Below are 72,089 nucleotides of genomic sequence, written 5' to 3' on the forward strand. Positions count from 1 at the left end.
TCATTTTGTCCAGAGGAGAATAGATGAATGAGAGAACAAAATGCTAACAGGATAGAAACGTCCCCAGAAAATATACTCTAAACAAATCAGAAAAGACCTGAAACCAGGGGAAAAGAAAGGGAAAGAAAGAAAAAGAAAAAGAAAGGAAAAAGAAAAAGAAAAAGTTAAAAACAAACAAAAACAGAACAAAACAAATAAAAAACAGAATATGATCAAATATTATCAGGTTGGTGCATAGATCATTGCCACACACTAGTTTTTGGGTGTATTTTGGTCTGTTAGAAGAAACTGCCTCCCAAAATTTTAAAGAAAGAAAAATTTATATATGTACAAAAAGAAGGGTTGATATGATGAAGGGATGGAATATGACTGTAAAGATGAAAATCATAAAAGATTTTATAAAGAATTGATAAGATAAGAAGTTGGTTGAAAAAGAAAGAAGAGGATTTAAAAAAAAAAAAAGGGAGAGAATGTGATCAGGCAGGAGACTAGAACAAACCCATACACTAGAGATTTAGGGTATATTTTGATCTGTTAGAAGAAACTCTATCTCATAATTTTAAAGAGAGAACAACTTATATATATATGCCAAAAATAAGGTTAACTACTATGAAGGGATAGAATATGACTCTAAAAATGGAAAATAAAAATGTTTTTTAAAAAAGGGATTGATAAGATGTTGGTTGAAAAAGGGTAAAAGAAAAATTAAAAAAAAAAGTTAAAAAAAATTAACTTTGAAAGACTAAAGAATCATGGTAAAAAAGCCATGGATTCTATGTGCATTATTCCCCTAGCGCTGGAGTTCTGCCATTCTCATTGATCGGTAAACTTGGTCTTGGCTGGCTGTTCTCGCTGATCTTCTGGGGGAGGGGCCTGTGGCCGTGGTTCCCAAAAGTCTTTGCGGGAGGTGGAATTGCCCCGCCCTTGCTGGTCCGGGCTAAGTAATCTGCTCGGGTTTGCTCTTGGGAGCATTTGTTCCCTGCAAGTTTTCAGTATAGCTTTGGAGGCTGAGAGTGAAAATGGAGGCCTCCCAATCTCTGCCCTGGAGGAGCCGAGAACTCAGGGCCCCGCTCCTCAGTGAGCCCCCAGAGAAAAGCCGTCAGTCACTCCCGTCTCCCCAGTCTCCGGCCGCACTCCGTGCTCACCCAGCCTGTGACCAAGCATTTCTGTCTCTAGCACCCGACCCTGTGTGGAGTCTCCAAACCCAGCAGATCCCTGCGGTGCGCTCCTGTGCTGCTCCTCCCAGGGGAGGAAGAGGAGTCTCCCTGGATGTGCCGCTTGTTGGGTCCCTGCTGGAGGAGCAGTGGCCCGACTGTGCCGCTGATCATGGTTTATGGCAACCCTGAGCTGAGAGCCTGTGCTTTGGCTCCGTCTCTGCAGCCAGCTTCCCTACTCCAATACCTGGGAGCTCTGCCGCACTCAGGCACCCCCGGTCTTTCTGTGACCCCGACCACACTGTCCCGTGAGGGTTCCACCCCCCGCTTACTCACTGGAGCGACGTCCCTCAGTGGAGCCGACTTTAAAAGTTCTGATTTTGTGCTCCATGGCTCTATCACTTGCCAGAAGCGGCCAACAGAGGCCCCTCCCCCGCCGTCTATTCTCCTGAATATCGCCTCAGATTCACTTCTCCCCACGTCCTACCTTCCAGAAAGTGGTCGCTTTTCTGTTCAGAGAGTTGTTGCTATTCTTTTCTTTGATCTCCTGATGAGTTCATAGGTGTTCAGAATGGTTTGATCCCTATCCAGCTGAAATCCTGAGACCAGATGAAATCCAGGTCTCCTACTCCTCTGCCATCTTGCTCTGCCCCTATTTACTTTACTATTAATGCACTGCATAAAATGATTGAAATATTTCTTATCACTCAGTAAGTCTTCTGATTATTGCTTATGTATAGCCATAGCATAATGTGAAGAATCATGAAAACATGCATTGGAAAGGGTTATTTTACATCCTCATGTAATCTCTTGCTGATTCAGTGAACCCATCTTAATTATGTTGTTAGAGAACGCTTACTGGACTTCTTTTATCATGTTACCCAAAAATTAAGGAAACAATAAGGGTTTTATGTAGACAAATCCACACACTTGACTTTCATGACTTAAATATCAATTTAATATAAACTAATTAGGAGTTTGGTTCAGAGTCCATCTGGATGGAAGTAAAATAAATAAAAAAATTATAATAATAATAAGTGAAAATTTGATAATGTTAAGACCTTTTACTGTCATATTTTAAAATGAAAGATAGATTTATAAAAATATGAATATTATTGTTTTTATTCAAGTGGCATTTCAAATAATTTAAGAAAGGACAGTTTATTTCATAACAATTGTATAATTTGGGAAATTATAGATTTACATATTCCCTACATACTATATGCCAAAATATACTCAAAAGATGAAAGTAGAATGAGAAATATAAACTGAAAGAAATAGTGAAAGTGTGGTAACTGTATCAGAATGTGATGGATTTTTTTAAAGCAAAAATTACAGAAAACTTTTTAGGAGATTTGTGATGGCCTATAATTAAACTGGCAAAAATTAATTTTTTAAAAAAAGGAAGACAAGAATAAACTGAAAAATATATTTATAAGGTGCATCATAGACATGAGTTAATATTCTTAACATCTAAATATGTCTTGTATATCTGTAAAAAAATAATGAAGATCTCAATCATGTATAGTTCCTTCTTATCCGTGGGGGGATAAGTACCAAATCTTACATATACTATTTTTCTTATATATAATACCTATAATTAAGTTCAAGTTATAAATTAGGCACAGTAAGAGATTAATAACAATAACTAATAATAAAATAGAAAAATCTAAAATAATAAAAGTTATGTGAATGTCTCTCAAAATGTCTTGTACTCATCCTTCTTCTTGTGCTGATTTGAGATGGGAAAATGCCTACATGATGAGATGAAGTGAGGTGATTAATGTAGGCATTGTGACTTAGTGTTAATCTACTATTGACCTTCTGACAATGTCAGAAGGAGGGTCATCTGCTTCTAGACTGCAGCTGACCCTGGGTAACTGAAACCACAGAAAGCAAAACCACAGATTGGGGGGGACAACTGTTATATTTCTGAGGCACTGGGGAAATATTGTGCAGTAACAGACAATGGCATAGGATGATATTCTAACAATGATAAGAATCTTGATAAGAATCTCACAATTGTGTAGTTTTTAATCTTTCTTTAAACATTTAGGGGCGCCTGGTGGCTCAGTCGTTAAACGTCTGCCTTCGGCTCGGGTAGTGATCCCAGGGTCCTGGGTTCAAGCCCTGCATCGGGCTCCCTGCTCAACGGGAAGCCTGCTTCTCCCTCTCCCACTTCCCCTGCTTGTGTTCCCTCTCTCGCTGTGTTTCTCTCTGTCAAATAAATAAATTAAATATTAAAAAAAACATTTAAAGGACTATATAACAGTAGATATAGAGAAATAATGGAGGACTAAATATTGGATAGGATACCTATTGCTAGAATGACACTTTCTGGTCAACGCTGAAGAAATAAAAAAAAAGAGAAGAAGATTAATGTGTAAATTTAACTAAAACTCTCTTCTTGGTAATACTGAAGGTGTTTTTGCTATTCTGTAACTAAAATAAATGCTAGACAGGGACTAAATTTTTAGATTTTTTTCTTTCCACTTGGCAACAGTGGAGGAATAGTATCTGTTTTAATCAGGGTATTTGAATTCAGATGAGATGTGATTCCAGCAAATGTATAAGTAAAAGGGATTCTTTACTATCTCCTAGAATCTATGCCCACTGTAGTGATCTAGAAAATTAACTGAAGTTGTACATAAAAGCACTGAGTTTGCATGTTTGTTTGGGTAAAGAGAGAAATCATCAATGGTTATTGCTAATAAAAATGCATTTTGTAATCCAAGTTAGCTTAGTCAAAAAAGAAGGAGGTATATACACGTCAAGTGGAGAGAGTGTTAAGATATGTTAGACAAAATGACATAAAAAAAAAGCAAAAAACCCAAACACCTTTTCTCTCTCCAAAATCCACTCATTGAAAGTGCTGCATTGCATTCTCTTGACAGAAGAGGCCACTCTTGACCTAGGAATTCAACAAAGCACCCACCCTACCATTCCACTCCATACAAAGTATGTTTCACATATTTTAAGATATTACAGGAAGAAGATAGAAAATGAAAATCAAAACACTTCAGCTGATGAAAATTCTCCCATAAAAACCAAACATGAAACATAAGAGAACTGTAATACAATACTCTAAACTGATTTAAATAAAAAAAAAAAAATTGGACACTTGAACCAAAACCTCACAAGTTAAGGAGCAAACTAAAGTAGAAAAAAGCACAATTCTTCCTTCTTCCCATCTTTACTCACTTATTATTATAGGGAATTTTACCACCTAAAATATTAGGTCTCATATCAGTTAACTAAGCTTCCAATTAAGTAAATAAAGAATAAAAAATTAAACACAAAACAACATAAAATGAAAATAAGATGGGAGCAGAAATAGAAAATAAATCAGAAACATAGTAAACTGGAGGGGGAAGAAAAGATGGCGGAGGAGTAGGGGACCCTATTCCAACTGGTCCCTGGAATTGAGCTGGATATCTACCAGACCACTCTGAGCACCCACAAAACCAGCCTGAGATGTAAGAAAATCTGGATCTCTACAAACAGAATATCACAGGCAGTTGGTTTCAAGGTACGAAGTGGGGAACCGTGATTCTGTGGGCAGATATCAGAGGAGAAACAGCAGTGGGAGAGTGTCTGGCCATGGGGATCTTACACCACCAGTGAGCGACAGCGCGCGCTGGGGACAGACACAGACTCGCAGACCGGTAGCGGCCGGGAAAGGACTTTAGGGCAGCCCCCAGGACGGAAACCCAGGGCAGCGGGGTCATGCTTGTGAACTGGGAGCGGCTGGTGGTTTTAGAAGAACAAAGGGCAGAGACGTGCCCGGACCTGGAGGCAGGATTGGGGGTACGGAGGAGGGCGCACAACCCAGGACGCTGTGGTCTATAGCAGCACGGACAGAAACAGAGACAGTGTGGCCTGAAGAGCTCACTGAAGAACAGACTGCAGTCTCTCTGCTCTGAGGCAGAGGGTTGGAAAAGGTCTTTTCTGCTCTGACTCTTGGAAGAGATGCGGAAAGCCGCCAGGGAAAGACGCCAGAGAACAAAAGCCCCCAAAACTGGTTTCCACTGAGCCCATCCCCCACCACAGGGGGGCAGGGCAACTCTGCCCAAACAGGACTGCCTGAGTAAGAACGGACAGGCCTCTCCCCCAGAAGACAGGCTGGGAAAACAAGAGGCCAGCAACCCTAAGTTCCCTAGAAAACAGGTGCATCTTGCTTGGGTTCTGGTCAATAATTTGGACTCTATACATTCCCTCAAACACCCATCAACAGAATGACTAGGAGGAGAAGGCCCCAAAATAGGAAAGACTCAGAGATTATGACTTATACCACAGATTTACAAATGGATGCAGATATAACCAAGATGTCGGAGATGGAATTCAGGCTAGCAATTGTGAAGACAATGGCTAGAATGGAGAAATCAATTAATGGCAACACAGAGTCTCTAAGGGCAGAAATGAAAGCTGAACTGGCAGAACTTAAAAATGCTATCAATGAGATCCAAACTAATCTAGATAATCTAACAGCTAGGGTAAGTGAGGCAGAAGAATGAATCAGTGACCTGGTAGACAATTTAATAAATAAAAAGGGAAAAGAGGAGGCCAGGGAAAAACAACTCAGAATCCATGAAAATAGAATCAGAGAAATAAGTGACACCATGAAGCAGTACAATGTCAGAATTCTTGGAATCCCAGAGGGAGTGGAGAGAAAGAGAGAACTAGAAGATATATTTGAGTAAATCGTAGCTGAGAACTTCCCTAATCTGGGGAATGAAACAAACATTCGAGTCCTAGAGGCAGAGAGGACCCCTCCCAAGATCAAGGAAAACAGGCCAACACCCCGGCTTGTAATAGTAAAACTCACAAATCTTAGAACCAAGGAAACCATCTTAAGGGAAATTAGGGGGAAGAGATTCCTTATGTACAGAAGGAAGAACATCAGAATAATGTCAGACCTATCCACAGAGACCTGGCAAGCCAGAAAGGCCTGGCAAGACATATTCAGGGTACTAACAAGAAGAATAGGCAGCCAAGAATACTTTATCCAGCAAGGCTGTCATTTAGAATGGATGGAGAGGTGCAGAGCTTCCAAGACTGGCAGAAACTGAAAGAATATGTGACCACTAAGCCGGCCCTGCAAGAAATATTAAGGGGGGGTCTGTAAAAGGGAAAGACCCCAAGAGTGATATACAACAGAAATTTACAGGGACAATTTATAAAAACAATGTCTTCACAGGCAACATGATGACAATTAATTCATATCTTTCAATAATCACTCTCAATGTGAATGGCCTAAATGCTCCCATAAAATGGCACAGGGTTGCAGATTGGATAAAAAGACAGGACCCATCCATATGCTGTCTACAAGAGACTCATTTGAACCTAAAGATACATCCAGACTGAAAGTGAAGGGATGGAGATCCATCTTCCATGCCAGTGGACCTCAAAAGAATGCTGGGGTAGCAATTCTTATATCAGACAAATTAGATTTTAAACTGAAGTCTGTAATAAGAGACACAGAAGGACACTCTATCATTCTTAAAGGGTCTATCCCACACGAAGATCTAACAATTGTAAATATCTATGCCCCCAACATGGGAGCAGCCATGTACATAAGCTGTTAACCAAAATAAAGAGTCATATTGATAACAATACGTTAATTGTAGGGGACCTCAGTACTCCACTCTCAGCAATGGACAGATCATCTAAGCAGAAAATCAACAAGGAAACAAAAGCCTTGAATGATGCACTGGACAGATGGACCTCATAGATGTATACAGAACATTCCATCCTAAAACAACCTAAAACAACAGAATACTCATTCTTCTCGAGCACACACGGAACTTTCTCCAGAATATACCACATACTGGGTTACAAATCAGGTCTCAACCGATACCAAAAGATTGAGATTATTCCCTGCATATTCTCAGACCACAATGCTTTAAAACTGGAACTCAATCACAAGAAAATATTTGGCAGAAATTCAAGCACTTGGAAGCTAAAGACCACTCTGCTCAAGAATGTTTGGGTCAACCAGGAAATCAAAGAACTTAAACAATTCATGGAAATCAATGAGAACGAAAACACATCGGTCCAAAACCTATGGGATACTGCAAAGGCGGTTCTAAGGGGGAAATACATAGCCATCCAAGCCTCACTCAAAAAAAAAAAAAAAAAAAATCCCGAATTCACCAACTAACTCTACACCTTAAAGAACTAGAGAAAAAGCAACAAACGATGCCTAAGCCATGCATTAGAAGATAAATAATTAAGATTAGAGCAGAGATCAATGAATTAGAAACCAGAAACACAGTAGATCAGATCAACGAAACTAGAAGTTGGTTCTTTGAAAGAATTAATAAGATCGATAAACCACTGGCCAGACTTACCCAAAAGAAAAGAGAAAGGACCCAAATTAATAAAATTACGCATGAAAGGGGAGAGATCATGATTAACACCAAGGAAATAGAAACAATTATTAGAAATTATTATCAACAGCTATATGCCAATAAACTGAGCAATCCGGATGAAATGGAGGCCTTCCTGGAAACCTATAAGCTGCCAACTCTGAAACAGGAAGAAAATGACAACCTGAATAGGCCAATAACCAGTAACAAGATTGAAGCAGTGATCAAAAACCTCCCAAAAAACAAGAGTCCAGGGCCTGATGGATTCCCTGGGGAATTCTACCAAACATTCAAAGAAGAAATAATACCTATTCTACTGAAGCTGTTTCAAAAAATAGAAACAGAAGGAAAACTTCCAAACTCATTCTTTGAGGCCAGCATTACCTTAATCCCCAAACCAGGCAAAGACCCCATCAAAAAGAGAATTTCAGACCGATATCCCTGATGAATATGGATTCCAAAATCCTCAACAAAATCCTAGCTAATAAGATCCAACAATACATTAAAAGGATCATCCACCACGACCAAGTGGGATTTATCCCCAGGATGCAAGGGTGGTCCAACATTCGCAAATCAATCAATGTGATAGAACACATTAATAAGAGGAGGGAGAAGAACCCTATGGTCCTCTCAATTGATGCAGAAAAAGCATTTGACAAAATACAGCATCCTTTCCTGATTAAAACTCTTCAGAGTATAGGGATAGAGGGAACATTCCTCAAGTTCATAAAATCCATCTATGAAAAACCCACAACGAATATCATCCTCAATGGGGAAAAGCTGGGGCCTTTCCCTTAAAATCAGGAAGACGACAAGGATGCCCACTCTCGCCACTATTGTTCAACATAGTACTAGAAGTCCTAGCAACAGCAATCAGACAACAAAAAGAAATAAAAGGTATTCAAATTGGCAAAGAAGAAGGCAAACTCTCTCTTTTTGCAGATGACATGATACTTTATGTGGAAAACCCAAAAGACTCCACCCCCAAATTACTAGAACTCATGCAGCAATTCAGTAATGTGGCAGGATACAAAATCAATGCACAGAAATCAGTTGCTTTCTTATACACTAACAATGCAACTGTAGAAAGAGAAATTAGAGAAATGATTCCATTTACAATAGCACCAAAAACCATAAGATACTTTGGAATAAACCTAACCAAAGAGGTAAAGGATCTATACTCTAGCAACTACAGAACACTCATGAAAGAAGTTGAAGAAGACACAAAAAGATGGAAAAATATTCCATGCTCATGGATCGGAAGAATAAACATTGTTAAAATGTCTATGCTACGCAGAGCAATCTATACCTTCAATGCCATCCCGATCAAAATTCCAATGACAGTTTTCAGAGTGGTGGAACAAACAATCCTAAAATTTGTATGGAATCAGAAAAGACCCTGAATCACCAAGAAAATGTTGAAAAAGAAAAACAAAGCTGGGGACATCACGTTGCCCGATTTCAAGCTATATTACAAAGCTGTGATCACCAAGACGCATGGTACTGGCACAAAAACAGACATATAGACCAATGGAACAGAATAGAGAACCCTCAACTCTATGGTCAAATAATCTTTGACAAAGCAGGAAAAAATATGCAATGGAAAAAAGACAGTCTCTTCAATAAATGGTGCTGGGAAAATTGGACAGCCACATGCAGAAGAATGAAACGCGACCATTCTCTAACACCATACACAAAGATAAACTCAAAATGGATGAAAGACCTCAATGTGAGACAGGAATCCATCAAAATCCTAGAGAAGAACATAGGCAGTAACCTCTTCGACATCAGCCACAGCAACTTCTTTCAAGATACATCTCCAAAAGCTAGTGAAACAAAAGCAAAAATGAACTTTTGGGACTTCATCAAGATAAAAAGCTTCTGCACAGCAAAGGAAACAGTCAACAAAACAAAGAGGCAACCCACAGATGGGAGAAGATATTTGCAAATGACACTACAGATAAAGGGCTGGTATCCAAGATCTATAAAGAACTTCTCGGGGCGCCTGGGTGGCTCAGATGGTTGAGCGTCTGCCTTCGGCTTGGGTCATGATCCCGGGATCCCGGGATCGAGCCCCGCATCGGGCTCCCTGCTCGGCGGGGAGCCTGCTTCTCCCTCTGCCTCTGCCTCTCTCTCTTTCTCTCTGACTCTCATGAATAAATAAATAAAACATTTTTAAAAATAAAAAAAATATAAAGAACTTCTCAAACTCAACACCCAAAAAACAAATGATCAAGTCAAAAACTGTGCAGAAGATATGAAAAGACACTTCTCTGAAGAAGACATACAAATGGCTAACAGACACATGAAAAAATGTTCATCATCATCAGCCATCAGGGAAATCCAAATCAAAACCACATTGAGATACCACCTTATACCAGTTAGAATGGCAACGCAGAATGGGAGAAGATATTTGCAAATATCTACAGATAAAGGGCTGGTATCCAAGATCTAAAAAGAACTTCTCAAACTCAACACCCAAAAAACAAATAATCAAGTCTAAACATGGGCAGAAGATATGAACAGACACTTCTCCAAAGAAGACATACAAATGGCTAATAGACACATGAAAAAATGTTCATCATCATCAGCCATCAGGGAAATCCAAATCAAAACCACACTGAGATACCATACACCAGTTAGAATGGCCAAAATGGACAGGGAAAGAAACAACAAATGTTGGAGAGGTTGTGGAGAAAGGGGAACCCTCTTACACTGTTGGGGGGAATGCAAGTTGGTACAACCACTTTGGAAAACAGTGTGGAGGTGCCTCAAAAAATTAAAAATAGAGTTACCCTTTGACCCAGCAATTGCACTCCTGGGTATTTACCCCAAAGACACAGATGTAGTGAAAAGTAGGGCCATATGCACCCCAATGTTCATAGCAGCAATGTCCACAATAGCCAAACTGTGGAAAGCGCCGAGATGCCCTTCAACAGATGAATGGATAAAGAAGATGTGGTCCATATATACAATGGAATATTACTCAGCCATCAGAAAGGATGAATACCCAACTTTTACGTCAACATGGATGGGACTGGAAGAGATTATGCTAAGTGAAATAAGTCAAGCAGAGAAAGTCAATTATCATATGGTTTCACTTATTTGTGGAACATAAGGAATAACATGGAGGACATTAGGAGAAGGAAGGGAAAAATGAAGGGGGGGGGGATCAGAGGGAGAGATGAACCATGAGAGACTATGGACTCTGAGAAACAAACAGGGTTTTAGAGGGGAAGGGGGGAGGGGGGATTGGTTAGCCCGGTGATGGGTATTAAGGAGGGCACGAACTGAATGGAGCACTGGGTGTTATATGAAAACAATGGATCGTGGATCACCACATCAAAAACCAATGATGTATATTGTATGGTGACTAACATAAAATAATAAAATTTAAAAAATTTAAAAAAAAGAAACATAGTAAACCAAAAGCAAGTTTTTTAAAAAGACTAATAACATTGATAAATCTCTAGGTAGTTTGACCAAGGGGGAAGAAAAAGAGAAAATCAGAAATGAAAGAGAAAACATGGCTACAGACACTACAGAGATTAAAAGGAAATAACATGTCAAAAGATAATCAACCATAAATCTGGTGTTTTTTTCCCTGCACTCTATACTGTTTTATTAATCTCTTACAGCTATGCTTTATGCTAGTACCACATTGTTTTAATGCAATCTGTGATGACATCTCTTCTTTCATTTTTGTTGTTAGTAATTTGTGTCTTCTCCTTGTTGTTTGTTTTGGTCAGCCTGACTTATAAAGAATCAGCTGTTGGTTTCATTGATTTTTCCCTTTTGCTTTCTGTTTTCAATTTCATTGATTTCTGCTCTAATTTTTATTACTTTCTTTCTTCTATTTGCTTTAAGCTTAAATTGCTCTTCTTTCTTTAGTTTCACTAGATAGAAGCATGGTTTTGTGATGTTTTCATTTTTCTATTATATTCATGTAATGCTAGAAGTTTTCCCCGAGCTTTTGCTGTATCTCACAAATTTTGATAAATTGTATTTTCATTTAATTGAAAATATATTTTAATTTCTCTTCAGACTTCTTTGATGCATTTGTTTTTATAAGGGTGCTGTTTAAGCTCCAATTGTTTGAACATTTCCCAGCTATCTTTTATTATTAATTTCTATATTAGTGCAATTGTGGTCTATGAAGATACTTTATATAATTTCTATTCTTTTAAACTTGTTAAGGTATGTTTTATATAGTTGATCTTGGGGAATGTTCCATGAAGCTTGAAAAGAATGTATATTCTACTGTTGTTGAATAAATCATTCTATAAATGTCAAGCCACCACGTTGATTGATAGTGCTGTCAGGTCAATTATATTTTTACTGATTTTCTACTTGCTGGATCTGTCAGTTACTGATAGAGATGTGTTGAAGTCTCCACCTGTAATAGTTAAATTTTCTATTTCTCCATAGAGTTCTATCAGTTTTGTCTCATGTATTTTATACTCTATCATTAGGTGCATTTACACTAAGGATTTTTATGTCTTCTTTGAAAGCTAGACACCTTTATCATTTTAGATTGTTCTTCTTTATCTGTGATAATGTTCCTTGTTCTGATAGTATATATAATTGTAGGGCTATGTCTATATAGTGAAAGCAAATTTGGTAATTGTAAATGTATTAATAATATGCCAAAAATTTTATCAAATGTTTGCTAATTAAAAACATAAGCACAAGAACAAAAAATAAAAAAAAAGAAAACAGAAACAAATGGACCATTTTTTCAGACTTTTTACTTTTAAGTCTCACTTGCCATTTTAGTACTTCTTAACTGAATTCACTAATTTGACTGTAATTTAAAATAAGCAGTTTTTAGTTTGAATTGCAGATGGGGTCTGGTGTTGAGGGGAATTGCCTATAAAAACAGAAAAGGTGGAAATTCAACCACCTAATTTTTTCTGATAGGTTTATTTAAAAAATATTGGATTCTAGCTGTTTATATTTTATGTCTTTCACCAACATTTCTCTCTCTTTTTTAAGTTTTTATTTAAATTCCAGTTAGTTAACTTACAGTGTAATATTAGTTTCAGGCGTACAATATAGTGACTCAACACTTCTGTACATGATCTGGTGCTATTTTTCTTTATTCACTTTAAAAATTATGACTGTCAGAAAAGTAAAAAAAGAAAAAAAGAAAAAAAAAGACAGATACTGACTTGGGTTATAGTCGACACATTATTTTGTGCTTTTCTCCCTGTGATACAGAATGAACAGAAGCTCTAGGAAATAGCATAAATTCCAGCCCACTTATTTATTCATTGAACTCACATTTATCTAGTTAACATATGCAACTTGTTACTGTGTTAGTTCTACATTGCAAAGATCGGTGAGCATAGTCCATCGCGACACTTGCGGTCTATGGGAGAATAAGACACAGACATCATGGTGTAGAGCAGTAAGACAGTGGTTAAGGTGAGCCTAGGCTGTGTTAGCAGTTTATAAAATGGGCCTCACACAAAGGAAGGTTGTGGAAAGTATTCTGACACTAATTTTCTGTGATACTTAAGATTTAACCAAATGCAAGGGAGTAAAGAATATTTCAGCATGTTCAAGGGTAACACTGTTTTCTGTCTCCGTGTTTTTCATAGGCACTATCAAGTAATAACAACAAAAGATAAAAGATAAAATATTTGTGGACTCCCAGGGGATGTGAGGCACTGAAAAGAGGTGGTGGAACTCCTCTACTCAGGAAGCACTTAGAAGTGCAGTATAACCAATAAAACTGAATGTGTACAGAAACTGACTGTATGGATAATGGAAGAGTAAGTCGAACAATCACGATGAGCGTGAGTTGGTGAGTGTGTGCCGCGGCATCTCTGGTTACACTGTCGATACAGAGCAAACATTAGCCCTGCCAAAGCTGTGGTGGGACCTCTGTGGCTTTCAGGGGCTGCATAGCTCAGCCTATGAGGTCAACATCGTCGGAGGTGCTGTTTACTGACTGTGTGGCTGAAATAATGACCTGAATTATGTGTGAGTTCCTGAAAGGAAAGGTTTCAAATGAAGCTATTTCTGTAAATATGTTCCTTGACAACAGAAATACTACAAAGAATAAAAGGAGAAAGTGTTCAGGGCAATAAAGTAAATAAGATATAGGCAGAGAAAATGAGATTGATGTAAAGATATTCACAAAGATATTAGAAAGAGGAAGACTAATCTTCCACACTTATGAGCATACAGAATTTGACCATGTATACATATGCAGAGGGGATCTGGAAGTTTAGGATTGTGCGGATATGGCTTGTGTCAAAATTCAATCACCTCTTATTAGAAATAATATTAACATCCATGAATTAATGAATTATCATTGATTGCATTTACAAGGACAACAAAACAATATGAAAATGGGAGTTATAAAATGGATTTGCCAACAAGAAATTTAAATATACTATCTGAGTCAGTGACTAAAGGCGACTTTATAAATCTATTGAAAACACTGTAGGGCGCCTGTGTGGCTCAGTTGGTTAGGCGACTGCCTTCAGCTCAGGTTATGATCTCAGGGTTCTGGGATCGAGCCCCACATCGGGCTCCCGACTCAGCGAGGAGCCTGCTTCTCCCTCTGACCTTCCCCCCTCTCATGCTCTCTCTCTATCTCATTCTCTCTCTCAAATAAATAAATAAAATCTTTAAAAAAAAAAAAAACACCCTCAAACTAAAAGTTCCTAATTTCAAACAATGTCTTACCTGTGTTAACCCATATAGATTCACTGGGTCCTTTGTATCTTTCATGTCTTTTTAAAAAATGCTTTAGTGTTTTGCTTTTGTATTTTTAAAAAGTGCAAATAATAATACAATGTTAGTGTTAAATAGTCACACAACTAGAGTACAACAAAGCCACCCTCAGAGATTGCCTCCATGCCCCCGTCCCTTCTTTCCCCTGGCCAATACAACTGGTCCTCGAAGCAGGCCTCTGGGAACCAAAGGAAGAGCCTAAGAGAGGAGATGATGGAGTGGAAAGACAGTAATTCAGTCAAAATGCTTTCATTTGACAAATTTAACAACCTGGGATGATGGAACCCAAGGCTAGGGTCTGTCCTGGTGCCCTGGAGGGGCCTGAGCAGGGGAAGGGTATTGAGCTCCACTGGCTTCATGCCTAGTCCAACCCCTCCACCAGCCACCCCGGGCCCCCAGCCACTGGCCTTGGTCCCCATGATGAGCTTTCCCTTCCCTGGTAGACAGTGAATGCCTGTTGTGTCCAGCAGTTGGCACTTGGTCCACTCCCCACAGTGGTAAATAAATAGGCACCAGTTTGTGATCCATCTCCACTCAGCCAGTAGCTAAAACACTGGTTGTCTCATGGACATCCCCAAATATTCTAAAGTAATTCTACTCCACCTCAAGGAGATTTTGCTCGGCCCTGCCATTTGGTAAATAGCCCAACAATGTCCTCAGCTACTATAGCTGACACCCTGGAGTGTCCCTTCCTCTCGCCCTGAGAGCCAATCCATCACCACCATCACTCACCTGCGCCTCCAAAATATCCCTGGACATCCTAGGCCAAACCATCATAACTTTCACTTCCAAGGGATCCTCCTGCTCTCAGAGAAAACCCAAGCTGTGTATCAGGGGCTGACAGGTTGTCTGCACAACTTGCAAGTCTGACTGCCTCACTTCTACCCTTGCTGGACCCCAGGGGTTCCCGGGGGACAGGAGATTTTGGGGAGAGCTAAGGGGAAGGCCTCCCAGGGGACAAGCGACTCCTAGGGAATGTGGAGGCTGCTGGGCAATGAGGTGGGGGTCCAGAAAGACAGGGGCCTCCCAGAGTGATGAAGGAGGTTTGGGGGGGTGGCTCCCAGGAAATTGCAGGGTGCTTCTAGAGGGAGGAGTGGCTCTAGGTGTGTAGGATGGCTCCCAGGGGGTGGGGGGGTCAGGGAAAAGGGGGATTTGTAGGGATGTTGGGGGGCTCCAAGAAGATGGGGCTGTGCCTCAGAAAGCTATGAGGGTACCAAGGAGAAGCCTGTGGAGGGTGCCACAGGTTCTAACCCAACCGGGCCCCCAACCAGGGTGCCCTACTTGGCTCTGCCTCCATCCCCTCTTCCTTTCTGTCCTAAGTGCAGAACTGCCACAATCTCCCACATGGCTTCCTGAGGGGCCCTCACTGACCTTCCACCTGCAGTGGAATGATCTACCTGTGCACTGAACACCCAGGCAAGGGGCAGCTGAGAGCAGATTTGAGTTTGGTTGGAACCATAAGTTGGTGTAATGTCATGACTGTCTCTAGTAAATCTCTGTGTCCTGAACAGAACATTTATTGCCCTTTCTGGTCTTCTTCCCAAGAGGGTGGGCTAAGGGTCCACTTCAGCCTGGGTACCTGGTGGCTACTCTGAGTTGCTAACCCTCAATCAATAACTCCCAAAGGCACAGATAATGTGATTTATATCTATTTCTCAGAAATGCCTATCTCTGGGCCTCCCAAGGGGTTAGAGTATAATCCCAAGTACAGGTTGCATTTTGTAATCTTGAAAAGTGGGAGGTGGTCCCATATCCTGAAAAGGTGAACAGAGGCTTTCTCCAGAGTCCCAGGGATGTGGGACAAGAATGGACTTCAGGATCTGTGTTGAGGAAAGTGGGCGCTGGAGGTGTGGGGAAGAGTACCCTGACCATCCACCTCACCCAGAACCACTTCGTGGATGAATATGATCCCACCATCGAGATGAGCTGTGGTGCTCCTATCCCCAGCTCTGGATTCTGATGTGGGCTTGTCTTCTGTGTGCCCCATAGGAGGGTGTCCCCTCCTTGTGGGACCTGGAGGTGGGGCAGGATAGGTGCCTGGGATGGGCTGGTGGTTTGATTGCTTCATCTTAGGAGGGGTGGGTGGGGTGGTCCTTAAGCACTGTCTTCCTGCAGGGCTCCTATCAGAAGCAAGTGGTTATCAATGGTGAGACATGCCTGCTGGACATTTTGGACATGGTGGGCCGGGAGTAGAGTGCCATATGGTACCAGTACATGCACACTGGAGAAGGTTTCCTGTGTTTGTTTACCATCAAAAACAGCGAGGCCTTCAAGGACATCCACCAATACAGGTGAGCTGCTTGCCGGCCGTCAGGGGTCCCCCCTGTCCCTCTGTTTATCCTGTGTCTGTTTGTCAGGGTCCTGGATGCATCCATGCTTATAGCGCACTGACTCACTCCCACCTTCTTCCTTGCAGGGAGCAGATCAAGTGAGTGAGGGATTCTGATGATGTGCACGTGGTGCTGGTAGGGAACAAGTGTGACCTGGCTGCGCACAACTTAGAGTACTGGCAGACACATGACCTTGCCTCATGGCATCCCCTACATTGAGACCTCGACTCAGACACACCAGGTGAACGGGCTCCCCACCCCACAACTAGCCAGGGATCTGCTTGGCCCTTCACTGCCAGGGAAGAGTGCTTATTGCCCCCTCTCCCGTGACACAGGGTAGCCACTCTGGCTCTGGCTCCAGCTCTGGGAAACTAGAGGAGTGCTAGAGGCCCCCACCTTGGAGCCTTCTGCTGACTCCGGGTGGCGGCACATTTCCTGAGTTTGGGGTCCCTGAGAGGCAGTTGCTGAGGACAGCAGAGTGATGGTCCTAGCCTGCCAGGTCCAAACCTGCCAGCATCCTCAGGCCTGACCTGAGGCTGCAGCTTTTGGGTTCCCGAACAGGCCCCTGTATGTCTGCCTGGCCTTGACATCTGCCCCATTGGTGCCAGGTGACTGACGGCCTCTGGGGGAACCTGCTTCCTTGTGTGGGTGAGGGTAGATCTCACCTGCCTGCCCTTGCTACCCCTTTGTTGGGATGGCCTGTTGCTCCCAGCGCTGCCCTAAGTCAAAGAAGTGGGGCATGCCCAGGACCAGGTGGCCACTCTGAGAGTGCACGTCCAGCCTTGGGCCAGAATCCAGTATTGGCCAGGACCACGGGGGGCTCGGTCTCATCAGTCTTCATTCTAGTTATGGAGGGGCTCATGTCATCTCTGCCAGCCCCCCCAGAGCTCGGGGCCAGGTCAGGTCTCTCTGGCTTAGGGATTTGTGCCTTATGTGGGGGGTGCTGCCCGCTAGGAAGGCCAGTATGACAAGGCAGGGCATGCTGCTGGCTGGCCAGAACCTCAGAGCCCCCACACCCACCATGAGCCTCTCCGCCAGAGGCACATGAGCATCTAGCTTCCCTGTGGACACAGAGGCCAGAGGGTCATGGGCATGTGCTGGGTGCTGGGGCAGCTGGCTCAGCACTGCCCTGGCTCTGTCTTGACTGTGCCAGTCACTACCTTCAGAGGGGTATGAGCTGCAGTGGCCACAGGGCAGGAGGGGTGTCATGGGCTCTACAGCTTCATCTTCAGTGGAATGAGTGGAGCCCCTCACGGGCATCCCAGGAGATTCCAGGGCCAGGTCTGTGTGTGGGCCCTGAGGTGGTCCAGGCAGATGATGAAGGGAAAGGGACCAAGTTTTCTGGCTTCAAGCCCACATTCAGGGGTCACCTGCCTGCACCCTCCTAGTTCACTGGCAGGTTGGAGAGGGAATTCCATCACTGTGGGGGCAGCCAGGCCAATGAGGGTTCCTGGGCTGGTGGCAGACAGGTCAGAACCTGAGCTGCTGGGGCTCCTGGACACAGGTGTTCAGCCGTAGGCTCTGTGGAGATTTCCTCCTGCAACTGCTCCTTGGCCTTAAGGATGGCCTGGCCGGGAGGGGGTCCAGGCTGCTCTCGTTGGGTGGCTGGTCCTGGGGAGGCCAGCCTTTCCACTCTGGGGAGTGTCTCAATGCTAGGAGAAGGGAGGAGAGGCCTGGGAGCTCAGGGCACTTGCTGCAGGCCCAGGAGCATCATGGGGAACTCTTCAGGTTCCACTGGAAAGAGGCAGACTGGGTTAGCATCTCCAGCATGCTGTTTGTCCCCAGCTGGCTGGGGTGCCAGGAAGTCTCCTCATCGCTCCCTGTATGGCCACAATGGCCTGACACTGACAACAAGGCTCCCCAGGCTGCTGATCCCCAGCCCCAGCTGCCCAGATGTCCAGCCCTGGCCTGGTTTTCCCAAGGTTGGAACAGAAGAGGAGATGGACAGAGATGAGGAGGAAGGTCCCGGGGGCTCTGTCTACTGTCTGCTGCCCCAGGAGGGTGAATTGGGAGGGGACTGGGCCTTGAGCCCACCTGAGGGGGGCAGATCACACTTCATCTTTCGTAGCTAGGCCATGGAGGCCTGAAGGTGTCTGAGCACCACCTCATCCTCCAGGGCCCAGATCTGGGACAGTGTGGTCCTGCAGAAACTCCTGAAGACTTTCCAGGGGCAGCTTCAGGAGATGTGCCCTGCCCCACCCACCTGCCTGGCTGTCCCTCCCTCCTCTGAGGCTTGTGCCCTGGTCAGAGCAGTGGGCCATGGCCCTGCTCCCCACCCTCGCACACACCTGGGCTCCTATGGGCTCACTTACTGCTGTGCATCTTGAGGATCGTGTATGTCATGGCTGTGAGCACATGCTTGCTGTCCAGGATGTAGGCATCCCAGAGTTTCAGGGTGAGTGAGAAGGGGGTCTGTGTGGACAACAGTTGTGGAACGAGCAGCCTGGGCAGGGCCCATGGGGGTCTCAGCACAGGCTACGGACTCCCATCTGCCCACAGCCCCTGCAGCCCCCCTGGCTGCATCAGACTCTGTCCACAGTTGGTGGTATCATGCCCTGAGAGGACCCCAGGCTGGCTACAGAATGGGCCAAGGGCTTGCCCACACCCCAGTGGAAGCAGATAGTCAGGCTCCCAGAACTTCCTCAAGAGGGCCTCTGGGCTTCTCCAGGATGGGTCTGCACTGCGAATCTCAGCCTTAGTGACCCAGGATTGGGTCTGGCTCCTCTGGAGGATGGGGCTGAGCTTGGCCCTCCCCAGGACCCAGGGGCAGTGAGCGGGTCAGGGAACAGGTCTCCTTGGGTGGCCTTAGCTGGTCAATGACACACTGAAGGAACCACTTGGCAATGTAAATGACTGCACATCTGTTCCTCATCCTGATGGAAGGGCAGAAAGTGTTGAGGACCCACCCAGTGGCTGGAAACCTCCTTGTGCCAGGGGCCCATGGAGCCAAGAGGACAACTTCCCATAGCCCTGCTCCACCCCAAGGGCACCCCTGGCCCCAGCAGGAGAAGGAACAAGACATCAAACCTGCAGAAGGGCTCTGCACGTCCCCCACCCCTGCCATGGGGACAGTGCCTCTGGGGTGCTTTACTTGCCATGTGCTTCTTCAGCTTTGGGAGTACTTTGCTTAGAATGCGCTCATGATGGCCCTGGAATCTCAGCAGTTTGGAGAACCCTGAAATGAAGAATGGAATGAAGAGCCAGGCTGCATGGAAGGTGGCTACCTCTAGGACACCTCTGTACCCTCCCCTGGCATTGGCATCAGGCTCCCAGAGCTTCCTCACAGCCCAGTCTCACAGAGGGCACCCCCAGAAGGTGAGGAGAGCAGGGTGCAGGGCCACCCGGACAGCTCAGGTGCCATCAGGTGCCAGCACCATGCAGTCCCTCTACTGAGCCCTTTGGGTGCCATCCCACGGTCCCCTTTCTCAGACAAGGAAGAAGTGCCTAAGTGAGGTGTGCCAGGGTAAAGGGGACCAGCGAGGTCTGGAGACTCCACCATGAGTGCAGGCAGGGGCCTGACTGTGGCACATGGGAAGGCCCAGGAGGACAACGGGGCCAAGACACCGCCATGGAGCCCGTGGAACGTCTGAGCTGGTGTTTCTCAAGGGAACCTTCTGGAATGTGTGGCAGAGTGGGAGCAGTCTCCGTGGGAATCGTGTCCTGGTCTGCCACATTATTAAACTGTTCAGGGTAATGGCAACCTCCCTCTTCACCCAGTTTCTGATTACTGCTAAGGTATCTTCAGGATCCAAATCCTGGTTTTACAGCAACAGCAATGCGTGCTAGAACACCTGGCAGCCCCAGGACTCAAGGACTCAGCTGCCATCCCTCCCAGAGTGAGGTCTGCACCCAGGCCCCTGCCTTGGTCCTAGATTAGAGAGCCCCTCTCTTGCCTCTCTGCGACAGTGGGAGCTGGAGTCCTAACTAGTAGGTCATGTTTGGTCACTAATACTCAAGACAAAGGACACCCGAGAGGCAGCACGCCTAGCTGCAGGGATACTCACAGTGTTGTACACGGAATAGGCTGAAAGCACGTGGAGCAGGGCTTGCTGCCTAGGAAAGGGGACAGCAGGGTGTGTTGGTTTGCTCTTGCCTGGCCAACCCACACAGCCAGGCTGGCCAGACTAAGAAACCAGCCACGCAGGCCTTGCAGTGTTCAGGGCACCTCAGTGTGTGACATTTCTTTGGGGTCAGGTCTACACACAATGAGATGCAGGTATCTCAGACATACAGTGTGATGGGTGTTTATTTTCATTCTGTTTTTTTCTGCCTGTCTCCGTTAAAGCTACACTGTAGGATGTGAAGTTCCTGAGTTTTCACAGAGCCACCAGATTCTCCCTCCAGCCCTGGAGTCCCTGCCCCACTTTGGATGTCCCCTCTGTAGCCAAGCACTCCCACTGCACCAGCTCTCAGCAGCCCCTGATGCTTCTCCTCCCCATGGTCTGGCTTGTTGCAGATATCCTGTGAATGCAACCATACATGAGTCTGGCTCCCTTCACAGAGCAAAACGCACCCAAGTTGCATCCATGGCACTGAAGCATCGATAGCTCGTTCCTTTGCGTTACTGAATTGTATTCCGTTTTACAGATTACAAGTGTTTGTTCATCCAAGAGCATCTTGGTTGCTTCCAGGTTTGAGCTGTCATGAATAAAGCAGGGAATGTTCATGCAGGGTTTACGAAGATAAATGTTTTCAAATCAGTTGGGTCAATATCTATGAGCACTCTGGGGCGTATGATGATGCTCCGTTCAACCTTGTAAGAAGCCGCCATACTGTCTTCCAGCCTGGCTGCATGACTGTGCACCCCAGTTCCTGATGCCCCAGGTGCGTGCCAGCCCTGGGTGCCGTCAGCTTCTCTTACAGATGTGTGCTGGTGTGTGCTCGTGGTGATGTGCAAGTTCAACGTGTTTTCACCTGCTGCTGTCACACATACACACACTTTATGAATGCACATCTGTGTGTGGGTGCATCTTCTTTGTTCAAGCATCTGTTCGGATCTGTGCCCATTTTGTGCCTCATCCTGTGTTAGATAACCAAGGTGCTTGTCCTCAGTCTGCAGGGGACCCACATTAGATGCGCAATTCAAAATGTCTGTCCTGCTCTGTACATTTCCTTCTTATTTTGTGTCCATGTGTGCTGTGTGGGTAGGGCCTCCCCCTCACATCAGGGCCAGTCTCTGAGAGGTATGTGGCAAGGTGGCCGTAGGGTGATGGATGTTTCGGGTAGTGACTGGGGCTTTAGGGCTGCTGGAGGCTGGCCCCCCTGGACCAGGTGTCACAGGTCAGCAATGACCCAGCTGCACTCTGAGGGCCAAGGCTGTCATAGGGGCCACCCAGGATCAGGGGATACAGGGCACCCCCCTGGGTGAAGGAGCATTGATGTTTCATCCCGAGACAGGTACAGGGCAGCCACATTGGAAGCCCCAATCCAGGAGGCGTCTCAGCGTCAGCCTTGGCAGCCCTCCAGGTCAGCCTCTCTGGGGCCCCAGGCTTTGAGCACACCCCCAGCCTCTACCCTTTCCATGCAGACACAGCTCCATCTCCTGCCACCATCCACTTGCACCCAACCTGTCTGGGTGCACGCTGTATTGCCATCCCTCCAGCTCAGTCCCCCACATCATCAGGTTCTCCACCAGAACCCAGGGACTCAACCAGAAACCTGGGCTTCTGATGAGAACAGATCTTCCAGAGAATCCCAAGGTGGCCAGGGAGGTGCGAATACAGGCTGCACACGAAGGATGTGCACTAAATCTTTGCAGGGTGGTGATGGTGTCGTGGGTATGCATACAAAGGGGATCCCCGTTTTCTACAATGCATATGGAGACATCTCCAGATAAAGTAGATCCCAGGTTTCGGGTTTGCTGCTGGGAAAGTGTATGATGAGCACAGAGCCCTGGGCTGGACCCGGGGACGGCATCTGGGGGCTCATCATACTATTTATCTTCATAAACAATGGAAATTGTCTAAAATAAAATGCAAAAAAATTCAGAAATAACTAAAAACACCAAGGTGTCCGACTGGCATTTGGTCCATGCGTGTCCTTGTCCAGGCTTGTCGGTTCTGCCTGGCCCCCAGCTGCCCTTAGTGCGCCCCGCATCCCTGCTCTTCACATGGCCAGCTCCACATGACACTTTAGGCCTCAGCTCACAGCGCGATGCCAGAAGCCCCTTGCCTTGTCGCCTCCTCATCTCTGCAGACCCTAGCGTGGGGCACATGTGTCGTCCAGAGCACGCTTACCCTGTGGTAGTATTTTATGTGCTGCTGTCAATCCCCCTCTCCTTAGACGCCCTGCATTCCCCACCCAGAGGCCCGCTGTGTCTCTCCTGCCCCCTAGAGACCCCCACCCCAGAACCCTGCTTGCTCAGCAGCTTCACCTGACACCGAAGCGGTCCCAGAACACGATGTGTTTGCAGAAGGTCTGGTTCAGTCCAGGTCGATCTGCATTATGTCCTGGGAGAAGTGCTTGGGCTACTCCTTCATTTCCTGTGGGCAGAACTGGGGAGGATGGGCCAGCACCAGAGACAGAATCCTAACTGCCACCAACTGCCATCCTCAGCAGACAGCTCTGATAACCACCACATGAGTGTGTTCTTCAGAAACCTCCTTCCTTCCTTTGTCTCTGAAGCCAGAGATGGTCAAAAGTGCCCACCATACCCGTGAGGTCTGTGTCAGCAAACCTGGGCAGGAGGGGGACTCCCAAGAGTCAGCCCGAGCACTGTCCAGGACTGAACCCAAGTCTGGACCCTGAGCCTGCCCCCAGGGAGGCTGTTCCCTAGAACCTGCTCCCAGAGCACGGGCCCATCTCAGGGCACTTGGGGAGGCAGGGCGGGTCAGGGGGCCTCTGCTCCTGATGCCCACCTGAGTCCTACAACCAGAGAGGCGGGGTGAGGCACGGGCTAGCTATTCTCCCCTTCCCATCTCCCCCCATGGGCTCATTCTCTTTTGCCAAACAGGAATCTGGCACCAGCCCACCTGGTAGGTCACCACTATGGGCTCTGGGGACAGAAGGGCTGCTGGGGGCTCCAGACCTAACCAGGGTGCTGGCTCCCATCACCCTGATGCTAAGCCTGCCCTGGAGCAGTGCAGAGCCCCACAGGCCAGACACTCCCACTCTCAAACCCCTGTTCCTGAAGGAAAAAGTATCCTGAGGTTTCCAAGTGCAGGATTACAACACCTGAAAGGGAAGTTCATTTTTTGTTTCTTTTTTCCTTTTATTTTCTCATCAGATTTTATTAGCTAATAGTACCAAAACCATTCTGAGTACCAGGGATGATAGCAAACGTCTCTGTTTCTGTCTGCCCTATTTTAAGGGAAATGGCATCAGCATTTCATGGTCCCTCATGGTATTTGCTGCCTTTCTTACAAAGTTTTTTAAACATTTGGCTTCTTTCTACTCTTACATTACTTATGATTTTGTTCACATTTTAGATATAACTGCTAGGTTTTATTCTTTGGCTTTCTGGAATCTGCTGATGTTTTCAAATGGCTCTTCCCTGTGAAAGGGTGATGAGGTATTTTGGACTCACAGGCCGGTTCTGGAGCGTGCATGATCCAGTCACCATGGGTCACCCATTCTAAATGCAGAGCTGTGTGCCCGGGGTTAGTGTGAAGTGGGCAGTGGGCTTTCCTCTCTGGTGCTCTTTGCTGGGTTTTCAGGGGCAAGACCCTTAGGGGGAGACAGAGGACTGAGTGGTGGCAGCATAGCTAGTGCGGGGTCCTCTCTGGGGGTGGGGAAAGACCCCTGTCTTGTCCCAGTGGAGTCTTTTCCTTTTTTTAAAATTTAAATTTAAATTCAATTAGTTAATATATACTGTATTATTAGATTCAGAGGGAGAGTTCAGTGATTCATCAGTTGTATATAACACCCAGTACTCTTTACATCACATGCCCTCCTTAATATCCATCAACCAGTTACTGATCACCCCCACCTCCCCTCCAGCAACCCTCAGTTTGTTTCTTATGATTAAGAGTCTCTTATAATTTATCTCCCTCTCTGATTTTGTCTTGTTTTATTTTTCCCTCCTTTCCCCTATGCTCCTCTATTTTGTTTCTTAAATTCTACCTATGAGTGAAATCATATAATTGTCTTTCTCTGATTGACTTATTTCGCTTAGCATTAATACCCCCTAGTTCCATCCACGTTGTTGCAAATGGTACAATTTCTTTTTTGATGGCAGAGTAATAGTCCATTGTGTTTGACACACACACACACACACACATACACCCCTTTATCCATTCATCTTTCGATGGACATCTGGGTTCTTTCCATAGTTTGGCTATTGCGGATATTGCTGCTATAAATATTGGGGTGCAAGTGCCACTTTGGATCACATTTGTATCTTTGGAATACATACCCAGTAGTGCAATTTCTGTGTCATTGGGTAGCTCTTTTTTTAACTTTTTTGAGGAACCCCCATACTGTTTTCCATAGTGGCTATACCAACTTGCATTCCCACCAGCTGTGTAAGAAGGTTCCCCACTCTCTACATCCTCGCCAACATTGGTTCTTTCATGACTTGTTAATTTTAGCCATTCTCACTGGTGTGAGGTGGTAACTCACTGTGGTTTTGATTTGTATGTCCCTGATATACAAATGTTGAGCATTTTAGCATGTGTCTGTTGGCCATTTGGATATCTTCTTTGGAGAAATGTCTGTTCATGTCTTCTGCCCATTTCTTGTTTGATTTGTTCTTTGGGGGTTGAGTCTGATAAGTTCTTTATAGATTTCAGGTACGAGTCATTTATCTGATAAGACATTTACAAATATCTTCTCCCATTCTGTCGGTTGTCTTTTGGTTTTGTTGACTGTTTCCTTTGTTGTGCAAAAGCTTTTTCTCTTGATGAAGTCCCAATAGTTCATTTTTGCATTTGTTTCCCTTACCTCTGGAGACGTGTCTAGCAAGAAATTGTTGCTGCTGAGAACAAGGTGGTTGTGGCCTGTGTTCTCCTCTAGGATTTTGATGGATTCCTATCTCACATTTAGATCTTTAATCCACTTTGAGTCTACTTTTGTGTATGGTGTAAGAAAATGATCCTTGGTGGCTCATTTTTGTGTATGGTGTAAGAAAATGATCCTTGGTGACAGTATGGTGGCTGTCCAATTTTCCCAACACCATTTGTTGAAGAGACTATTTTTTCCCCCCATTGGATATTCTTTCCTGCTTTGTCAAATATTAGTTGACCATAGTGCTAAGGGTCCATTTCTGGGTTCTCTATTCTGTTGCATTGATCTATGTGTCTGTTTTTGTGCCAGTACCATAGTGTCTTGATGATTACAGCTTTGTAATATAGCTTGAAGTCTGGAATTGTGATGCCACCAGCTTGGTTTTCTTTTACAGCATTCTTTTGGCTATTTAGATTCTTTTCTGGTTCTATACAAAGTTTAGGATCATTTGTTCAAGCTCTGTGAAAAATGTCAATGGTATTTTGATAGAGATTGCATTGAAAATATAGATTGCTCTAGGTAGCATAAACATTTAAACAATATTCGTTCTTCCAATGCATGAGCATGGAACATTTTCCCATTTCTTTGTGTCTTCCTCAATTTCTTTCATAAGTGTTCTACAGTCTTCAGAGTACAGAATGTTTACCTCTTCAGTTAGGCTTATTCCTAGGTCTCTTATGGCTTTTGGTGCAATTGTAAATGGGGATAGATTCCTTAATTTCTCTTTCTTCAGTTTCATTCTTGGTGTATAGAAATGCAATTGATTTCTGTGCATTGATTTTATATCCTGCCACTTTGCTGAATTCCTGTATGAGTTCTAACAATTTTGGGGTGGAGTCTTTTGGGTTTTCCATATAGAGTACCATTTCATCTGTGAAGAGTGAGTTTGACTTTTTCTTTGCCAGTTTGAATGCTTTTTATTTATTTATTTATTTTTGTTGGCTGATTGGTGAGGCAAGGACTGCTAGTACTGTGTTGAACAACAGTGGTAAGAGTAGACATTCCTGTCATGTTCCTGACCTTAGGGGCAAAGCTCTCAATTTTTCCCCATTGAGAATGATAGTCACTGTGGGCTTTTCATATATGGCTTTTATGATGTTAAGGTATGTTCCCTCTATCCCTACATTGCGGAGAGTTTTTTTTTTTTTTTTTTAAGATTTTATTTATTTATTTGACAGAGAGAGAGATAGCGAGAGCAGTAACACAAGCAGGGGGAATGGGAGAGGGAGAAGCAGGCTTCTTGCTGAGCAGGGAGCCCGATGTGGGACTCGATCCCAGGACCCTGGGATCATGACCTGAGCCGAAGGCAGACGCTTAACGACTGAGCCACCCAGGCGCCCCACTGTGGAGAGTTTTAATCAAGATAAGATACTGTACTTTGTCAAATGCTTTTTCTTGGGGCGCCTGGGTGGCTCAGTCATTAAGCGTCTGCCTTCGGCTCAGGTCATGATTCCAGGGTCCTGGGATCGAGCCCCGCATCGGGCTCCCTGCTCCGTGGGAGGCCTGCTTCTCCCTCTCCCACTCCCCCTGCTTGTGTTCCCTCTCTCGCTGTGTCTCTCTCTGTGTCAAATAAATAAATAAAATCTTAAAAAAAAATGCTTTTTCTTCATCTATTGGGAGGATCATATGATTCTTGTCCTTTCTTTCATAAATGTGTTGTATCACAATGATTGATTTGTGGATGTTGAACCACCCTTGCAGCCCAGGACTAAATCCCACTTGGTCATGATGAATGATCCTTTTAATGTGCTGTTGGATCCTATTGGTTAGCATCTTGGTGAGAATTTTTGCATCCATATTCATCAGGGATATTGTTCTGTAACTCTCCCTTTTGGTGTGGTCTTTGTCTGGTTTTGGGATCGAGGTAATGCTGGCCTTATAGAATAAGTTTGGAAATTTTCCTTCTGTTTCTAATTTTTGGAACAACTTCAGAAGAATAGGTATGAATTCTTCTTTAAATGTTTGGTAGAGTTCCCCTGGGAAGCCATCTGGCCCTGGACTCTCTTTTGGGAGGTTTTTAATTACTGCTTCAATTTCCTTGCTGGTTATGGGACTGTTCAGGTTTTCTATTTCTTGCTGTTTCAGTTTTGGTAGTTTATATGTTTCTAGGAATGCATCCATTTCTTCCAGATTGCCTAATTTCCTGGCATATAGTTGATCCTAGTATGTTCTTATAATTGTTTGTATTTCTTCAGTGTTGGTTGTGATCTCTCCTCTTTAATTCATGAGTTTATTTATTTGGGTCCTTTCTCTTTTCTTTTTGATGTTCTGGCTAGAGGTTTATTGATCTTATTAATTCTTCCAGTGAGACAGCTCCTCGTTTCATTGATCTGTTCTACTGTTCTTTTGGTTTTTATTTCATTGATTTCTGCTCTTATTTTTATTAATTCTCTTCTCTTGCTGGATTTAGGATTTATTTGCTTCTCTTTCTCTAGCTCCTTTAGGTGTAAGGTTAGGTTGTGTATTTGAGACTTTTCTTGTTTTTGAGAAAACCTGTTATTGCTATATTCTTCTTTCTTTTTTAAGATTTTATTTATTTGACAGAGAGAGAGAGACAGAGAGGGAACACAAGCAAGGGGAGTGGGAGAAGGAGAAGCAGGCAATCTGCCGAGCAGGGAGCCCGATGCAGGGCTTGATCCCAGGATCCTGGGATCATGACATGAGCCATAAGCAGACGCTTAATGACTAAGCCACCCAGGTGCCCCATATTGCTGTATTCTTCTGTCTTAGGACCAGACAGGACTTGCTGCATCCCAAAGGTTTTGAACAATTGTCTTTTCATTTTCATTTGTTTCCATGAATTGTTTAAATTCTTCTTTAATTTCCTGGTTGACCCATTAACTCTTTAATAGGATGCTCTTTAACCTCTATGCATTTGTGTTCCTTCCAAATTTTCTCTAGTGATTGTGTTCAAGTTTCAAAGCATTGTCATTTGAAAATATGCAGGGAATAATCCCAATATTTTGGTACTGTTTGAGACCTGATTTGTGATCCTGTATGTGATCTATTTCTGGAGACTGTTCCATGTGCACTTGAGAAGAATGCATGTTCTGTTGCTTTAGGATGGAATGCCCTGGATATATCTGTGAAGTTCTTCTGGTCCAGTATGTCATCCAAAGTCCTTGTTTCCTTGTTGATCTTCTGCTTAGATGATCTGTCCAGTGCTGTGAATGGGATGTTAAAATTCCCTACTATTATTGTATTATTATCAATGTGTTTCCTTAATTTTGTTATTAATTGCTTTATATAATTGGCTGCTCCTATGTTAGGGGCATAAATATTTATAATTGTTAGAACTTCTTGTTGGATAGACCCTTTAATTATTATATAGTGTCCCTCTTCATCTCTTATTATAGTTTTGGTTTAAAATCCAATTTGTCTGATATAAAGATTGCTAGCCCAGCTTTCTTTTGATGTCTATTAGCATGATAAAGATTTCTCCTTTGTGTGTAAAATGTCTTTGTGTGTCTTTGTGTGTAAAATGAGTGTTGTAGACAACATATCAATGGGTCTTGCTTTTTTTATTTAATCTGATAACCAGTATCTTTTAATTAGAGCATTTAGCCCATTTATATCAGAGTAACTATTGAAAGATATTAATTCAATGACATTGTATTCCCTGTAATATCACTATTTCTGTATATTGTCTCTGTTCCTTTCTGATCTATGCTACTTTTGGGCTTTTTCTTCACTTAAAGGACCCCCTTCAATATTTCTTGCAGGGTTGGTTTAGTGATCACAAATCTTTTAGTTTCTGTTTGTCCTGGAAGCTCTTTATCTCTCCTTCTATTCTGAATGAAAGCCTTGCTGGATAAATTATTCTTGGCTGCATATGTTTCTCTTTTAGCATCCCAAATATATCCTGCCAGTCCTTTCTGACCTGCCAGATCTCTTGGATAAGTCTACTACCAGCCTTATGTCCCTACCTTGTATGTTAAGGATCTCTTGTTCCAATTTGTTTTCGGGATTTTCTCTTTGTCTCTGAAGTTTACAAACTTCATCTTATATGTTGAGGCATTGACCTATTTTTATTAATTTTGAGGCAGGTTCTCTGTGCCTCCTGAATCTGTATGCCTATTTCCCTCCCCAGATTAGGGACGTTCTCAGCCATATTTTTTTCAAGCATACTTTCTGTCTTTCTCTCTCTTTCTTCTTCCTCTGGGATCCCAATTATTCTAATATTGTTTCACTTTATGGTATCACCGATCTCTTGAACCCTCCCTTCATGATTCAATAGTTATTTATCTCTCTTTTTCTTAGTTTCTTTATTATCCATCATTTTGTCTTCTATCTCACTGATTCTCTCTTCTGCCTCATTTATCCTAGCAGTTAGAGCCTCCATTTTTTTTTTTTAAAGATTTTTTATTTATTTATCTGAGAGAGAGAATGGGAGACAGCATGAGAGGGGGAGGATCAGAGGGAGAAGCAGACTCCCTGCTGAGCAGGGAGTCTGATGCAGGACTCGATCCCAGGACTCCAGGGTCATGATCTGAGCCGAAGGCAGTTGCTTAACCAACTGAGCCACCCAGGCGCCCGAGCTTCCATTTTTTTATTGCATCTCATTAATAGCCTTTTTGATTTTGACCTGATTAGATTTTAGTTCTTTTATTTCTCCAGAAGGGGATTCTCTGGTGTCTTCCATGCTTTTTTCAAGTGCAGCTACTATCTTTGTAATCATTATTCTAATCTTTAGTTCTGACATCTACTTATATCCATACCAATTAGGTCCCTGGCAGTCAGTACTGCCTCTTGGCTTTCTTTCTGGGATGAGTTCTTCTATCTTGTCATTTTATCCAGGGAAGAATAGATGAACAAGAGAACAAAATACTAAAATAGCAACAGTGACACCAGAAAAATATACTCTAAACAAATCAGAAGAGACCAGAATCTGAAGAAATTAAAAAAAAAAAAAAGAGAGAGAGAGAGAATATATAGTCAAACAAATGAACAGGACACAGTAATACACTACATCCTGGGAATGTTTTGGTCTGTTTGTTAGAAGAAATTCTATCCCAAAATTGTAAAGAAAGACAAACTTTTATGTATATACACAAAAAAAATAAAAATTAATAAAATGAATGGAAGCCAAAAATGAAAAATATTTATATAAAATGTAAATGTAAAAATGAAAATTTAAAAAGACTTACAAAAAGAGTTGATAAAATAAGAAATTAATTGGGGCACCTGGGTGGCTCAGTTGTTGGGTGTCTGCCTTCGGCTCAGGTCATGATCCCTGGGGTCCTGGGATCGAGCCCCGCATTGGGCTCCCTGCTCTGCGGGAAGCCTGCTTCTCCTTCTCCCACTCCCCCTGCTTGTGTTCCCTCTCTCGCTCTGTCAAATAAATAAATAAAATCTTAAAAAAAAAAAGAAATTAGTTGAAAAGGAAAGAAAAAAATTAAATTGAAAGACTAAAGAATCATGAGGAAAAAAACACGAATTCTATATACTATTTTCCCCTAAAGGTGGAGTTTTGCAGTTCTGTGTGATTGGTAAACTTCATATTAGCCAGATTTTCCTGCTGGTCTTCCAAGGCGGTGGGGGGAGGCCTTGTTGCACTGATTCTTAGATGTCTTTCCCTGGGTAGAATTGCTACCCCACCATTGCCTTCAAGGTCCATCCCATTGTCACAAATGGCAAGATTTCCTTTTTTCTCATGGCTGAATAACATTCATATATATGTGATATATATATATATATATCTCATATATATAAAATACCTTCTTAACCCTTTATCTGTTGACAGACCTTAGGTTGCTTTCATTTCTTGGCTATTATAAGTAATGTAATGAGCATGGCTGTGCAGATATTTATTTCAGATACTGATTTCAGTTCCTTTTAATATATACCCAAGAGTGAGATTACTGGATTATATGATAGTTCTATTTTTAATATTCTTTGAAAAGTATATGATTTTCCATTGTGGCTACACCAATGTACATTCCCACCAAAAGTCTTCCTTTTCTTCACATTCTACCAATATTAGTTATCTTTTCTCTTTTCGATAAAAGCCATTCTAACAGATGTGAGGTGATTATCTCATTGCTTTATACTCATTGATTTGCATTTCCCTGATGAATCGTGTGGTTGAGCACCTTTTCATATACCTATTAGCCATTTATATGTCTTCAGAAAAATGTCTACTCAGGTTCTTTACCCATGTTTAAAATTGGATTATTTTCTTTTTTGTTATAGTGTTGTATGAGTTTTTTATATATTTTGGAAATTAGTCCCTTATCAGATAAATGGTTTGTAATTATATTCTCCCATTCTATATGTTGTCTTTTTTTTTTTTTTTACTGTGCAGAAGCTCTTTATTTAATGTAGTCTCACATTTTTTTTTTCTTTTTGATGCCTGTGCTTTAGGTGACTTATCCTAGACACCATTGTCTAAACCATTGTCAATGATCTTTCTCCTTTTGCCTATACCATTGATTTTACACTTTCATTTTTTTTTATTTTTATTTTTTTTAGGGGAAGAGGAGAAGGAGGACTTCTTTTTAAAAAATTTTTATTATGTTATGTTAATCACATACCTTACATCATTAGTTTTTGATGTAGTGTTCCATGATTCATTGTTTGCATATAACACCCAGTGCTCTATGCAGTAAGTGTCCTCTTTAATACCCATCACCAGGCTAACCCATCCCCCCACCCCCCTCCTCTCTAGAACCCTCATTTATTTTTATGTTATTAATTTGTGTGTGTGTGTATGTTTGTTGTTGTTGTTTTTGCTTGAAGTAGTCCCTTTAGCTTTTCTGTAGATTAGATCTAGTGCTTATAAATTCCTTGTGATGCATGGTTTTAACAGACACCAGTGGAGTCATGCTGCTGCAATCCTGTGATTGCCACCCAAGGTCAGAGTTGAAACTTTGATCTACCATCCCCTGAGATGGTGGGAAAGGCTTTATCTCTCCCTTATTTCTGAATGATAGGTTTGCTGAATAAGGCATTCTTGGTTGACAGTTTTGTGGGTTTTTTTTTCCCTTTGATCACTTTGAAAATATCATCCCAACTTCTGGGGAAGTGGAAGAGTTAGAGGATCCTAAGCTCAACTCATCTCATGGATACAACTAGGTAACACCCACATCAGTGTAAATAACCTAGACAATGACCCAAAGACTTGCAGAACAGACTCTTCACAGCTGAATCTAGAGAAGAGGCTACATCCAATAAGGTATGAAGTCAAGAGATGCAGTCAGGAGCTAAGCAGACCTGCAGGACTGTTAATGGGAAGACGGGCTGCCATAGGTGTGAAGAGAGGAGAAACAAACACTCACACAGAGCACCCCAAGTATGGGGAACCTACTCAGGGAAAAAGAATCGCATAATATTGGCTTCAAAAACCAGTGGGATCTTATTTTGTGAGTTCTTATAATCAATGGGGATTAAGACCTGAAACTTTAAAAATGAATAGTCTTATCTCTAGGAGAACTTGGGGGGCTATAGAAAACTCAGTCTCCACCCTTAGAGACAGCACAACAAACAACGTGACTGAGATACACCACAGAAGCATCAGCTTAAAAAACACCTGGGATACACAAGAAGATTTATTTACTAATTTCAGAGCATGTGGGGGAGGGCAGGGATCTTCAAAGGAACAAAGGAGATGGCCAGCAGCATTTCCCTCCCCTGCTCCCTGGCATAGAGACAAGGACAGGTGAAGGAACCAGTGCTGCACCAATGCTCTCCACCTAACTTGTTAACACCATGCATCACCCCTGTGTTCCCTGCAGTCATGGCTCCTCCAGACAGGCCCCTGTTCCAGGTCTCTTCCCACCTGAGCAAAACTTGCTAACACTGTGTGCCCTGCTCTGTGTTCTCCTGGGAACCTACTACCTCCAACATACCCTTGTCTAGAGCCATGCAAAACTGTGTCTCAAGCCTGGCAGTATGCAAGAAGCCCCAACAGGGCCCAATACCAGTCTAAAGGATTTTTGCTACGGGGGAGAGGAGAAGATAACCACACACAGCTGTCCAACTGTGGCCCCAGCAGAGGGTTGGGGGTAGATATGTGGTCTGACTGCAGGCCCTAACCACCAATGAAAACTTCTATGGGAGAATACAAGGAGAATGCCCTGTTATTTTATGATACTGCAACTCTCGAAATGCCTGGTCTGACTCAACTCAAGCCCAAGGAGACCCCAAATGGAACCAAACCCAGTCCCCAACAGGCAATGACCATTGCAGATGACTGGACTCAAGGTGAAAGTAGATCAGCCACAACAGCAGGGCTCATACAGCACAATCAGGAGACACCCTTGAAATGCCTGGATCCACTGAACAAAGGACATTGTGTAGCAGGGCACTACAGGAACTCTTCTTCATAAAGCTGCTATTTTCAAGAGCAGGAGATGTAGCTGACTTTCCTAACACATAGAAACAGACACAGAGTTAGACAGAATATCAACAAGGAAACAGGGGCTTTGAATGACGCACTGGAATAGATGGATTTAATAGATATATTCAAAACATTCCACCCTATTAGAACAGAATACACATTCTTTTCAAGTGCACATGGAACATTATCCAGAATAGGCCACAAAACCCCTCGGGGTCACAGGAAGACTGGGGATGCCTGAGTGCGGCAGAGCTCCCAGGTATTGGAGCGGGGAAGCTGGCTGCAGAGACAAAGCTGAGGAGTGGGCTCTCAGCTCAGGGTTGCCATAAACCATGATCTGTGGCACAGTTGGGCCACTGCTCCTCCAGCTGGGACCCAACAAGTGGCAGATCCGGGGAGACTCCCCTTCCCACCCCAGGAGGAGTGGCGTGGGAGTGCACCGCAGGGATCTGCGGGGTTTGGAGACTCCACACCCGGTCGGGTGCCAGAGATAGAAATGCTCGGTTACAGGCCAGGTGAGCATGGAGTGTGGCTGGAGACCAGGGAGACAGGAGTGACTGACTGCTTTTCTCCAGGGGCTCACTGAGGAGTGGGGCCCCGAGTTCTTGGCTCCTCCGGAGTGGAGATTGGGAGGCTGCCATTTTCACTCTCATCCTCCAAAGCTGTGTGGAAAGCTTGCAGGGAACAAAAGCTCCTGAGAGCAAACCCGAGCAGATTACTTAGTCTGACCGGGCAAGGATACGGCATTTCATGGGAAAATGGCAACAGGCTCCTCTCCCAGAAGATCAGCAAGAACAGCCAGCCAAGACCAAGTTTACAGATCAATGAGAATGGCAGAACTCCAGTGCTAGGGGAATAATGCACATAGAATCCATGGCTTTTTTCCCATGATTCTTTAGTCTTTCAAAATTAATATTTTTTAACTTTCTTTTTCTTTTTTAAAAAATTTTTCTTTTTCCCTTTTTCAACCAACAACTTATCAATCCCTTTTTTTAAAAAAAAACATTTTTATTTTTCATTTTTAGAGTCATATTCTATCCCTTCATAGTAGTTAACCTTATTTTTGGCATATATATATAAGTTGTTCTCTCTTTAAAATTTTGAGATACAGTTTCTTCTAACAGAACAAAATATATCCTAAATCTCTAGTGTATGGCTTTTTTCTAGTCTCCTGCCTGATTTCATTATCTCCTTTTTTTTCCTTTTATTTTTTTTTAATCCTCTTCTTTCTTTTTTCAACCAACTTCTTATCAATTCCTTTTATAAAATCTTATATAATTTTCATCTTTACAGTCATATTCCATCCCTTCATCATAGTAACCCTTATTTTTGTACATATATAAGTTCTGCTTTCTTTAAGATATTGGGAGGCACTTTTTTCTAACAGACCAAAATACACCCAAAATCTAGTGTGTGGCACTGATCTATGCACCAGTCTGATCATATTTGATCATATTCTGTTTTTTTGTTTTCTTCTGTTTCTGTTTGTTTTTATCTTTATCTTTTTCTTTTTTCTTTCTTTCCCTTTCTTTTCCCCCAGTTTCAGGTCTTTTCTGATTTGTTTAGAATATATTTTCTGGGGACGTTGTTACCCTGTTAGCATTTTGTTCTCTCATTCATCTGTTCTCCTCTGGACAAAATGACGACAGAAAAAAATCACCTCATCAAAAAGAAAAAGAGGCAATACTGACTGCCAGAGACCTACTCAATATGGACATTAGTATGATGTCAGAACTAGAGTTCAGAATGATGATTTTAAAGATACTAGCTGGGCTTGAAAAAAACATGGAAGTTATTAGAGAAACCCTTTCTGGAGAAATAAAAGATCTAAAATCTAACCAAGTCGAAATCAAAAAGGCTATTAATGAGGTGCAATAAAAAATGGGGGCTCTAACTGCTAGGATAAATGAGGCAGAAGAGAGAATCAGTGATATAGAAGTCCAAATGATGGAAAATAAAGAAGCTGAGAAAAAGAGAGATAACAACTACTGGATCATGAGGGCAGAACTTGAGAGATAAGCGATACCATAAGACAAAACAATATTAGAATAATTGGGATCCCAGAAGAAGATGAAAGAGAGAGAGGGGCAGAAGGTATATCTGAGAAATTATAGCAGAGAACCTCCCTAATCTGGGGAAGGAAACAGGCATCAAAATCCAGGAGGCACAGAAAACCCCCCTCAAAATCAATAAAAATACGTCAACACCCCGATATCTAATAGTAAAACTTACAAGTCTCAAAGACAAAGAGAAAATCCTGAAAGCAGCTCGGGAGAAGAGATCTGTAACCTACAATGGTAGAAACATTAGATTGGCAACAGACCTATCCACAGAGGCCTGGCAGGCCAGAAAGGACTGGCATGATATATTCAGAGCACTAAATGAGAAAAATATGCAGCCAAGATTACTATATCCAACTAAGCTGTCATTGAAAATATAAGGAGAGATCAAAAGCTTCCAGGACAAAAAGAATTTAAAGGAATTTGCAAACACAAAACCAGTCCTACAAGAAACATTGAAAGGGGTCCTCTAAACAAAGAGAGACCCTAAAAGCAACATAGACCAGAAAGGCACACAGACAATATACAGAAACAGTTACCTTACAGGCAATACAATGGCACTAAATTCATATCTTTCAATAGTTACCCTGAATGTAAATGGGCTAAATGCCCCAATCAAAAGATACAGGCTATCAGATTGGATAAAAAGACAAGACCCATTGATATGTTGTCTGCAAGAGACTCATTTTAGACACAAAGACACACCCAGATTGAAAGTGAGGGGGTGGAAAACCATTTACCATGCTAATGGACACCAAAAGAAAGCTGGGGTGGCAATCCTTCTATCAGACAAATTAGATTTTAAGCAAAAACTGTAATAAGAGATGAGGAAGGACACTATATCCTACTTAAAGGGTCTATCCAACAAGAAGATCTAACAATTGTAAATATCTATGCCCCTAACATGGGAGCAGCCGATTATACAAGCCAATTAATAACAAAATCAAAGAAACACATCAAAAACAATACAATAATAGTTGGGGACTTTAACACCTCCCTCAATGAAAAGCACGATCATCTAAGCAAAATATCAACAAGGAAATAAAGACTTTAAATGACACACTGGACCAAATGGACTTCACAGATATATTCAGAACAATCCATCCCAAAGCAACAGAATACACAGTCTTCTCTAGTGCCCATGGAACATTCTCCAGTATAGATCACATCCTAGGTCACAAATCAGGTCTCAACCAGTACCAAAAGATTGGGATCATACCCTGCATATTTTCAGACCACAATGCTTTGAAACTAGAACTCAATCACAAGAGGATAGTCGGAAAGAACTCAAATACATGGAGGCTAAAGAGCATCCTACTGAAGAATGAATGGGTCAACCAGGAAATTAAAGAAGAATTAAAAAAATTCATGGAAACCAATGAAAATGAAAACACAACTGTTCAAAATCTTTGGGATGCAGCAAAGGCAGTCCTAAAAGGAAAGTATACAGCAATACAAGCCTTTCTCAAGAAACAAGAAAGGTCTCAAATACACAACCGAACCTTACACCTAAAGGAGCTGGAGAAAGAACAGCAAATAAAGCCTAAACCCAGCAGGAGAAGAGAAATAATAAAGAATAGAGCAGAAATCAATGAAATAGAAACCAAAAGAACAGTAGAACAGATCAATGAAACTAGGAGCTGGTGCTTTGAAAGAATTAACGGGATTGATAAACCCCTGGCCAGACTTATCAAAAAGAAAAGAGAAATGACCCAAATCAACAAAATCATGAATGAAAGAGGAGAGATCACAACCAACACCAAAGAAATACAAACAATTATAAGAACATATTATGAGCAACTCTATGCCAGCAAAATAGATAATCTTGAAGAAATGGGTGCATTCCTAGAGATGTATCAACTACCAAAACTGAACCGGGAAGAAATAGAAAACCTGAACAGACCTATAACCACTAAGGAAATTGAAGCAGTCATCAAAAATCTCCCAACAACAAAAGCCCAGGGACAGTTGGCTTCCCAGGGGAATTCTACCAAATATTTAAAGAAGAATTAATACCTATTTTTCTGAAACTGTTCCAAAAAATAGAAATGGAAGGACAACTTCCAAACTCGTGTTATGAGGCCACCATTACCTTGATCCCAAAACAGACAAAGACCCCATCAAAAAGGAGAATTACAGACAAATATCCTCGATGAACATGGATGCAAAAATCTCACCAAAAAACTAGCCAATAGGATCCAGCAGTACATTAAAAGGATTATTCACCATGACCAAGTGGGATTTACCCTGGGCTGCAAGGTTGGTTCAACATCTGCAAATCAATGTGATACAATACATTAATGAAAAAAGAACAGGAACTATATGTCCTCTCAATAGATGCAGAAAAAGCATTTGACAAAATACAGCATCCTTTCTTGATCAAAACTCTTCAGAGTATAGGAATAGAAGTACATTCCTCAATATCATAAAAGCCATCTATGAAAAACCCACAGTGAATATCATTCTCAATGGGGAAAAACTAAGAGCTTTCCCCCTAAGGTCAGGAATGCAGCAGAGATGTCCACTATCACCACTGCTACTCAACATAGTATTAGAAGTCCTAGCCAAAACAGTCAGACCTCAAAAAGAAATAAAAAGCATCCAAATTGGCAAAGAATAAGTCAAACTCTCACTCTTTGCAGAGGATATGATACTTTATGTGGAAAACCCAAAAGACTCCACCAAAACTGCTAGAACTCATACAGGAAGTCAGTAAAGTGGCAGGATATAAAATCAATGCACAGAAATCAGTGGCATTCTTATACACCAACAACGAGACAGAAGAAAGAGAAATTAAGGAGTCGATCCCATTTACAATTTCACCCAAAACCTTAAGATACCCGTAATAAATCTAACCAAAAAGGCAAAGAATCTGTACTCAGAAAACTATAAAATACTCATGAAAGAAATTAAGGAAGACACAAAGAAGTGGAAAAATGTTCCATGCTCATGGATTGGAAGAAGAAATATTGTGGAGATGTCAATGTTATCTAGAGCAATCTACACATTTAATGCAATCCCCATCAAAATACCATCCACTTTTTTCAATGAAATGAAAAAAATAATCCTAAAATTTGTATGGAACCAGAAAAGACCCTGAATAGCCAGAGGAATGTTGAAAAAGAAAAGCAAAGCTGTTGGCATCACAATTCTGGACTTCAAGCTCTATTACAAAGCTGTCATCATCAAGACAGTATGGTACTGGCACAAAAACAGACACACAGATCAGTGGAACAGAATAGAGAGCCCAGAAATGGACCCTGAACTCTATGGTCAACTAATCTTCAACAAAGCAGGGAAGAATGTCCAATGGAAAAAAGACAGTCTCTTAAACAAATGGTGTTGAGAAAATTGGACAGCCACATGCAGAAGAGTGAAACTGGACGATTTCCTTATGCTGCACACAAAAAAAAGACTCCAAATGGTTGAAAGACGTAAATGTGAGACAGGAGTCCATCAAAATCCTAAAGGAGAACACAGGCAGCAACCTCTTGGACCTCAGCCACAGCAAATTCTTCCTAGAAACATCGCCAAAGGCAAGGGAAGAAAGGGCAAAAATGAACTATTGGGACTTCATCTAGATAAAAAGTTTTTGTGCAGCAAAAGAAATAGTCAACAAAACCAAAAGACAACCGACAGAATGGGAGAAGATATTTGCAAATGACATATCAGATAAAGGGCTAGTATCCAAAATCTATGAAGAACTTATCAAACTCAACACCCAAAGAACAAATAATCCAATCAAGAAATGGGCAGAAGACATGAGCAGACATTTCTGCAAAGAAGACATCCAAATGGCCAACAGACACATGAAAAAGTGCTCAACATCGCTCGGCATCAGGGAAATCCAAATCAAAACCTCAATGAGATACCACCTCGCACCAGTCAGAATGGCTAAAATTAACAAGGCAGGAAAGGACAGATGTTGCCAGGGATGCAGGGATAGGGGAACCCTCCTACACTGTTGGTGGGAATGCAAGCTGGTGGAGCCATTCTGGAAAACAGTATGGAGGTTCCTCAAAAAGTTGAAAATAGGGGCGCCTGTGTGGCTCAGTCGTTAAGGGTCTGCCTTCGGCTCAGGTCATGATTCCAGGGTCCTGGGATTGAGCCCCGCATTGGGCTCCCTGCTCCGCGGGGAGCCTGCTTCTCCCTCTCCCACTCCCCCTCTTGTGTTCCCTCTCTCGCTGTGTCTCTCTCTGTCAAATAAATAAATAAAATCTCAAAAAAAAAAAAGTTGAAAATAGAGCTACCATACCATCCAGCAATGGCACTATTGGGTATTTACCTCAAAGATACAAATGTAGTGATCTGAAGGCATACGTGCACCCCAATGTTTATAGCAGCAATGTCTGCAATAGCCAAACTATGGAAAGAGCCAAGATGTTCATCGACAGATGAATGGATAAAGAGGATGTGGTATATATATACACACACAATGGAATATTATGCAGCCTTCAAAAGGACTGAAATCTTGCCATTTGCAATGACGTGTATGGAACTGGAGGGTATTATGCTGAGCGAAAAGCATGAATCATATGACCTCCCTTATATGAGGAATTCTTAATCTCAGGAAGCAAACTGAGAGTTGCTGGAGTGGTGGGGGGTGGGAGGGATAGGTGGCTGGGTGATAGACATTGGGGAGGGTATGTGCTATGGTGAGCACTGCGAATTGTGTAAGACTGTTGAATTGCAGACCTGTACCTCTGAAACAAATAATACATTATATGTTAAAAAAAAAAGAAGAAGGAGAAGATAGCAGGAAGGGAAAAATGAAGAGGGGGAAATCAGAGGGGGAGACTAACCATGAGAGACTATGGACTCTGAGAATCAAACTGAGGGTTCTAGAGGGGAGGGTGGTGGGAGGATGGGTTAGCCTGATGATGGGTATTAAAGAGGGCACGTACTGAATGGAGCACTGGGTGTTATATGCAAACAATGAATCATGGAACACTACATCAAAAACTAATGATGTAATGTATGGTGATTAACCAAACATAATAACAAAATTAAAAAAAAAAAGAAGACACACAGATGGCCAACCAACACATGAAAAGATCCCCAACATCACTAATCATCAGGAAAATGCAAATCAAAACCATGATGAAAGATCTCACCTCACACCTATCAGAACTGAAAAGACAAGTATTACAAATACTGGTGTGGATGTGGAGAAAAGGGAAACTTGTGCACTGTTGGTGGGAATTTAAATTGGTGTAGTCACAATTCAAAACAGTATGGAGATTCTTCAAAAATTTAAAAGCGGGAGTACCATAATATCCAGAAAATCCACTTCAGGGTATCTAGCTGAAGAAAATGAAAACATTAACTTGAGGAGGTGTATGCACCCTTTGTTTATTGCAGTATTACTTACAATAGCCAAGATATAGAAGCAACCCATGTGTCCATATATAGATGAATGAATAAATAGAAGCATCATATATATGCAAAGGGATATTCCTAACAGATAAAAAATAATGAAATTCTTTTTGATGGACCTACAAGGTTTTATGCAAATAAAATTAGTCAGACAAAGGCAAACACTGTATGATTTAACTGGTAATGTAGAACTTAAAAACAAACACAGAAAACAGAAACAGACTCATATGTAGAGAGACTATAGCTGCAATTGCCATAGGGGAGAGGGCAGGAGGGTTGGCTGAAAGAGGTGAAAGTAAGTCAGTGGTGTAATTTCTCAGTATAAAATAAATAAGTCACAGGGATGTAAATTACAGCACAGGGAATATAGCCAATAACACTGTATTAATTTTTCATGGTGATAGATGGTAATGAGCTTTATCACGATGATCATAGCATACTGTGTATAAATTTTAAATCCCTATCTCTGCACCTGAAACTACTATAATATTGAATGTCAACTATACATCATTAAAAATAAATACATAAAAATAGGGGCGCCTGGGTGGCTCAGTTGGTTAAGTGACTGCCTTCGGCTCAGGTCATGATCCTGGAGTCCCTGGATCGAGTCCCGCATCGGGCTCCCTGCTCAGCGAGGAGCCTGCTTCTCCCTCTAATCCTCCCCCCTCTCATGTACTCTCTCTCTCTCTCATTCTCACTCTCTCAAATAATCTTTAAAAATAAATAAATAAATAAATAAAACATAAAAATAAAAATAAAATTATCACCTAATTTTGCAAAAAAACCAAAAAACAAAAACCCAGAACTATAGACTGATAGAAATATACATACAAATATCCTCAAAAATTATTCACAAATTAAATCCAAGAATTCCATTGATGCAAACTAGGTAATTTAGATTTAATGTTTTATTTCTTTGGATGTTCATGTATCCTCTAATTGTGTTTTAAAAGTACTTTGTCCTCTCTCAATTTTTTCAGTTAGGTGAAATTTTCAAAAATTACATTCATTCCCCCCTCCCCATATAGCTAACCTTAGGCTTTTCTCATTCATAACAAGTATTCCTATTAAAATAGAATCAACTTGTTATCATTGGAGGATGACTCAATGAGTAATATGAGCAATTATTTAATATTCAAATCTTTGGCATGGTGCTATTTTTCAGTATTGTTCAATATTGTGTCCTTCCCACAGGCATTTAGTTTTTTTCAGCAGGAACCTAGATAACTTACTTACAAATAATAAGATGGATTGCAGGTATATTAAAACTAAGGCAAAACATTGAGAAGATAAGTTTGGAAATTGATGTTTTTGTGACAGTTACAATAAAGTTGAAAATGTAGTGAGTCTTCAAAATTAGTGTCAAATATTATTAAGTACCTGTTAAGGGGATGATGATTAGAATATTTTCAGTACAACAGAAATGACATAGCAAAGGCATAAGAAAAAGAAATATGTAACGGAAGATTTAGCAAACTTGTCTAAAAGCAAAACTTAAACATCTAAGATATTTTCACAAGGCCTAAGTTCCCAGTGTTTGTGAATCAGAGGGAAGCAAGTTAACAGCTGGGTGGTCAAGTCTCTGACTCCAGTATCTTCTGGAACATAAAAATTTCTCAGAGGTACTTGTCAATGGACAAAAGAAATGACACACTACAAACTGAAACTGTGTATATTCTAGAGGTGTGTGATGAGATAACGGTCTTCAAAATAGGCCAAGTGTAAGAATTTCCTGTTCAAATTTTAAGTGACACATTGATGAGAAATCTACTTTTTCCACTATTGCCTCACTCTGAGCTCTCACAGGGTCAGCAGTCTGTGAAGACCACAGATATTGTTTGTTTACAAGAGTAACCTGGTCTCCCACTGAAAGATGCCCGACTCTCTGGCCAACAGAAGGTATGTGTCACTACTCTGCTCTCTCTCTACTAGTCACCTCATTTAGTGGGAGATATAAATGCTGGATGGGATGCCCCTGAAGCACAACAAATATACAATCAAATCACAGAGAACATTGGTATCTTTATTCCAACAGTCCAGGGTAACAGACAAGAGTAAATATGAAATACACTGGAGAATTTCTTAAAATATTCAAATTCTTGCCTGTGGAGAAGTAATTAAGTGCATATATACGCACATAATTGTGTTTTCAAATCAATATTCAAGTGAAATCCCATAAGCATCATGATAAGGAACAGCTAATTTGGGGGTTGTCATCAATATAGATATAATTACATATATTATTTGATATTTAGCCCAGTCTTTAAAAATAAATTCTTAAAACAGATGAACATAGGTGAAGGGAAGAAAAGAGAGAGGAAGGATATTCCCATAAGATATTCTTAACTATAGAGAAGAAACTGAAGGTTGCTGGAGGGGAGAGGGACTGGGGATGAACTAAATGCATGATGGGTATTAAGTAGGGCACTTGTAGTGATGAGCATTGGGGGTTATATGTAAATGATGAATCACTAAATTCTACTCCTGTAACCAATATCATACTATATGTCAACTAACTAGAATTATATAAATATTTGAAAAATATAATTTCTTAAGATGAATCCATCAAATCATAAAAGCCAAATGTAATTCCTCATATAGTTGCTTTGATAAATGAAAGTTTGATTTTTCATGAAAAGCAAAATGAGGTACCTCTGGAAAATGCTAATTTAAACTTAAGTATGAAACAATTTAAAAACTTTTTAAAAAATTGAACAAAACTTGGCAAAAAAAGATATTTAATACTGAAAGACATTCCTATCTAATGGATTAGGTTACATGCTCTAAAGGATATGAATCAGTAATGATACTGTGACTATTGTGTTAAAAATACTTAAAATAACTAATATACTATTGAGATCTTAGAAAAGCTGGATGGGATATTAAGTGCTTTATGTGCCTTATATTTTATGTATATTTAATTGCCATTTTAGGTTAGTATAAACTAGGTGGCTAGACAGGAAGTAACTTCTTAAAGGTCATACTTTGTAAGTTTGAGAGCCAGGAGTAATTCCAGATTTCACTGACTGAATATTTATTTCATTTATTAGAATTCCTCAAACAACTAAAGCTTCCTTACTGCCTATGACATTCACAGGTCTTTCTGGAAGTTCGTACCAACAGTGTTCTTTCATAAATGATCTACACTTTTATCTATCATTTTATGGTTTCATATCTTTACCATTAAATCAGTTGTCAATTTCTGTTGTTAAATAAGTACTTTTAAAAAATAATTTTTGTGTTTTTGTTTTCATTACTGCTCAGGTTTTGGATAAGTTTACTGTGTCATGTAACATTTTTCAACATATAAAATATTTTTTTTTAAATTTAATGATTTCTCAGAGCTCCACAATTATTCAAAATAAAGACCACTTGATTGCACTACATGACCTTTTAGTAAAAAAATCTAAATCCCCCAAAAAAGTCACTTACTACAGGAATTTCCTAGGTGTTCAAAAACTAGTATTCCCTAATCTAGGGGACTCAATTTTTTAAACCAATAATGCATTTAAAACTTGTCAAAAAAATTGGTGCAGCATTTTCTAACACAGCATTTTAATAACCCAGTTATTCTAATAATGTTGACATGTTTCTGTGGAATCTGACCTTACATTAATAAGGACAATATTATTCATGAATTCTTTTCTTCTTCACTAATTTATTGCTTTACATTTTTCCAATCAATACTATTGTGTCAAACATAATCATTGTAAAAACCACTTATTCTATTATGAAACCCTTCTTTAAAGCTCTAAGGTAACTAGTACCAGATTTTACATTGTCCAACTGCAAATGAGTACTATCACTTACCACACACTCCACCCAGTGTGACTGTCCTAGCAATCTTGTCATTACGTACACTATTCATCAAGTCCTTCAGTGCGATCCCATTCAGCACTGTGCCTGACACTACTCAACTGCAGAGATGAATAACCAAGAAGTTACCTATGCAGAACTCAATCAGGTTAAGGGCTCAAAAAGACATCAAATGAAAGCTAAGGGCACTAAAAGTTCCATTTCAGTAACTGAGCAAGAAATAACCTACGCAGAATTAAATCTTCAAAATGCTTCTCAGGATCTTCAAGGCAATGGCAAAAATTACCCGTGGAAAGGTAAAACAATACACACATAGTCTAACTGTTCTAGGATGTGCAGTTGGGGTGCAGGGGTGTAGGGAATGAGTAGGGAATGATCTCCCATATTTTTCATTTGTGAGGATCAGAGCTTGGAGCTGGAACATGGTATTGTAATTGAAATCTGAGGACAAACCTTATTTAAGTCTTATAATCCATGGTCTTTACCTAATCTCATGGGGGTAATATATTTACTGCAAATGTAATGGTATATTCTGAGAGAAGATTACAATGGTAGTTACAGGTTTGGGGTCCAAATTTTTGTATGTGATTCCTTGTGCGTTGTTGGGTCTTTTGTATGTAAATTTCCTAAATGATTATTTCCATCCATCCTTTCTCAGAATTTTCATTTCTCTTCCTACTATGTACCTTCATGTCCAGGGAAGCTCATTGCTGGGATCCTGGGAATCATCTGCCTTGTCTTGATGTCCACTGTGGTCACAATAGCTGTTATTCTCTGTAAGTAAGTGTTTGAATGACTACAAGGGAATGTTTCACTTTAATGATCATCAGTGCCTCGAAATGTTGCACAGTATTATGGAGTTGTATTATCTCATTTTAATGCATGTTGCTCTAAGTGTGGAATGGTTATTCTGAATTTGTCAAAAGTAGACATAACAGAATAATTATAGAGAGTATTACACATATATTCGGATTTCATAACTCAAATGCAAGCTATAGGAGAGATGTAATTGAGATATGCAAATTAATTCTTGAGATGGGTTAAACCAAATATTGTAAAAGACTGTGAGATCGGTTCTTTAAACTTTTGAATTATCTTTGCCCACATGTTCATTATTTATTCAATTTTTATGGGTAAAATCTATTTTATTACAGAGTTTTCTCATTCTTAACCATACACCAAACTTCAAACTAAGAAACTCAAATCATAGTGATTTATTTAGTGTAATATTAACTTTATTAAGTTTTATGAGGATTCTCTTAATTTTTTTAGTTCCTGAAGGACCAGTGCAGAACAAAGCGTCCTTGGAAACAAAGACCCATAAAGGTAGAACATCATTTTCAAAATGATATTAGGATAATTTATATTTTATCTCTATCTTAAGCTAGACAAGGATGATAATAGATGCTTTTGGGGAAAATGAATTAGAAAATTGCATAATAAATTTTCAGAAATAATGAATATAGGAGAGTATTACTTTTTATGCAACAGTATGAGGAAATATTCATTTAAAATCACCATACGCGGGGTGCCTATATGGCTCAGTCAGTTAAGTGTCTAACTCTTGGTTTTGGCTCAGGTTGTGATCTCTGGGTCCTGGGATTGAGCCCCATGTCAACGCCATGCTCAGCATGGAGTATGCTTGAGATTCTCTCTCCCTTTCTCTCTGCCCCTCCTGTTCATGCTATCTCTCATATAAATAAATAAATCTTAAAATAAAATAAAATAAAGTCACCTAGTCATTGTTACCAATGGCCTCAAATTTCCTCATGCTATAACACAATAAGAGATAAATCCTTATGCAATTCCAAAAAAGTGGTCTTGTTCCATGACTCAGAGCACATGTAGAGATGGACATTTTTGTATGTTTGCTTCATATGGGCACATAAATTAGGGGGGGAAAGGCTGACTCTTCTAGGAGTGTGCGTGTGTTTTGTTTTATTTTTGCCAGCTTGTGAGGGTAAATTGATGTGTTGTATACACATTTGTGTATACATATGCAAGTTGTAAATTTGCAAGTTTTAATATTCAAAGCCTTTTGGATAATATCTCATAATCTTTCTCCAGCATGTCATTGTCCAAAAGAGTGGATTACATATTCCAACAATTGCTATTACATTAGTACTGAAAGAAAATCATGGAATGAGAGCTGGTCGTCCTGTGCTTCTCACAGCTCTAAACTGTTCTACTCGGATGATAAAGAGGAAATGGTGAGATTTCAAATGTTTCCAGATTTTATTAAAAGCTTATCATTTAATATTATACTTGTAGAGTTCATCCATATATTTGTACATATTTCTTGTTTATTTTAAAGTCTGTTACTATTCCATTGTTTGACTCTATGATATTTATATTTTTATATATTTTTTTAAAGATTTTATTTATTTATTTGAGACAGAGAGAATGAGAGAGATAGAGCACATGAGAGGGGGGAGGGTCAGAGGGAGAAGCAGGCTCCCTGCCGATCAGGGAGCCCGATGCGGGACTCGATCCAGGGACTCCAGGATCATGACCTGAGCCGAAAGCAGTCGCTTAACCAACTGAGCCACGCAGGCGCCCTATATTTTTATACTTTTAATGTATATTTTATAATTTCCAGTTCTTGCTTTTCAAAGAAAACCATACTTCAATAAATGCTCTTTTACCTGAAATAACCTTACTTTTTTTTTAACACATCAAGAAAACTAAATATATGAATGTGCACAATCATCACAAAATAGAAGCACACAATTACAAATCAGATCATGAACGATAAGTTTAGAGTCTCTTCTAGCCCTGCCAATTTTAATAATGTGAAATATCTTCGATTATTTTTGGGCTTTATATTGATGGAATCGTGCAGTATGCATTTTTATGTGTGTCTCCTTTGGCTCTCATATTTGTAATCCAACTGTATTATCACATTTGTCTATATTTTGTGAATTTTCACTGCTGCTGTCTTATATAAATATGACATTTAAAATCTGTTCTCAGAAATTTAGTTCCATTTTGGTGTGTGGATATTATGAATAATTATGTAATGAAAGGCCTTTTCTATGTCTTTTTCCACATATTGTATTTATAATAATTTATTATACATAACTACATTGTAAATGGTATATTTCTAGAATGTAAATATTGCATTTTTCATAATAAAATAATGTATAAATATAACATTATAATTGTATTTACATATAATTATAATACATTTTCTTCTAAGCATTAGTATGAAACTGCATGGTCATAGATATGTGTCTTTCAATATATTAAATTATCCCTACATTTATCTAGTGTATTGTGTAAATACACATTGTACAAATAGTCCCTTGATCCAAAACTCTGTAGTCTCATAAAATTGAATACAATTAAGTTCTGGTGATTATATAACAGTATCATTTTTCTGGACTGTGAGTCATTAGGATATTCTCTTTGGCGAGAATAAAAAGAGTTCAAGTGTGTCTTTTGCTCATTTCTCCTAATGGTGTTTTCTTTTGTCTTCTTAAAAGTCCTTGTCATGTTTTAAATACAAGCACTTTTTTGGGTTTATGAGATGGAAATAGCTGTATCTTGCATTTTTACTCCCCTATTGGAGTCTTTTAATGATCCAAATTTTAATATTATCATGGTCCAATTTATCATTTTGGGTGTTAGTGATTATTTTGGACCTATTTCAGAAGTTACTCAAAATTCATGAATATAATTTCCTATATTACTTTCCTGGATTTATCTTTTTTTTTTTGTTTATTTATTTTTTAACCTTTAGTTAGGGTTTATGATCCACTTGGAATTTATTTTTTGTGACGCTGTGTTTTTAAGCCTGGGAGATAAAAATGAAGGTTACACTTTTCTACATCATGACCTAATTGATGGAGCATAATTTACAACAAAGTAGATCTTTTCTTCATACATAACTTTATACATTTAAAGTTAGATATATGGCCATTTGTGTTCTAATCTGCTTTATGTAAATAATATAGATATGAGATATCTCTGTATAAATAATTATATACACATATATCAGTCTACACAGTCTGTCACAACCCACAGCACTTTGACTAAAATGTAGAGCCTTACCTTCCTTGATGTCCCTTTACTGTGTCTCATTTCTACTAGAATTGTCTTAAATGTTTTCTACTTATATTGAGAATCACATGGATGTTATAATTTTGTTTCAACTGATGATTTTGCTTCAAATATCAAACAATTTAGACAATACAAGAGGTGAAGCAAATTCATTAGACCTAATGATAGTTTTATCCTTTCTTTGGTTGTCTCCTTCCTCCTGATGATCCAAGATTCCTTCTGTTATCATTTAATTTCTGTTTAGATATTTCCCTTTAGCAGTTTTTTCAGAGTGCATCTGGTGGTGACACATTTTCTTAGTTTTCCTTTATCACAGACTGTCTTGATTTCCCCTGCTTTCCTGAGTGATATTTTTGCTAGGTAGTCAATGATTTTTGAAATAATACACTTAGCTTCTACATTTTTTTGGTCTTTCTAGCATGCATTTTTTCCATTATTTTGACTGGAGAGAAAAAAAATTGGGGGGACTTTTGTCTGTACCCATTGGAGTCTGTGTTTGCTCACCAGTCTGAGCTATGTGATAAAAAATAAATTCCAGGGCATTCACCGCCATGTCATTCCTTGGAGCTGGGGTGCCCAGTTCTGTCAGTTTTCTCATCACCTGTTTGAATCTTATGTTGTTTTGTATATAATGTCCAGGTATTTTAGCTGTATTTGGTGGAAGGAATAGGGAACAGTATATCCTCTCTATCTTGCTGGAACAGGAATTCTGATATGTAGTGGTTTTAATATGAATGTTCCTAAGACTAATAGTGTTAAGCATCTTTCCCTGTACTTGTATTTGCCATCAATATATGCTTTTTGGTGAAATTATCTTGAAATATTTTGGTAATATTTTTACTTTTTGCTATTGTATTTTGAGAATTCTTTATGTATCCTGGCAACAACTATTTTATTAGATGTATGATTTGTAAATATTTCCTCTCAAGTCTATGACTTGTCTTTTTCTTCTCTTCAAAGAGCAGACATTATCTTAATGAACTACACTTCATCAATTTGTTCTTTTATGGGTCATGTTTTGTTGTTCTTTCTAAGAAATCACTGCACGACTTTAGGTCAGGTGTTTTTTCTAATACATCTTCTCGAAAGTTTATTATTTATACTTATGGTTGGTCAATGTTTAGCATTTTTGTACATAGTATAAGGTATATATTATTAATTTCATTTGATACTGAATTGTTTCCACAACATTTGTTGTAAGACTATACTTTCTCCACAGAATGACTTTGCATCTTTGTTGAAATCTACATTCCATATATGTGTAGGTATTAACTTTGCTCTTTCTCCTCAGTTTCTTTAATCTTGTATGTATTTTTATGTCAATCTATACTTTAAAAATCCTTTTGTAAACAGTGCATTTGTATTAGTTCTTTTTCAGAGTTATTATATCTATTCTAGATCTTTGCATGGATGTTTACTTTTTATTTCTATCAGTTTAGTTTTTTTAAAATTAAGAATGAAAATTAGTTTTATCAGTTGCCTTCTGCATCAGAGAAATCACATCATTTGACCTTCTTTACTCTGCTAATGTGACAGATTAAGTTTATGTAATTTCATATGTAAATCCAACGTGGTATTGCTTCAGTAAATCCACTTATGTCATAGTCCATTATTTTTATATATTGTGAGAATCAGTTTATGATTGCCACTGACATGTAATTTCCTTTTTTTATTATTCCAAGAAAATGTACACAAAACATATTTTGTTAGACGCTTTTTTCTACCGTATAAGGTAGAAAGGGTTTGTTTCTTTTTGGTTTTTACCTGGTATTTCATTTTTCTTTACTCATAAGGATCTAAATATTCTGTAACTGAGTATGAAAAGCTATCTGAATTACAGATTAAGTTATAGTAGAAGTTAAGACACTTCTGATATTTTTATTTCTTTTTGCTTTGGTTTTCACAAGTTGTATTTGGTAGGGTTTTTTTCAATTTTATGTCTAGTTTTAAAGATATTTGCATATTTTCATAATATTCTATTATAGTAATTTTATTGGGGTATAATGTCCATACAGATGGTTGCACATGCAATACATGCCAACAGCTGGCTGAATTTTCAAGTGTCACCATCATATGAATGAGAAAATGAATATTACCAGCTCTGCAAAATGCCCCTTTCATGTTCTCACCTCCATTTATAAACAATTACATAAATAGAATCATACAGTATGCATATTTTATTTTTGGCATTTTCAGGGGAAACTGAACGTGTGTTTCATCCATATAGTTGAATTTGTAAATTGTCCCTACTCCTTGCTGTTCTGTTGTCTGATTCTACTGCAGTGTATTCATCCATGTTATTGCTAATGCTCTTGGATATTGGGTATTGATCCATTTGGAGCTACCATGAGTTATTCTACTGTACATACTTCACAATCAACTTTCAGCTAAGTATATGTTTATCATTTCTTTCTTCTCTAACTTTAATTGGCTCTTCTCTACAGCTTCTTGAGAGGGAAGATACTCAGATCATGCATTTTATAACATTCTTCCTTTTGAGTGTAAGTGACAAAACTATGAACTGTCTCTAAACACTACTTTATTTTTATTTATTTATTTATTTTTATTTTATTATGTTATGTTCATCACCATACATTACATCATTAGTTTTTGATGTAGAGTTCCATGACTCATTGTTTGCGTATAACACCCATTTAGTTCCACCCTAAAAGTCTGATATATTCTCAGTTTAGTATCATCCAGTACAAGGTATTTTCACAGATTTCATTTTTGAACTGTAAATTTTTCAGAAGTTTATCACTTTTCCACATGTTTGGAAATTTCCCACATTTCTTTCTATTGTTGCTTCTAATTTATTCCTTTGTCTTTGGAGTATATACTTTGAAAATTCCCATCCTTTAAATGTTTGATCCCTATTTATGACCTAGAAGAATAATTTCTATGTATGTCAGGTATGTCAGGCTGGTTCCTAGTGCTTTTACAGTCTTCCATAAGCCTCTGGATTTTGTGACCTGCTGTTCTCTCACTGCTTAAGGAAGAGCTTTTAAATCTCCAATACATGCATTGAATTGTTTATTTATCCTTCCAAGTCTGTCAGTTTCTATTTCATGTGTTTGAGGGTTCTGTTGTTAGGTGAATACTGTATGTTTATAATTATTTTATCTTCATCTCATATTGACAGCCTTAACGTGTTGCAATGTTTCTTTTAATTTCTAATAATATTTCTTGCTTTAACAGCTACTTTGTCTCATATTAGAATAGCCATTTGTGCTTACTTATGGGGTTGCTGTTTGTAGGGTAGATCTTTTGTTATCCTTTTACTTTCACCTCTTTGTGCCTTTGAATCTAAAATGTGTGTATTATGGAAAGCATAATGATGGATCTTATTTTTTTTTAATTCAGTATGACAATTTCTATCTTTTGATTGGGATATTTACTTAATTAACATGAATGTCATTATTGGGATAGTTGGATTTAGGTCTCCCATTTTGCTATTCATTCTATGTTTATGTCTTGTTTTCTTCTTCTACCTTACCTGACATCTTTTGTATTAAACATATTATTTTAGTATTCCATTTTAATTCCTCTTTGGTGTCTTAGCTGTATTCTTAAGCTATTTCCTTGTAGTAAGTGGGTATAACAAAAATCTTTTGTTTGTTTTTACTGAGATGTAATTGACATAACAGTGTGTAAATTTAAGGCATGCCATGTGTTCATTTGATACATTTATGTATTACTGATTGATTACTATGATAATCTTAGATAATATCTTTCTCATGTTACTTATTTATCACTTTTGTGCGTATTGAGAACAGCTAAGATTTAGTCTTAGCAACTTTGAAGTTTATAATACAGTAATGCTGATTATAATCCTATATTGTACATTAAACTCCCAGAACTTATTATGTACTAGTTGTAACTTTGTATTCTTAAACATCTCCCCAATTCCCATTCCTCACAGAACTTGGTAAATAGCCTTATACTTTTTGTTTTTACAAGTTCAGTGTTTCAGATTCTACATGTAAGTGAGACCATACAGTATTGGTCTATACCTGTCTAATTTTTGTCACTTACATAATGCCTTCAAGGTCCATCCATTTGTCACAAATGACAAGATCTCCTTTTTCATGACTGAATAATATTTCATTGTGCATGTGTGTGTGTGTGTGTCTGTGTGTGTGTGTGTGTATAAAACACCTTCTTATCTGTTGGCAGATACTTAGGTTCCTTCAATAATTAGGCCATTGTGAATAATGTTGCAATGAGCATGGGTGTGCAGTATACCTTTGAGATAATGATTTCAGTATTTAAATATATATGTAGGAGTGACATTACTGAATATAATGGTATTTTTATTTGTAATTGCTTGAAAAAGAGCTGTACTATTTTCCATTGTGGCAGCACCAATTTACATTTCCTCCAAAGGATTTCCTTTCCTTCAGATCCTCACCAATATTCGCTTATGTTTTTGGAAAAAACAATTCTAACAGGTGTGAGGTGACATTTTATTGTGGCTTTGATTTGCATTTCCCAGATGATTAGTGATTTTGAATACCTTTCTTATACTTATTGGATTGGCCATTTTTATGTCTTCAGAAAAATGTTACTCAGCCCTGTGCCCATTTTTGAAATTGGATTATTTTCTTTGTTTTTATTGCATTGGTTGAGCTATTTATATATTTTAGATATTGGTCCCCTATCAGATATATAGTTTACAATATTTCTTCTGTTCTGTACATTATCCTTCAAAACGTTTTGTTCTTTCCTTTGCTGCGCACAAGCTCTTTAGTTTAATGTGGTCCCACTTTTCTCCTTTTTAAAAAGATTTTATTTATTTATTAGAGAGAGAGAGCATGAGCGGGGGAGTGGGGACAGAGGGACAAGCAGGCTCCCCTCTGAGAAGAGAGCCCGATGCAGGGCTCGATCCCAGAACCTTGGGATCACGACCTGAGCCAAAGGCAGACGCTTAACCAACTGAGCCACACAGGCATCCCAGGACATATTTTTAAGTTATTGTTTCCATGGGGGACACTGGTTCCAGCTGGAGGGGGATAACATTGATAAGACAAAGGAATAAGAAGCTCTGGGCTCTCTCTCTCTGTAGAGAGAGAGAACATGAGCAGGGGGAGTGGGGGCAGAGGGACAAGCAACTCCCCACTGAGCAGAGAGCCCTATGTGGGGCTCAATGCCAGGTGGAAGCTATATCACCCATTCCATAATTTTCACACTGACTTGAGTCTCACATGATCCACCTTGTTCCCTCAGGAGTATTTCTTTGTCTGTGTTTGCATGTGTTCTTCAGTCATTTCATTATGTATTGAGTTGTGGATTTCTATGTGTTAATTCTATTATTAGTTTGCTGAGTCTCTGTGGTCCATAAATATTTTTAAATGATATTTAAGAAGTTGTTCATTCATTGTGACTTATGATTGTTTTTTTGCTTTCCTCCCCCCTGCTTATCTTCTCCTTCTCAAATTGTATTTAGAACTATGATGTTTTGGGTTTTTTTAAAAGATTTTATTTATTTATTTGACAGAGAGAGACACAGCGAGAGAGGGAACACAAGCAGGGGGAGTGGGAGAGAGAGAAGCAGGCTTCCCGCCGAGCAGGGAGCCCAATGTGGGGCTCGATCCCAGCACCCTGGGATCATGACTTGAGCCAAAGGCAGACGCTTAACGACTGAGCCACCCAGGCGCCCCAGAACTATGCTGGTTTTCCTGATACTGTTTTGAAGGTTTCTGAACTCTGTTAATTTTTCTTTTTTTTTTCTTTCTCATTTTATGAGATGAATAAATTCTGTTATTCTTTCCTCAATTTCATCAATTTTTTCTACTGTATCTCAAATTCTCTGGAGAGCCCATTTAGTGAATTTCATTTAGGTATACAATGATAAACTAAGAATTTCTCTGTGGTTTATTCATATAGTTTTATTTCTCTATTGATATTTCCTATTTGCTATATTGCTGCCATCATATGTTAATTTAATTATCTGAACTGTTTTCTTTCTAATTTCCATATATTTATAAACAGTACTTAAAATACTTTTTTTCTAGTAAATATAATATCTTATCCCAGTAGAAGTTTATATTGACCCATACATTCCCTTAGTGTAGAAGATATTTGCCATTTCTTTTCATGTTTTTTTTTTTAATCTTTTAGGTAGATACTTTTGATAATGTAATTTAGTAAACATGCATTCTATTTCATATTCTTAGATTTATATTTTGTATAAGTTGCATACACTTTACTGCTGGATCTTCTCCCCTATAATCTGCCTGCTAATATTTTTGTTCAGTATTTCCAAATTCTTATTCTTTTAGCCTACTTTCTTAGGGATTGCCCTTGTGATTTTGTAGCTTAGATGTTACTTGCAAGTTTTTTTTAAAAGGCTGTGTTCCAGAACTGCAAGTCAGTAGGGCTTCCAAACTCTGCCATGTGATGTGTGTGTGTGTGTGTGTGTGTGTGTGTGTGAGAGAGAGAGAGAGAGAGAGAGAGAGAGAGAGAGAGAGAGAGAGAGGAGTGCTCACAACTTGAATATCAGTTCTCAAGTCTCCTTCTGCTTTTACTTTCTACTGGGTTCATCTTGGTCTCTTCTCCATGTGTATATATTTTTTTCCATCAGCCAAGAGTGTATAGGGAGTTCATGTCAACTCTTCTGTTGTACTTTCACTAACAGTATTTTTCCTATTATATTTAAGAGGGTCACAGTGCTTGACAGGAAAATTTCTACCTCCAACTTTTTTTTTTCTGGAATGAAAACAATTTTATTGATACCTGAGAAAAAGTGCAGGAGAAATATTCCTAATGACCATGTAGCCTATCCCCTTGGGCCAGACCAGGCCAGGAGACTTCCCTTACCTGCGTTTGAGCCCTGGGTCATTTGGGGCCTCACTGACTAGCTCCCAAAGGCTGGAGAAGTCCGCAACAAGAGTCTGGAGAGGCAGCATCTGCAGTCATGGCTCCAGAGGCTAGAGCAGGGTCCGTGGGAAGTCACACCATTCAAGATCTAGGGTCTCTTGGGTCACAGCCCCGAGTCTGATGGAAAACAACTCCACCCAGGCTCCAAGATCCAGGCAAGCAGAGCTGTCAACTGTTTTCCTCATTGTCAATGGGTTGAAAACCCATTGTCAATGGGTTTTCCTCATTCATTACCATGCAAAATCATCATGCTGCACTGAAAAGTCAATAAGCTATTTCACCCCCTTCCCCGATGCTAATCAAGTCTCCCCGTGACACCAGCACCATTGCTTTTGCAGCTTCTCCAAATTATAGAACCACAAGTCTCTGGATCCTTGAGCTCCGAGGGGCAGATAGAGAGGCATGGGAGCAGTGCTGGGCAAGAAGACTACAGATATGTTTTCTTCTTACTTGAATCTCCAGGGGGCGCCTGGGTGGCTCAGTTGGTTAAGCCACTGCCTTCGGCTCAGGCCATGATCCTGGAGTCCCGGGATCGAGTCCCACATCGGGCTCCCTGCTCAGCGGGGAGTCTGCTCCTCCCTCTGACCCTCCTCCCTCTCATGCTCTGTCTCTCATTCTCTCTCTCTCAAATAAATAAATTAAAAAAAAAAGAATCTCTAGGAATTTTTTCAAAAAATAGATATTTCACAAAATATTATTAACCTTTGAATATTTTTATAACATGTCCAGTGTGTAATATTATATTAAAATTTGAAAGATTCTATAAAGTAAGAAAGAATTAACTGTGTTTGTTACTACAAATTCAAATAAGAGCTCTTATTTGACTTCTAAAAAGAATTTGTTTTCTCATAGTGTTTGTTCAGCCACCTCATTCGTTCTTCATGGATTAGTAAAGTTTCCCAGAACACCAATATTAATTCATCTGGGGGGCCAAAAGCCTCGACCTTCTCTCCTAAAAGGTAAGTTTCTTGACAATTTTTGTATTTTATGCCTTAAGAGGACTAATCTTAACAAAGAATAAGTGCAGTATGTGAACAATTCTATAACACATGTGTTAAAGTGTTTCTATAGAAAAATGATACGGGAAATATTCAGATTTAGATGTACAGCTATTAGTCTAAATAAATTGTTCTTCAAAATGTTGTGATTTATATTTTTAAGAGTAATGAGATATAATTCTCTGTATTTCAGGCTGTCAGTTTCTTCAGAGAGTGACAAGGATTGTCCATTTTTCAACTTTGACTCAAACAAAACTTCTTCTGAACCCTGCTTAGATCTAAAAAAATATGTTTGTAAGCATTAGGCATTTTAGTTACCTAAGCTATCTCACCATCTATAAAGAACATATATCTCATTTCTTCAAAAGCCATAGAATTATTTTCTCAGAATATTTTCAAATACAATTTTTAGAGCAATTTTAGGTTTACAACTAAATTAAGAGGAAGGTACAGAGCTGTCCTATATTATCCCTGTATGCACACGTGCATGGCCTCTCCCGTTATCAGCATCATTCACTAGAATGCTTCATTTGTTACCAAGGATGAATCCACAGTGATGCATCAGAATCATGCCAAGTCCAAATTGTACCTGAGGTTTCACCTTTGGTGTTGTAGAACTTTTTTTTCAATCTTTATTTATATGTAAAATATATATGCCCAGGTACATATTATGCATTTCTTTAGCATTTGCTATTTAAATTATCGATAAATTGCACATCATAATATCAAGCACTGTCATTGTAAAGTCTTCAATAAGGTAATCAATCCACTCATCTTTCCAAATGAATTGATTTGTCCTAGCCCTTAAAGGGCTGCAAATAAGAGTTGAACAACCCAGGGTGGTGTGGTTATCAATCAGAATGAAAACCGGTCTGAAGACAGAAACTAGGGGAAGATTCATGTAAACAATTATTATCTATTTGTAAGGGAAAGCCTACTAAGAGGAAATGCTACTAAAATTAAAAATCATAAAGAGTTTCTTAGGGTTGAAGGAGAGTACACAAAGGAGGGATCACTGGGCAGCCACGTCTACTCTCTGAAGATGGGATTTAGATGTCATTGAAGACAATGTGGCTACATACAGTTTCATGGTAGACATGCTTATGGGATTGGCCTGAGACAGAGCAATTCCATCATCTACACATGAACTTGGTGAGGTTGGATCTCAGGCTGTGACTGGCAAGCAGGAGGAAACTGCCAGACTGTTGGGAGGCATAGAGCAAGGGCAGGAAACTTTGACTGCTACTGGCAACAAAAACTTGCTAGAGGCTGAATACATAGGACTTCCTGGATGCCTGCAGGTGGCTACCAAGCCAGAGCTGCCAAACAGCCTGAAAACACCATGAAACCAGGAAAAAGAGCTTTTTTTTTTGTTGCAGTGTTTCTCCGTTGCCTTTTACCAACAAAACTCAACCTCATGTGAGCTGACAAGGAAGAGAAGTTTATAGGATCTAGCTCCATTATCTGAGAACAGGGCACAGAGGGATGAGTAGATTTAGAGCTGAGAGTACTCATTTGTTAACAAGCACTTAGGGTTATCATGCAACAACCACAGAGTTGCTGTATAAGAGTTATTCACATCTGTCCCACATCCTCAGAGAATGGAATAAACAGCTATCTCCTGAATCACTTTTCTTATAGTACTATCAAAATTAGGTTCATTTTATGGTAGAGATTGTTTTTCTCAATCATTAATAACCAGTGTCCTTCACTACTTTTTCTTGTGTGTTGTTTTCCTTACCTGGATTTCAGATATTTTAGAAGACATCTTGTTTTATTAAATTCCCCAAGTCCCCACTTCTGTCACCCTTACTCAGTCTAGAAAATACTTTGATGCAAAAAATAAAATGTTAAATAATGAAAAAAACAAGAATAAAAGTATAAAGATATTGTGTGAGTCAAACAGCTAGTTATTGCCAGAACTCATGACAAATTTAGTAATTTGATATTGATTCAGATATTTCTACCCTAGTTCAATTACAAGAGGGAGAGAAATTGAACTTAATTATTACTTGCAAAATAAATTCATATTTCATATACATTTATCTCTTTGATATAGACATATTCTTTTTTACACATATCCTTTTTTTCTTAAGATTTTTAATTTATTTTTATTGCAGAGAGAGAGAGAGCACAAGCAGAGGGAGCAGCAGGCGGAGGGAAAGGGAGAAGAAAGCTCTCAGCTGAGCAGAGAGCTGGATGCAGGGCTGGATCCCAGGACTCTGGGATCATGCCCTGAGCTGAAGCAGAAGCTTAACCAATTGAGCCACCCAGGCACCCCTACACGTATTCTTTATATTCTCTGTACTGATTCCTTACACTCTAGTAGAGAAATTATATGAATATTCAAAATCAAACTCATATAATATGTAAATGGTAGCTGTAACTAATTGCTAAAGTTGTGCTACAAATAACCCAAGATTGTATTCACATTGAAAAATAAGCTTTTATTTCTCATTAACCAGTTTGTGCTTTGGCTGGATTTTAGTTGATCGAGGCTTGGCATGCATCATATAGATGCTTGCACCAGGATCCTTGATCAATTTACAAATGGGAATAAGTAGTACAGGGTAAAGTTTAAGGACATCAGCAGTGAAATCAGGCCTCTTCAATGTAATTTCTAAATGCAGACTCTAGGCTTGTGAGTCAGTTACATGACTGCTCTGGGTCAGTTTCCTGCCCTGGAAAATATGATAGATATATTATCTTACTCACATAGTTACTTGAAGATTATTTGAACAGTACCTCTTGGCAGACAAGTATTCACTAGATTAGACATTTTGACTTAAGAACTTGATGCTTCGTTTTCATCACCTGTGACGTGATGACCATAACTATAACCACCTCATAGGGCTGATGTAAGGAATCAAAAATATAATGCCTGAAGATCCTTAAAATACAGCCTAATCACATGATGTTCTTGCTATATGTGATATCTTCATATTTTTTTTCAAATTTATTCAATAAAGACTGATTTCCAAGAAAACTGAAGCTCTAAAACTGTCTTCTTCCTTTCACCCAACCAATCTCTATTGTTACAATATATTAGTTTTACTGGGCATCAGAAATATCATCTGACTTAACCACTTATCATATACATCAAAGATATTAGCATTTCATTTTTTAAATTTTTTTCAATATTTAGCTGCTTTTATTAATTTCTTTTGGGTTCCTCTGTCATTCTTTTTTTATGTCATTAGTTTTCTTTTTTCTTTTTTTTTTAATTATTTAAATTCAATTAACATATTGTGTATTATTAGTTTCAGAGGCAGAGGTCAGTGATTCATCAGTCTTATGTAATACCCAGTGCCCTTATATCACATGCCCTCCTTAATGTACATCACCCAGTTGCCCCATCTCCCCACCCTCACTCAGTTTGTTTCCTATGCTTAAGAGTATCCTAATTTGTCTCCCTCTCTGATTTTATCTTGTTTTATTCCCCCCCTTCCCCTATGATCTTCTGTTTTGTTTCTTAAATTCCACATATGAGTGAGATCATATAATTGTCTTTCTCTGATTGACTTATTTTGCTTAGCATAACGCCCTCTAGTTCCATCCATGTTGTTGCAAATGGCAAGATTTCATTTTTTTGATGGCTGAGTACTATTCCATTGTATATAAATACCATATTTTCTTTATCCATTCATCTACGAATCTGGGCTCTTTCCATACTTTAACTATTGTGGAAATTGCTGATCTAAACATTGGGGTACAGGTGCCCCTTTGGATCACTGCATTTGTATCTTTGGGGTAAATACCCAGTAGTGCAATTGATGGGTCATAGGGTAGCTCTATTTTCAACTTCTTGAGGAACCTCCATACTGTTTTTCAGAGTGGCTGCACCAGCTTGCATTTCCACCAACAGTGTAAGAGTGTTCGTCTTACTTCACATCCTCACCAACATCTATCTTTCACTGACTTGTTAATTTTAGCTATTCTGACTGGGGTGAGGTGGTATCTCATTGAGTTTTTGATTTGGATTTCCCTGATGCCAAGTGATGTTGAGTATTTTTTCATGTGTCTGTTGGCCATTTGCATATCCATTTTGGTGAAATGTCTGTTCATGTCCTCTGCCCATTTATTGACTAGATTATTTGTTCTTAGGGTTTTGAGTTTGATAAGTTCTTTACAGATTTTGGAAACTAGTCCTTTATCTGATAAGACATTTACAAATATCTTCTCCCATTCTATCAGTCATCTTTTGTTTTTGTGGACTGTTTCCTTTGTTGTGCAAAAAGATATTTACATTTTAAAACAGGGTTTTAAAAATTCAATACATGTCATGTATGGGCACTAAACAAGAGTAAGTCTTTCTGGACATGCATTTACATTTTTGAAATCAAGTTGCAATTACTGTTCTTTCTCTTATTGGTCAAGAATCCCAGTCTCCTCATCCAATGTGTTACTTTTGACATATAAATGGTTGTCTCTTTTGGAATTGAAGACATTTTTAAAGGGGTTGTCAAGGTTTGACAAGATAGTCTGTTTGATTCCTAGATTTGGGGAACCTACTGGGGCCTAGAGGAAGAAGACACTGGAATGTCCTTTTCCTTCCAGTGTTGAGTATCCCATCCACACATATGTATTTCTTACCATGGAGAATGGAGAAAAGTAAGAAAGAAATTTTTTAATATTAACATTCTGATGTGGCACACCTCCCAATTTCCTCCCAAAGTATTTTTTACATATCTACATGCTTCTTAAAAAGGTGCCTAATGTTTTATGTGTACTCATAAAAAGCCATGGGAAATCTTTGGTAGAGTGAGCATAAGTGGAGGATCCACCAAAAGCACTTCTTGCACTGCAGGCTTGCTGGTGATGGATGTTCTGAGTAGTTGTTTGAAAATGTCTTAATTTACTTTTGTTGTGGAAGACTATTAATGATATTGAATTCTGGGTTGGCAGGGTTTTTTACTTGAGATGAATATTGTATTATCTCCTACACTTTATTGTTTCTAATGAACTTCTAGGCATATATTGTTATTCTCTCATTGCTTTCAATATTTTCTATCTGTTTCAGAAGTATGACTACAATGTGCCCACATGTGATTTAGTCTTATTTTTTTATTTGGGTTTTGCTGGGCTTCCTGAATTTAACTTGGTGTTTTTCAACAAATTTGAAATAGCTTCAGCCATTATTTCTTCAAATAACCTTCTGCTAATTGTTTCCCTCTCCTTGTAAGTTCTTAATTATACATGTCATAACTTTTGATATCACATTGCTCTCTCTTGTAAAAATTATTTTTGATCCCCTCTCAGATTCCATTATTATTCTTATCCAGTCCAGAACATTTGAGGGGACAAAAGCTAGATATTTACATATTGCCTTAGGAGGAACCACAAAGAACCAATGGTTGTAATTAAGGGCAGAGCAACACATTTTAAATTCTAAACTCTTATTTTATCTCTAACTTTACACTCATTAATTATCAGAAAATAAAATTTTCAGATTAATTTGGTACATGAGACTGGACTGACACAACATTGTCCTTTTTGCATTTTCTTTGGAACTGAGTCCCTGCAAAGAATACACTTTCTGCTCTGCTACAACAACAGTAAATTATAAAAGGGCACCATCTTCCTCTGGATTTAGTACTGAAATAAGTAATGTTTAAGACTGGGATCTAGAATAACAAGGCTGTTATGTTCAACACCTAATGGGTATTCTCAGAAAGTTATATATGGAGAAAACTACCATATTGATCCCTATATCCCTGACTTCTCTGAAACTATTTCTTTCTTTCCTTTTATTTATTATTATTATTTTTTTAATATTCAGGGGTAAAACTTAGTGATTCATCAGTTGCATATAATACCCAGTGCTCATTACATCAAGTTCCCTTCTTAATACTCATCAACCAATTATCCCTTCCTCCCACCCACCTCCCCTCCAGCAACCCTCAGTTTGTTTCCTAGAGCTAAGAGTCTCATGGTTTGCCTCCATCTCAATTTTCATCTTATTTTTTCTTCCTTCTCCTATGTTCATCTCTTTTGTTTCTTAAATTCCATATATGAGTGAAATCATATGGTATCTGTCTTTCTCTGAATGACTTATTTTGCTTAGCATAACACCCTCTAGTTCCATCCATGTTGTTGCAAATGGCAAGATTTCATTTTTTGATGGCTGAGTAGTATTCCATTGTATATAAATACCATGTCTTCTTTATCCATTCATCTGTCGATGGACATCTGGGCTCTTTCCATAGTTTGGCTAGTGTGGACATTGCTGCTATAAACAATGGGGTATTAGTATTAGTATTCCTTTGGCAGATTCAATTTAGACTGCCTCCCCTTAAAATGGATATAGTATTTTCCAGACTAAAAAAATGGGTTAAAAAATCTTATGTTTCTTATTTATAAATCTCCAAATATAATTAGCACATAAAAATAAAGCTCTAGACTTTCATGCCATAGTCATTGCCATTACCTTCCTCATAGTAAAAAAAAAAAAATCCTAATGTACAGTTTATCATATGCAAAATTATTTCCCAGATTTCAGCAATCATTATTGCAGAAGAAAAACTTCTGCGGTTATTCTCCACCCAGGCCATATAGGATTTTGAAGCTATGATCAAAATTGAAAATCATGGGGTTCCTGTGTGGCTCCATCATTAAGCATCTGCCTTCGGCTCAGGTCATGATCCCAGGGTCCTGGGATCGAGCCCCGCATTGGGCTCCCTGCTCTGTGGGAAGCCTGCTTCTCCCTCTCTCACTCCCTTTACTTGTGTTCCCTCTCTCGCTTGTCTCTCTCTGTCAAATACTAAATAAAATATTTAAAAAAATTGAAAATCATGCAAAAAATAAGAAGAAGAAAAAGAGAAAAAAAACAAAGGACAGAATTCTTCAGTATTGATTATAAAGTACAAACAGAGTGAATTAAAGTATAAGGGATACAGAGTGACCACCAAATAAGAAGTTAATGTCTGGGGGTTGGGTGATGGGAAAAACCCAGAGAAATTTGAAAAAGTCAAAAAGAGGAACTCTAGAAATGAAAACAAAAACATTTAAATAAATAAAGGAATGATTAAAGAACAGATTAGAAAGGATAAGGGAGAAAGTAAGTGAATTGAAAGAACACTTGAAAAGAAGAGAAAAGGAGGGAGAAACTATAAAAGCTACTTAGGCATGAAGGATAACATTTGCAGAGTGGATCAGAATGATAGGGAAAATGCAGATAAGCCATATGGGAAGAGAGCATATGTGATTGTAGTCAGGATTGGTAGTGTACTTGATCCTCCCATTCTAGAAACACAGTTCATCGCTATTGGGGGAAAAAAAAAACTTTAATGAACACCTGGCTGCATCATGGTAAAACTATTTCTAATTCCTATCTTTCCACTTTCTTTTAAAGCTACGACAAATAGGATTGTTGCCCCAACAGCTCACTGGAACCATTCCCTATTTTGTACACCCAATAATGAACTCTCATCTAACTGGATTAGCAGCAGCATTCAACAGAGTGGATCATTTATTCCTCCTGGAAACACTTTTTTCACTTGGTACCCACGGCAATACATTTTCTAGGGTTTGATTCCTATCTCATCATTATGCTTTCTTTCTTGTTTGCTGATTTCACCTCGTCTCCTCTACTTCTTTACATCCTAGAACTTCCTTTTATTTATATCCACTTGAGGTTCCTGGGTGATATTCTCAGTTACTTAGTTTTAAGCACCACATGTAAGCTGAAAAGCCCAGTTTTATACTTTCTGGCCCAAATCTCACCATTCACCTCAGGACATTGATATCTGAGTCCTTACTCAACTGCTCCACCGGTGTGGTTAATGGATAATACACTTCACATGTCCAATCCAAATACAGACTTCTGATCACACCTACTTCATGTATAATCTTTTCCAGCTCATTGAATGGAAACAGATTCAATTTGTTTTCAGATACTCAGGGTAAAGTACATGCTTCATTCAAGACTCCTCTTCTTTCTCAGTCCACATTCTCACATTAGAGCCTGTTAACACTGACTACAAAGTATTCCAGAGTCCAATCTCTTATGACCATTGCCACTCTTAACCTTAGTCCAAGCTGTCACATCTCTTGCCTGAATTATTTTGTGTATTTCTGTTTTTGTTCTTAATTTTTGTATTTCATTTTAGCTGCTAAATTGAGACTGATAAAATATAGTCAGAGCATGCTACTCATCTGTTGTTGATAAAGAAGGGACAGCCTTACTTAACAAAAACTTGAGTGATCTGAGTCCTTCAATTCATGCATATTACCTTGTAATATAGCACTGGTCAATCTTTTCTTCATTATCTCCCCCAAATAACCCACCAAGTAGTCTTTACAAACACACTATCACCATGAAAATTCAAAACCAAAAATATCTTATATCTCTCTTTTTGTACTATAGATGTATCTGTGCTTTTTCCATAAAATCAGCAAGATTTTTTTTCTACAAACACAATAGAAATACAATTATAAGAGAATGTTTTTTAAAAACAGTAGACCAACAAATGGAATAACCTGAAAGAAATGGATAAATTCTAGAAACATGAACTCCCAAAACTGAAACAAGAAGAAATGGAAAACTTGAGCACATGGATAACCAGCAAAGAAATTGAATTAGGTCATCAAAAATCTAACAAAACTCCAGTGCCAGGTGGCTTCCAAGGGGAGTTCTGCCAAACATTTCAAGAAGAGTTAATACCCATTCTTCTCAAAAAATTAAAAAAAAATAGAAATGTGAGAAAAACTTCCAAGTTCAATTTATTAGGCCAGCATTATCCTACTAACAGAACCAGCCAGAGACTCTACTATAAAAGAGGACTATAGGCCAATATTCAGGATGAACATGGATGCAGATATTCTCAACAAAATACTAGCAAGTCAATTCCAACAATAATTGAAAGAATCAAGTGGTATTTAGTTTTTGGTTACAAGGGTGGTTCAATATTCACAAAGCAAACAATGTCATACACCACATTTATTTTAAAAAAAAGGTTAAGAACCATTTGACCATTTCAATAGATGCAGAAAAAGCATTTGACAATGCACAACATCCATTCATGAGTAAAAACCCTCAATAATGCAGAGATAAAGGGAACATACTTCAAAGTAATAAAGACCACACACGTACCATGCACAGCTAATATTATCCTCAATGGGGAAAACCTGAGAACTTTTCCTCTGTAGTCAGTAACAGATAGAGATGTCCACTATACCATTGCTATTTGACATAGTACTGGTGGTCCTAGCCTCATCAGTCAGACAACATAAAGACATAAAAGGCATCCAAATCATTAGGGAAGAAGTCAAACTTTGACTATTTGCAGATGACATGATACTCTATAGAGAAAACCCAAAGACGGCACCAAAAGAATTGCTAGAACAGGGGCGCCTGGGTGACTCAGTTGTTAAGCGTCTGCCTTCAGTTCAGGTCATGATCCCAGGGTCCTGGAATCGAGCCCCGCATCAGGCTTCCTGCTTAGCAGGAAGCCTGTTTCTCCCTCTCCCTCTCCCTCTGCTTGTGTTCCCTCTCTCGTTGTCTCTCTCTGTCAAATAAATAAATAAAATCTTAAAAAAAAAAAAAAAGAATTGCTAGAACAGGTACAGGAATTCAATGAAGTCACAGAGTATAAAATCAATATGCAGTAATCTGTTGCACTTCTATACTCTAGTAATGAAGCAGCAGAAAGAGAAATCAAGGAATCAATCCCATTTTAACTGCACCAAAATCATGAGTTACCAAGGAATGAAACTAACCAAAGAGGTGAAAGATCTGTACTCAGAAAACTATAAAACACTAATGAAAGAAATTGAGGAAGACACAAAGAAATGGAAAAATATTCCATGCTTACGGATTGGAAGAACAAACTTCATTAAAATGTCTATAGTACCCAAAGAAATCTACATACTTAATGCAATCCCTATCAAAATACCAACAGCATTTTTCACAGTTAGAACAAACAATCCTAAAATTTGTTTGGATCCCAAAAGACATCCAATAGCCAAACAATCTTTAAAAGGAAAAGCAAAGGGCGCCTGGGTAGCTCAGTTGGTTAAGCGACTGCCTTCGGCTCAGGTCATGATCCTGGAGTCCTGGGATCGAGTCCCACATCGGGCTCCCTGCTCAGCAGGGAGTCTGCTTCTCCCTCTGACCTTCCCCCCTCTCATGCTCTCTCTCTATCTCATTCTCTCTCTCAAATAAATAAATAAAATCTTTAAAAAAAATAAAAAAAAAATAAAAGGAAAAGCAAAGCTGGAGAGATCCCAATTCCTTACTTCAAGTTGTATAAAAAGCTGTAGTCAAAAGACAGTATGGTACTGGCACAAAAACAGACACATAAATCAATAAAACAGAACAGAAAACACAGACATAGACCCACAACTATATGTTCCACTAATCTTCAACAAGGCAGGAAAGAATATCCAATGGAAAAAAAGAGTCTTTTCAACAAATGGTGTTGGGAAAACTGGGAAGCCAAATGCAAAGAATGAAACTGGATCACTTTCTTATACCATACACAGAAATAAATTCAAAATGAATGAAAGATCTAAATGTGAGACTTGAAACCATCAAAATTCTAGAGGAGTATACAGACAAGATACAGAGAGTAACTTCTTTGACATCGGACGGAGCAACTTCTTACTAGATATGACTACTGAGGCAAAGGAGATAGAAGCAAAACTAAACTATTGGGACTTTATCAAGATAAAAAGCTTTTGCACAGCTAAGGAAGCAATCAATAAAACTAAAACACAACCTATTAAATGGGAGAAGATATTTGCAAATGACATCTCTGTTAAAGCAATAGCATCCAAAATATATAAAGAAGTTGTAAAACTCAACACTCAGAAAACAAATAATCCATTTAAAAAATGGGTAGAAGACATGAAGAGATGTTTTTCCAAAGATGATTTCCGGATGGCTAACAGACACAGGAAAACATGCTCAACATCACTCATCATCAGGGAAATACAAATCAAAAGTATACTGAGACATCACCTCACACCTGTCAGAACAGTAAAATCAACAACACAGGAAACAACAGGTGCTGGTGAGGAAGCAGAGAAGGGGAACCCTCCCACACTGTTGGTGGGAATGCAAACTGGTGCCACTCTGAAATACAGTATGGAGGTTCCTCAAAATGTTAAAAATAGAACCACACTATAATCCAGCAATTGCACTAATAAGTATGTGGCCAAAGGATACAAAAATATAGATTTGAAGGGATACATGCACTCAATGTTTACAGCAGCATTATCCACAATAAGAAAATTATGGAAAGAGCCCAAATGTCCATCGACTGAAGAATGCATAAAGAAGAGGGGTTACATATCTACCATGGAATATTACTCAGCCATCAAAAGAGTGAAATGTTGATTTTGCAAGGACTTGGAGGGAGCTAGAGAGTATTATGCTAAGCGAAATAGGTCAGTAAGAGAAAGACAAATACCATATGATTTCACTTATATGTGGGATTTAAGAAAGAAATCAATTGCACACGGAGAGGGGAAACAGAGGCAAACCATCTGAGGGTTATTGGAGGGGAGAGGGACTGGGGAAGGGTTTAATAGGTGATGGGTATTAAGGAGGCCACTTGTTGTGATGACCACTAGGTGTTTTATGTAAGTGATTATTCCTTAAATTCTACACCTGAAATGGAAAAAAATAAATAAAAATTAAAAAGCCCAAACAAATGACAAGATTTCTTTTTTTTTTTCATGTCTGAATAGTATCTATTGTATGTATGCCACATTGTCTATATCTATCCTTCTGTGTAGACACTTAGGGTGATTCTCTACCGTACCTATTATGAATAATGCTTCAATCAAAGGGATAGAGATATTTATTTCAGATAATGGTGTCTTTTCCTTTGGATATATACTGCATACCTTGGAGATATTGTGGGTTTTGTTCCAGTCCAGTGCAATAAAGTGAATATCAAATAACCCAGTCATATCAATTTTTGGTTTCCCAGTGCATATGAAAGTTATGTTTACACTATAATGTAGCCTATTACTGTGCAGGAGCATTATGTCTAAGAAAATAAAGTACATGCTTTATCTAAAAAATATTGTATTGCTGAAAAATACTAACCATCACCTGAGTTTTGAACAAGTTGTAATCATGGGGTCACAGATCACAATAACAAATGCAGTAATAATGGGAAAGTTACAAATATGTGAGAATTACCAAAATGTGACACAGACACATGAAGTGAGTAAATGCTGTTGGAAAAATGGTGGTGATACACTTGCTCCACACAGCATTGCCACAAACCTTCAATGTGTAAAATATATAATATCTACTAAGTGCAATAAGCAAAGGCAATAAAAGGGGATATGCCATCCCCAGAAGTGGGATTGCTGGATATTATACTTCTGTTTTTAAGTTCTTTAGGAATGATAAGTACACATTAACCCAATTCTTGATACAAGAGGAGGAATGATGAAAAGAATTGCATTTGATGCAAACTAGATAATATGAAGTTTTATTTCTTTTTTTTTTAAAGATTTTATTTATTTTAGAAAGAGGGAGCAAGAGAGAAAGCACAAGTAGGGGACAGGGCAGAGGGAGAAGCAGGCTCCTCGCTGAGCAGGAAGCTCAACATGGGGCTCAATCCCAGGACCCTGAGATCATGACCTGACCCAAAGGCAGACACTTAACCAACTGAGCCATCCAGGTGCCCCTTATTTCCTTTGGTATTCATAGGTCATTAACTTAACTTTAAAAAAAAAGTCCACATTTTCTGCTGTCCTATTTTTTAGTTAAGAACAATGCTTAAAAATCACCTTTGTTTTCCCACTACATACTTATTATTGGGTTTTTGTCATTTATGACAAATATCCTTTTTAAATAAGAGACAACTGGCTATGATTGGAGGATGAATCAATGGATAATGTCATGAGTAGTTACTAATATTGTAACCTCTGCCATGGTGATATAGTTCAATATTGTCTAATGTTTTAACCTTCCCAGAGACATTTATTTTTATCATGTGAAATTTAAATAACTTATTTACAAATAATAAATTTGAATGTAGGAATCTTAAGAACTAGGGCAGAGAAATTGAGAACAGTTTAATAATTGATGATAGTAACAACAGTTACCATAAAGTTGAAAATTTAGTAATTCTTCAAAATAGTTGGAGATAAATATCATTAAATGCCTATTGTTAATGGGATGATGGTTTCAGATTTTCCCCATTATAACAGAAATGACATAAGGAGAGTATAAGAGAAAGAAGTATGTAATGCCAAAATTTAGCAACCTGTGTAAAAATAGATTGGCCCATCTAAGATACTCTTAAAAGTCCTGAATTTTCAGTTCTCAGCATTTGTGACTGAAATAAAAGCAAGTTAACAACATGGGTGGTCAAGTCTCTGACCCCAATATCTTTTAGACATAAAAATTTCTCAGAGGCACATGTCAATTAAATGACACACTACAAGATGAAAGTCTCGGACATTCTGGAGGTATGTGATGAGATAAAGTGTCTTCAAAATAGCCCAACTGTAAGGATTTCCTGTTCAAATTTTAAGTGACACATTGATGAGAAATTTACCTTTTCCACTATTGCCTCACTCTGAGCTCTCTCACAGGACCGGCAGTCTGTGAAGACTACAGATACTGTTTACAAGAGAAACCTGGCCTCCCACTGGAAGATGCCCGACTCTCTGGCCAACAGAAGGTATGTGTCAGTATTCTGCCGTCTCTCTCCTAGCCAAATTATTTAGTGGGAGATTACAAATGCTGAATGGGATGCACCTAAGGCACAACTAATACACAATGAAAGCACTGAGAACACGGGTTATCTCTATTCCAACAATTCAGGGTAACAAAGGAATAAATACGAAATGTGTTGGAGAACTTCTTAAAATATTCAAATTCTTGCCTGTGGAGAAGTAATCAAGTGTATGCACACACATATGCTAAGGGTTTATAAATCAATATAATATCAAGTGAAATCTCATAAACATCATGCATGACAAGGAACAGTTAATTTGGATTTGTCATCAATATATATATAATTTCATATATTACTTGATATTTAGCCCAGGCTTTAAATATAGATTCTTGAAATAAAATCATGCAATCATGAAGGTCAAATGTAATTCTTCGTATACTTTCTCAAATAAAACCAGATTAATTTTTCATAATATCAGGATGAGGTAATTTCCATAATATGCTAATTTAAGCTTACCTATAAACAATGATAAGATTTCTAAAAAAATTGAACAAAACTTTGCAAAGGGTTTTACCACATTGATGAAGACACTCCAATGAATCATGTTACAGGGTCTGATGTGAATCAGAAACAATAATATGGCAATGGTGTTAAAAATAAAAATAAAATAACTAACCTATTATTGATAGTTTATAAAAGCCTGATTGAATCTTGTTTTACATGCATTATAGCTTACATATTTTATCCCAATTATATGTTAATAAACTAGATAGCTAGACTTGAAGTAACTTTTAAAAGGTCAGACATTGTAACTTTGAGAGCCAGAAGTGATTCTAGAGGTCACTGACTGCAGAGCTAATTATGTGAATTATTAAATTACATTAATTTGACTTATTATAGTTGCTTACACAATAAAACTACCTTCACTGCCTTTGACAGCCATAAGTTGTTTCTGAGTTCAAACCAACACTATTCTTCCATAAATGATCTCTACTTTTATTTATCATTTTACAGTTTCATATGTTGGCCATTATCAATTACCCTTTTCTGGTGTCAAATAAGGATTTTTAGAAATATTTTCTGTTTTTGTTTGTTTGTTTGTTTTCAGTATTGCTTCAGTTTTTGATAAGTTTAGTGTGTCATGTAACATTGTTTACCATACGCAGTATTTCTTTAAAACTTAATGATTTCCAGAATTCTACAATCATTCAAAATAAAAGGTCATTTAATAAGACCTCATACCCTTTTATCAAGTAAATATAAGTCATCAAATAAAAGTAATTTACTGCAGGAGTTTCCTGTATATGCTAACACTACTCTTCCCCCAACTTTAGAAAACTCAATCCATTCATGGATTTTTAAAATTGTCATA

At 39.2% G+C, this 72,089-nt stretch overlaps 1 protein-coding gene and 1 pseudogene across 1 annotated transcript; both read left to right on the forward strand.

Moving 5' to 3' along the window:
• Positions 1–12,980: 12,980 nt before the first annotated feature.
• LOC118025433 lies at positions 12,981–16,985 on the forward strand (annotated as a pseudogene).
• A 28,185-nt stretch (positions 16,986–45,170) lies between these two features.
• On the forward strand, positions 45,171–60,051 carry LOC118025669 (NKG2-F type II integral membrane protein-like). The gene is made up of 6 exons (XM_035028226.1): positions 45,171–45,428; positions 45,831–45,908; positions 46,405–46,458; positions 47,200–47,342; positions 56,926–57,032; positions 57,265–60,051. The coding sequence occupies exons 1-6, from the start codon at positions 45,242–45,244 to the stop codon at positions 57,374–57,376; spliced, it is 681 nt and encodes a 226-aa protein (XP_034884117.1). The 5' UTR covers positions 45,171–45,241; the 3' UTR covers positions 57,377–60,051.
• The last annotated feature ends 12,038 nt before the right edge of the window (positions 60,052–72,089 follow it).

Source organism: Mirounga leonina, unplaced genomic scaffold (assembly GCF_011800145.1).
Source record: "Mirounga leonina isolate KUSES-001 unplaced genomic scaffold, KU_Mleo_1.0 Mir_201, whole genome shotgun sequence".
Lineage (NCBI taxonomy): Eukaryota > Metazoa > Chordata > Mammalia > Carnivora > Phocidae > Mirounga > Mirounga leonina.

Excerpts from the sequence above, each read along its gene's own strand:
- LOC118025669 (XM_035028226.1), top strand. The coding sequence starts at position 45,242 with ATGAATAACCAAGAAGTTACCTATGCAGAACTCAATCAGGTTAAGGGC. Across the intron at positions 45,429-45,830 it reads CAAAAATTACCCGTGGAAAG|GGAAGCTCATTGCTGGGATC; the intron begins GTAAAACAATAC and ends CTTCATGTCCAG. Across the intron at positions 45,909-46,404 it reads CACAATAGCTGTTATTCTCT|TTCCTGAAGGACCAGTGCAG; the intron begins GTAAGTAAGTGT and ends TAATTTTTTTAG.